Source organism: Bombina bombina, chromosome 3 (assembly GCF_027579735.1).
Source record: "Bombina bombina isolate aBomBom1 chromosome 3, aBomBom1.pri, whole genome shotgun sequence".
Taxonomy (NCBI): domain Eukaryota; kingdom Metazoa; phylum Chordata; class Amphibia; order Anura; family Bombinatoridae; genus Bombina; species Bombina bombina.
Window position 1 is genome coordinate 83,778,647 of NC_069501.1, and position 72,089 is coordinate 83,850,735.

Genomic DNA, 72,089 nt, shown 5'->3' on the forward strand with positions numbered 1-72,089 from the left:
ATATTAACACATAAACATATATGTACATAAGCATATACATATATAGTTACAGGAATATACAGTTCTCCATAGACAGCAGTATAAAGGTACTTTTCAGTGCCATTTTTTTTTCTAACTTCCCACATCTGCCAACTTTAACCCCTCATAACTGCTTATTATAGGTTGTTTTTTTTTAATTAAAAAAAATGCTATATTGTTTTTAAGAAGAAAAAAAACGATCTAGTTTATTTTAGGGACAATTGGGGGATTTTTAAAAACATTATTTTTGAGCGCTAATTGCTACCGCAAGCTCGCGGTAGCAATAACCAGCCACTTGTAATGGCTGGTTATTTATTGCGAGCCTGTAAACGAGCGAATTTGCCCATTTGCAGGTGAGCAATAAATTAGTGCTCCACTTGTGATGTAGCCCTGAATGGTCTGACAACTGTACTATCCTTTACACATGTATAAGTCTATTAAATCATCTGAATCACAAAACAAATATATATTAAACTAACAAATTATAAAAATGAGCCAATTCAGCAGGAGAAAAATAAGTTTTTCCATTTTTATGGCCAATTCACTATGATGTAACCTGCTTATACCAGGCAAATACTATGTGGCAGTGTCCTTAGGCCAAAAGCCTTGTCTACATCACAGAGGTGTATCTGGGGAGGAAGCGATTTCTTACAGGAACTAGGCCGGGTGTTCTAAACGGTTTGCTTTAAGAAGTGACTATGTGAATATTTCAGGGTTAAAATCAAAGTTATGGCATCATATTCCACCACACAGTATAGTTCTATAGCCGGTCCAGACCTATTGGAGTCCTTTGTTTCTCAGATACTCTCCGCCAAATGGCTAATACATGTTCCATATAAAGCACAATCCAGATGTATTAGAATGCAAAATGCTTTATAAGTGCAGATATAACTGTTCCAGCAATCTGATTGCAAATCACACTCTTTCATATTTATTAAAGGGTGTTGAGAGTCCAGTTGCCTCTCTTTTTTACAACGTGGATAATAGCCCTATTTAAATGTATGTGTATTGTACTAAAGTTTCGTGCACGCTATTGTTTTTTGCACCCTCATATTCAGTTAGCAAGCGCCAGTTTTTTTGACATTTTACATTAATTTTATCTGGCAGTTGAATAGCGCTGAGGAGCAGCTTGTTTTTATTTTACGCCTGTGTCTTTTTTACTGTGATCTCCTCTCAATAGGGCATACGATTTATATTGTAAATGCATTGTACATTTTCTTTTATATATATTTATAATTACTCTTTATTTTTAGATCACAAAGAGTGCTTTTATTGTCATATGTCTCCCTTACAATATTTGTCTAGTTCTTTATCATAAAGTCTCTGTTACATATTGCAACATTATTTATTTACTGTTGTGCATATTCTATTGCAGAGTATAATCTATAGATAATCTTTCTATTTTTTAAATGTTCTGGTTACTGATTCTCGAACAGATCAGTCCAGGTGAGGAAGTGTTTTACACATTCACACATACTACTCAGATTTCTCTTCTGTAGGTAAGTGTTTTACACATTCACACAGACTACTCAGATTTGTCTTCTGTAGGTAAGTGTTTTACACATTCACACAGGCTCCTCAGATTTGTCTTCTGTAGGTAAGTGTTTTACACATTCACACAGACTCCTCAGATTTGTCTTCTGTAGGTAAGTATTTTACACATTCACACAGGCTCCTCAGATTTGTCTTCTGTAGGTTAGTATTTTACACATTCACACAGGCTCCTCAGATTTGTCTTCTGTAGGTAGGTGTTTTACACATTCACACAGGCTCCTCAGATTTGTCTTCTGTAGGTAGGTGTTTTACACATTCACACAGACTCCTGAGATTTGTCTTCTTTAGGTAAGTATTTTACACATTCACACCGACTCCTCAGATTTGTCTTCTGTAGGTAAGTGTTTTACACATTCACACAGACTACTCAGATTTGTCTTCTGTAGGTAGGTGTTTTACACATTCACACAGACTCCTCAGATTTGTCTTCTGTAGGTAGGTGTTTTACACATTCACACAGACTACTCAGATTTGTCTTCTGTAGGTAAGTGTTTTACACATTCACACAGACTACTCAGATTTGTCTTCTGTAGGTAGGTGTTTTACACATTCACACAGACTACTCAGATTTGTCTTCTGTAGGTAGGTGTTTTACACATTCACACAGACTCCTCAGATTTGTCTTCTGTAGGTAGGTGTTTTACACATTCACACAGACTACTCAGATTTGTCTTCTGTAGGTAGGTGTTTTACACATTCACACAGACTACTCAGATTTGTCTTCTGTAGGTAAGTTTTTTTACACACTCACACAGACTCCTCAGATTTCTCTTCTGTAGGTGTTTTACACATTTACACAGACTCCTCAGATTTGACTTCTGTAGGTAAGTGTTTTACACATTCACACAGACTCCTCAGATTTCTCTTCTGTAGGTAAGATTTTTTACACATTCACACAGACTCCTCAGATTTCTCTTCTGTAGGTACGTTTTTTTACACATTCACACCGACTCCTCAGATTTCTCTTCTGTAGGTGTTTTACACATTCACACCGACTCCTCAGATTTCTCTTCTGTAGGTGTTTTACACATTCACACCGACTCCTCAGATTTCTCTTCTGTAGGTGTTTTACACATTCACACTGACTCCTCAGATTTCTCTTCTGTAGGTGTTTTACACTTTCACACAGACTCCTCAGATTTCTCTTCTGTAGGTAAGTGTTTTACACATTCACACGGACTCCTCAGATTTCTCTTCTGTAGGTGTTTTACACATTCACACAGACTCCTCAGATTTGTCTTCTGTAGGTAAGTTTTTTACACATTCACACCGACTCCTCAGATTTCTCTTCTGTAGGTAAGTTTTACACATTCACACAGACTCCTCAGATTTCTCTTCTGTAGGTAAGTTTTTTACACATTCACACAGACTCCTCAGATTTGTCTTTTATAGGTAGTGATGTCGCGAATTGTTCACCGGCGAATAGTTCCAGACGAACATAGCTTGTTCGTGTTCGCAGTGGCGGGCGAACATATGTGATGTTCGATCCGCCCCCTATTCGTCATCATTGAGTAAACTTTGACCCTGTATCTCACAGTCTGCAGACACATTACAGCCAATCAGCAGCAGACACTCCCTCCCAGACCCTCCCAGCTCCTGGGCAGCACCCATTTTAGATTCATTCTGATCCTGCATTGTTAGTGAGAGGTGGGACAGTGTAGCTGCTGCTGATTTTTTAGGGAAATTGATAGCTAGGCTAGTGTATTCAGTGTCCACTACAGTCCTGAAGGACTCATCTGATCTCTGCTGTTTGGACAGCACCCCAAAAAGCCCTTTTTAGGGCTAGAACATCATTTTTTTTTTTGCCTGTGTAATTTTGAAACATCAGTCTGCTAGTGTAATCTAATTGCAGTTGCCTGCCTGCAGTGCCACCACTCATATCTGTTGTAACAGTAGTGTAAATTTAAAAAAAAAACTTTTTTGACTGTGAAACATCAGTCAGCTAGTGTAATCTAATAGCAGTTGCCTGCCTGCCAGCGTGTGTGCCAGGCCCACTTGCCAACTAGTGCCACCACTCATATCTGTTGTAACAGTAGTGTAAATATTTTTTAAAACATTTTTTTGACTGTGAAACATCAGTCTGCTAGTGTAATCTAATTGCAGTTGCCTGCCTGCCAGCATGTGTGCCAGGCCCACTTTCCAACTAGTGCCACCACTCATATCTGTTGTAACAGTAGTGTAAATATTTAAAAAAAAAACTGAAAAAAGGGGCAGTTTGCAGAGGCTTAGATACAAGATAATCACAGAGGTTAAAAGTATATTATTATAAATGTGTTAGTTATGCAAAACTGGGAAATGGGTAATAAAGGGATTATCTATCTTTTAAAACAATAAAAATTCTGGTGTAGACTGTACCTTTAAACGGAGAGTTTGGTCTGTCACTGTGAAGCGGGCGTAACCCTTACACTACATGATCGATACAACATCATACCTGATGTTTTAAAGCACGTTATTCCAAACTATTTAGGAATGTTAGGTGATTTATGCCCTTTATGGCTTAAAACCAGACTCTGCATCAACTATGTAATTTTCCATGGGAGTTTTGCCATGGATCCCCCTCTGGCATGCCACAGTCCAGGTGTTAGTCCCCTTGAAACAACTTTTCCTTCACTATTGTGGCCAGAAAGAGTCCCTGTTGGTTTTAAAGTTCGCCTGCCTATTGAAGTCAATGGCGGTTCGCCCGGTTCGCCGGTTCACGAACAGTTGCGGAAGTTCGAGTCCGTCGTTAGCGAACCGAAATTTTTAGGTTCGCGACATCACTATTTATAGGTAAGTTTTTTACACATTCACACAGACTCCTCAAATTTGTCTTCTGTAGGTAAGCGTTTTACACGTTCACACCGACTCCTCAGATTTCTCTTCTGTAGGTAAGTGTTTTACACATTTACACAGACTCCTTAGATTTCTCTTCTGTAAGTAAGTGTTTTACACATTCACACAGACTCCTCAGATTTGTCTTTTGTAGGTAAGTGTTTTACACATTCACACAGTCTCCTCAGATTTCTCTTCTGTAGGTAAGTGTTTTACACATTCACACAGACTCCTCAGATTTGTCTTTTGTAGGTAAGTGTTTTACACTTTCACACAGACTCCTCAGATTTCTCTTCTGTAGGTAAGTTTTTTACACTGTCACAAAGACGCCACAGATTTCTCTTCTGTAAGTGTTTTACACATTTAAACAGACTCCTCAGATTTCTCTTCTGTAGGTAAGTTTTTTACACATTCACACAGACTCCTCAGATTTCTCTTCTGTAGGTAAGTGTTTTACACATTCACAGACTCCTCAGATTTCTCTTCTGTAGGTAAGTTTGTTACACATTCACACAGACTCCTCAGATTTCTCTTCTGTAGGTAAGTGTTTTACACATTCACAGACTCCTCAGATTTCTCTTCTGTAGGTAAGTTTGTTACACATTCACACAGACTCCTCAGATTTCTCTTCTGTAGGTGTTTTACACATTCACACAGACTCCTCAGATTTCTCTTCTGTAGGTAAGTGTTTTACACATTCACACAGACCCCTCAGATTTCTCTTCTGTAGGTAAGTGTTTTACACATTCACACAGACTCCTCAGATTTCTCTTCTGTAGGTAAGTGTTTTACACATTCACACAGACCCCTCAGATTTCTCTTCTGTAGGTAAGTGTTTTACACATTCACACAGACCCCTCAGATTTCTCTTCTGTAGGTAAGTTTTTTACGCATTCACACAGACCCCTCAGATTTCTTCTCTGTAGGTAAGTTTTTTTACACATTCACACAGACTCCTCAGATTTCTCTTCTGTAGGTAAGTGTTTTACACATTCACATAGACTCCTCAGATTTCTCTTCTGTAGGTAAGTGTTTTACACATTCACACAGATTCCTCAGATTTCTCTTCTGTAGGTAAGTGTTTTACACATTCACACAGACTCCTCAGATTTCTCTTTTGTAGGTAAGTGTTTTACACATTCACACAGACTCCTCAGATTTCTCTTCTGTAGGTGTTTTACACATTCACACAGACTCCTCAGATTTCTCTTCTGTAGGTGTTTTACACATTCACACAGACTCCTCAGATTTCTCTTTTGTAGGTAAGTGTTTTACACATTCACACAGACTCCTCAGATTTCCCTTCTGTAGGTAAGTGTTTTACACATTCACACAGACTACTCAGATTTGTCTTTTGTAGGTAAGGTTTTTACACATTCACACAGACTCCTCAGATTTCTCTTCTGTAGGTGTTTTACACATTCACACAGACTCCTCAGATTTCTCTTTTGTAGATAAGTTTTTTGAGAAACCATGAGCGATTACTCATGGGATCTAATACCCATGCTGTAAATTGGTTGGACACAAATTAAGACAGGTACCTATTTACTAGCCACTAATACCTGTAGGACATTCCTGTCAAAAAATATCCCAAAAGAAAAGTGAGTAAAGAAGACCAAGTTACAGAGTGGGTATTAGATCCCAGGAGTAATGGCTTGTGGGCTCTCACCAGCTTAAAAAAGAAAACAAAATTTATGCTTACTTGATAAATTTGGTTTTTTTTCATGGTGGTGAGAATCCAAGAGATTAGCCCTTTTATATTTTTTTAAATTGGCGCAGTTTTAGTATTCACCTCATTTACCCTGCTTTGTCCTTTCTTACTTCTCTATTTTTGTCCTTTTCTCGGTTATATGTATACATATATATATACCAGAGAAGTGAGAGGGATTAAAAAGTTTCTGGTATATTGGGTATCTTTGCCTCCTCCTAGTGACCATGAGTTGAATCCTAGGAGTAATGGCTTGTGGACTCTCACCACCATGAAATAAATGAATTTATCAGGTAAGCATAAACTTTGTTTTTACTTTTTGAAAAATTAGAAAGTATACAAAGCTTTATCTGAACTATATGTAAGTTGCATGGAGAGGGGATATAGCACCTAGCACTTATAAATTGTTTGTGTTTGTATATAATGGTACATTCAAAAAATTTCTTATGAAGCAAAAGAATAATAATAATTTTAAAAAACCATGCCATATAGGAGACACAACTAATAAGATGTGCAATACATTACAAGGAATGGGATATATATATAATTCAAATATAAACTTTTTTGCCACTGTGTACACTTAAAGAAAGTGGTTGCTTAGTATTTCCGTATAAATGTTGATAAAGTGCACATTTCATTTTTATAGGACCCATTTTATCAAGATTTCTGGGCTTGTAAGATTTATGCATTTTTGCTCTGAAGAGACGATAGATAGATAGATAGATATAGATGAGATAGATGATAGACAGACAGATAGATAGATGATAGACAGATAGATATATAGATAGATATAGATGAGATAGATGATAGACAGATAGATAGATGATAGATAGATAGATAGATAGATAGATAGATAGATAGATAGATAGATATAGATGAGATAGATGATAGACAGATAGATAGATGATAGATAGATAGATATATATTGATGAGATAGATGATAGACAGACAGACAGACAGACAGACAGACAGACAGACAGACAGACAGACAGACAGATAGATAGATAGATAGATAGATTTCACAATTTATAGTTTAATAGTGTAAAAGCATCCTACATACAATGTTCATACCTTCAAAGCGAAAAGATGACTGGTCAAATGATAAGACGGTACTTTGGTTTAGAGCGTTTGTAAATATCTCTGAAACATTTTGAACTGTAAGATTTTCCTCATTATTGGCCACAATATCATAGTTTACGATGACACTTCCCTCTTGAAGACTGTTTATTACAATGCGCATCTTTCCTGAGTTGAACAAGGCTAGGATTCTCGCCTCAAGATATTTCTTTATCTGTCAAATACATTAATTTTCTTTTGATCATATAGGAACATGTTATGGATTAAAAAAAGACAACATAATATATGGATATGTCATTTAAGAACAATATTTAACACATCTTTATTAGCCATATGTGCAGAAGTTAAAGACTGAAAGGAAATTTAGTTATGGAGAAATATATTGTGTGCATTCTCCATGAAAAATTGGCATTTCTTTCTCCAACTGTGATTAAGTTGTCTAATATTTTAAAGCATTTTGTCCATTATATAAATATAATTACACTGAAACATAAAAGGAAATTAAAGGGACATTGCAGTTAAAAATGTATATAATGCATACAAATGAGCAACAATAAATATAGTTGCAGAAAATAAAAAGTTCCAAAAGAGAAGACTTTAAATATCAAAGTGTAGCTTTATTCCAGTTAGGACATGTGGATAAAATTCATGGCAGCACATAGTCTGACTGATTTCGGTCTTCCAGACCGTAATTATAGACTAATTTCTAACATGTGAAGCATCTATTTAAACAGACTGCATCGTCTCCTGATTGGATTAAAAACAAGTAACAGGAAAATTAACCCTTTGTATTCATACAACAGTATACACTTAAAGGGACACTGAAACCCAATTTTTTCTTTTGTGATTCAGATAGAGCATGCAGTTTTAAGCAACTTTCTAATGTACTCCTATTATCAATTTGTCTTCGTTCTCTTGCTATCTTTATTTAAAAAAGAAGGCATCTAAGCTTTTTATTGGTTCAGGACTCTGGACAGCACTTTTTTATTGGTGGATGAATTTATCCACCAATCAGCAAGAACAACCCAGGTTGTTCACCAAAAATGGGCCGGAATCTAAACTTACATTCTTGCATTTCAAATAAAGATACCAAGAGAATGAAGAAAATTTGATAATAGGAGTAAATTAGAGAGTTGCTTAAAACCATTTTCCTAGTTTGCCATGACTCAACCCCCTTCCTCTAACATCCCTATCCTAGTTAGGCTATGGCAAATGTTTAGGAGGCATATAACAGTGCATTAATATATAAAAAAAAAAATTTATTCCGTGCATGAATATTTGTTTTAAACAAATCAATAACATTGTAAATTGACATCTTTAAAATACAACAAAAAATATTTTATTGTCTATTTAATCAGACGTGTAGGTTATAAAAAAAAGTGTGTTGCATGAGATGAGAGCAAATTACAAACTTCTTTCAGTTTTTCTCTTGGGGGAAAACAATTTCACAGTTTGTTATCTAGAGCAGTTCATGTACGCTATTTAACAAATAACATATTCTGAAGTGTAAGGAACATTAAACACATATTTGTGTAACAGTTGCTCTACTGGTGATCTGGTACACAACATAACATGTAATAAAACACACAGGGCTCCATTTATCACCCTGTGTATGCTGCTTGGGGTAAGGGTGCAAAAGACATTTTTTGTGCAATTCTAAAGGGACAGTAATGTCAATCTTAAAGGGACAGTCGTGTTAAAATTAAACTTTCATGATTCAGATAGGGCATGCAATTTTAAACAACTTCCCAACTTACTTTTATAATCAAATTGCTTTGTTCTTTTGGTATTCTTTGTGGAAAGCTAAACTTAGATAGGCTCATATGCTAATTTCTAAGTTCTTGAAGGACGCCTCTTGAAGACCGCATTTTAACAGTTTTTACAGCTAGATAGCACAAATTCATGTGTGCCATATAGATAACTATGTGCTCACGCCCGTGGAGTTACTTATGAGAGGGCACTGATTGGCTAAAATGCAAGTCTGTGAAAGCACTGAAGTAAGGGGGCAGTCTGCTGAGGCTTAGATACAAGGTAATCACACAGAGGTAAATAATGTATTCATATAACCATGTTGGCTGTGCAAAACTGGAAATGGGATTATCTATGTTTTTAAATAATAAAGATTCTGAATTGGGCTGATTCTTAAAAGTTAAATCGATAGGATATAGCATGACAATTTAACAACTTTCTAATTTACTTATATTATCAATTTTGCTCAGTTCTCTTGTATCTGTTGTAAAAAAGTAATACTGGGTGAGCTCAGGAGCATCCACGTGTCGTAAAGTAATAGTAAACATTCTCTTTTGTCTAAACAGATCTGAAGTAAGTGATATTTTAGATGGAATTTAATTAATCAGTTATAATGAAGATGCGCTATAATTTACTTTTTAATGTAGCACTGAAATTAAAATTCCCCGCGTTCCGGTCGCCAACTTCAAAAGTAATATTTTTGTTGAGCTAAAGGTTTAAAATATTGTACAATCTGCATTATAGCTACAACAAAAGTGCCGTATGGCTAGAAAGCTGATTGGAGAACAGTTTAAACTGGAGCGCAGAGAATTTGGATTTCAGCACTACATTAAAAGTAAGTTATTTTGATTACATCTGATGAATTAAACTCCATCTAAAATATAGCTAATATTCTGTTAAGACAAAGGGGAAAGTTTACTATCACTTTACGCCATCTGGCAATAATGTTTATAGCAATGTTAAACATAATTACATACACTGCTGCCATATAATGCTGCAGAGTTTGCAACTATGCATAACATTGCTCTAAACATTGTAGTAAACACTGCTGTACACACTCCTGAGCTCACCTAAGATTACTCTTTAACAAAATATAGACATATATATAAGTACATTGGAGCCTTTGCAGTTAAGTAGATGAAAACATGTAAAATAATTTTTATGCAATATTCATAATGAATAAAGTGTTTAGCTGTGTATTTTCTGTAAATATTTCACATATCAATGTTCTCTACATAGGGGAATATGTTCTATGTATTTTTAAATTGATATTCCTATATATATATATATAAAACAAAGAAAGGGTTGTTGTCGGCACAATCAGTTTTACCAGTAAAAGGGTAGTTGACAGAGGTCTGAATTATTAGTACTTATCAGACCTCTGGTGCAAGGGGAAAGTAGAAAATTTAACTCGAGACAAATAGAAATAATAAGCCTCTCCTATCCAGCACTAACCTATCCCTATACGTGTAATTTGATAAGCAAATCTAAAGTGACCAACCTTATAGAGGCATAAAATGTCTGAAGTGTCAATCATATGCTACAACAAAGGAGCATTAAAAAGTGTAATTTATTGGAAAAACATGAGAATTATATATAACAACCTGAAGGATACTCAAAAACAATTCCTATCATAGTGCACTATGAATAGTTCCTACCAGCTGGAAAAAACAAAAATAAAATAAAATAAAATATAAACAATATTGAAACTAAATAAACCAATTGGCCAAGGGAAAAACCTGTTTGTAACCACAGGTAATATAAGTCCCAGTAGGTAGTGTGGAAGAGAAATCCCAACAGATCAATCATAAATATTGTAGCAACTTGGGCCTCAAGTAATTGAAGGGTTAAATATTGCTTGTTACTTGTAGACAACCTGCAAAATGGTTACTTTGACTTCCTTGTTATTCTGAATTGCATAAGAATAGTATTCCGCTGTAGCGCAAAATATAATCCAAGCTTGACTTGAAGACACTGTGTACACTAACAATTCCACCATAGCGGTAAGTATTAAACCAGTTCTTGGCTATCGACAATACTTCATGTTGTTAGAAAATCAAGCTCCGCCGTAGCAGTAAAGTATTCACCAGTTCTTGGTTCAAATAACTAACACTGTGTCTAAAAGTGTATTCCACCGTAGCGGTTATACTTGTGGTTATTGAGAGTCCCACTATCGCGGTGCCGCACCTCCAGGGGTGCTCCTCTCGCACTTCTTCGTAACCTTTAATATTTTGCGGTTGTTCACAGCCTCCAAGTTACTGCTGTCTGAGATCAATTTTTTGCAGACCTCTAAATTTTAATTCATGCTTATTACTATTATGGAAATGGAAAAAATGTCGTGCTACACTGCCAGTACTCATGTTTGGATAGACTGAACATTTGGAACATTTAAAATTACCATCTTTGCTTTTATATTGTGACAGCCAAGTTTCAGACCTATTCATACGAAAATGGCTTCTAAGGAATCAAAGAACATAAGAGAGATATAAAGAATAAATTGATTAACACTAGCAGTGAGGCATGACATTTTTTTCCATTTCCATAATAGTAATAAGCATGAATTAAAATTTAGAGGTCTGCAAAAAATTGATCTCAGAGAGCGTGGTGGTGATCTGGATAAAAAACTTTTACAGAATGAATGCAAATGGATATTTAATTTAAAAGCTCTTGCACCCCAAGGCATGAATGAGGAAATCAATTATGCATGCTTTCTAGGTGAATGAGGTTACTACATGAGAGTGTAATCTAATCTATCTTTTACAGAAAAGAGAAATGGAAGTAAGGGAATAATCCATGTAAATACCGTATAAGAAAATTTAACATATGAGCACAAAGTATTATAAAATGATTTTGGTTCTTATCAAGAGAAATGGGCAATTTAATGGTTAATGTATAAAACTTGCCATATTTAGAAGTTAAAAATTTGCCAAATCAGTTATGAAAAGGTGTTCCATTTATGGTAGGATATTATTATTATTTTAAAGTAAAAAGGATTCCTAAATATTAGTGTCGGTCAGTGCTGCATTATAAAGGAGCATATTTATTTTGTTATTTTTTATTTACGGTACTTTTTCAAAATTCCGTAGTCATTATTTTATGTTTGACACCTAAATATGTATAAATTAATGCAGATATACTTTTTGTCTTAGTTCAAACAAAGTTACTATTTTACCCCAAGAATAATACTGAATTGTAAAAGGCTTCAAGAAAGGGAGGAGTTTTCCTCCGTGATGTTTTCTTTAAATGTATACCAAACACACCTGCAAAGCACTGATTGAATTTGGAGCCGGAAGAAGCCCCACAGCCTTAGGGGTGAAACGCACGTAGCTGGCTGGAGTTGTAATTTGGAAAATCATGAGACTAAGATTCCTGGTGAAATTATTCAAGACAGCAGTAACTTGGAGGCTGTGAACAACCGCAAAATATTAAAGGTTACGAAGAAGTGCGAGAGGAGCACCCCTGGAGGTGCGGCACCGCGATAGTGGGACTCTCAATAACCGCAAGTATAACCGCTACAGCGGAATACACTTTTAGACACAGTGTTAGTTATTTGAACCAAGAACTGGTGAATACTTTACCGCTACGGCGGAGCTTGATTTTCTAACAACATGAAGTATTGTCGATAGCCAAGAACTGGTTTAATACTTACCGCTATGGTGGAATTGTTAGTGTACACAGTGTCTTCAAGTCAAGCTTGGATTATATCTTGCGCTACATCGGAATACTATTCTTATGCAATTCAGAATAACAAGGAAGTCAAAGTAACCATTTTGCAGGTTGTCTACAAGTAGCAAGCAATATTTAACCCTTCAATTACTTGAGGCCCAAGTTGCTACAATATTTATGATTGATCTGATGGGATTTCTCTTCCACACTACCTACTGGGACTTATATTACCTGTGGTTACAAACAGGTTTTTCCCTTGGCCAATTGATTTATTTAGTATCAATATTGTTTATATTTTATTTTATTTTTGTTTTTTCCAGCTGGTAGGAACTATTCATAGTGCACTATGATAGGAATTGTTTTTGAGTATCCTTCAGGTTGTTATATATAATTCTCATGTTTTTCCAATAAATTACACTTTTTAATGCTCCTTTGTTGTAGCATATGATTGACACTTCAGATATTATCTTTTTTATGCCTCTAAGGTTGGTCACTTTAGATTTGCTTATCCAATTACACGTATAGGGATAGGTTAGTGCTGGATAGGAGAGGCTTATTATTTCTATTTGTCTCGAGATATATATATATATATATATATACACAGTATATATAGGTATAGATATATATTGCACCAAAATACCATCACATATATATATAGTGATGTGTATTTATGACTAAACAGAATATACTGAGCATACACTGGAGTTTGTTGGGTTAGAGCGCTTGATTAAACGTGATTGGGTTTGTGTGACTTGTTTTTGCGTGACTTGTTGGGTGTTCGCAATTTTGTAACTTTGGGTTTTCCCTCGAGTATCTTTACTTTCAACTTTAATACGCACAGTATCTGATGTGCGCAGAAAGCCGAAGTCAAGCACAGTTAGCATGCGAGTAGGAGCGATAGACAGCACTCCAATTGTAATCAAGCCCAGAATCTGAGGTCTGTGCAATGATTTAATTTCTTTCCAGAGAGCTTTTAGAATCAAGCCAGAAGTCTTTTTCTGAATTATTGAAATACCGTAGTTGACTATTGCTGACAATTACACAGTGCAAAGCCAATAAAACAAAGTAATAACAGTGTTCTGATCGAATGGAAGGAATGACCTCAGATTTCCCCAAAAGCTATTGCAAAGTTTCTTCTAACAGAATGCATTGGAGTCCCAAGTTAGCAAAATTCCACTGGAAAAAAGTGTTCAGTTGAACTATACTCACCTCATTTTGGAAGTTGCTTTCAAAATCTTTAAATGCTGCACTAGTCTTATCCAAATATGCAGGTTTGAAGTTTTCACTTGTTATTCTGATTTGTGCGATAAATATTTTGCCAGCTGTTTAAAAAAGATGGGACAATTTGGGGTTAGAAAATAGCATTGTAAAAAGAATACAGAGTGTAGCTCTATGATTGGTAAAATGTGAGTATCAGGAAAAGAAAGGCATCTCTCTTGTCTCTTGTTGCTAACAATTCATACATTTATGTATATCTCAAACTATCTTCGAAATAACATTTACATTTGGTGCACAATTCTAATGTCATTTGTTTTAGTTTTTAATAAAATCCAAACATTGCAATTGCCTGACATCAGGATAGTACATCAGTCTTTGGCTTATATATAGGGCTAGCTTACAAGTGAAGTGGTATTTAACGCTCATACTCATTCGCTAACTCAACTAGAAGTAAGCTTTTTCGCGCTTCAAGTAGCACTCATATTAAAAGTTAAAAGTAAAACTTTTCGTACTAGCTCTAACCTGATGCGCAAAAAGCTGAAGTATATTGCGTGCATTAACATATTCCCCCAATAAACATCAATGGAGCAAAAAAAGTGGAAAGCACCCTACTTGCACCCAAACCCGATCACATATACTGTGCGCTAACCTGACTTGAAAAACATAATTTATGCTTACCTGATAAATTCCTTTCTCCTGTAGTGTAGTCAGTCCACGGGTCATCCATTACTTATGGGATATTAACTCCTCCCTAACAGGAAGTGCAAGAGGATCACCCAAGCAGAGCTGCTATATAGCTCCTCCCCTCTACGTCACACCCAGTCATTCGACCGAAAACCAAACGAGAAAGGAGAAACTATAGGGTGCAGTGGTGACTGGAGTATAATTTAAAATTTAGACCTGCCATAAAAAACAGGGCGGGCCGTGGACTGACTACACTACAGGAGAAAGGAATTTATCAGGTAAGCATAAATTATGTTTTCTCCTGTTAAGTGTAGTCAGTCCACGGGTCATCCATTACTTATGGGATACCAATACCAAAGCTAAAAGTACACGGATGACGGGAGGGACAGGCAGGATCTTTACACGGAAGGAACCACTGCCTGAAGAACCTTTCTCCCAAAAAGTGTCAAATTTGTAAAATTTGGAAAAAGTGTGAAGTGAAGACCAAGTCGCAGTCTTGCAAATCTGTTCAACAGAGGCCTCATTTTTAAAGGCCCAAGTGGAAGCCACAGCTCTGGTAGAATGAGCTGTAATTCTTTCAGGAGGCTGCTGTCCAGCAGTCTCATAGGCTAAACGTATTATACTACGAAGCCAGAAGGAGAGAGAGGTAGCCGAAGCCTTTTGACCTCTCCTCTGTCCAGAATAGACGACAAACAGGGAAGAAGTTTGTCGAAAATCTTTAGTTGCCTGTAAATAAAATTTCAGGGCACGGACAACGTCCAGATTGTGCAGAAGTCGTTCCTTCTTTGAGGAAGGATTAGGACACAATGAAGGAACAACAATCTCCTGATTGATATTCCTGTTAGTGACTACCTTAGGTAAGAACCCAGGTTTAGTACGCAGAACTACCTTGTCTGAATGGAAAATCAGATAAGGAGAATCACAATGTAAAGCAGATAACTCAGAGACTCTTCGAGCCGAGGAAATAGCCATTATAAGCAGAACTTTCCAAGATAACAGCTTGATATCAATGGAATGAAGGGGTTCAAACGGAACACCCTGTAAAACGTTAAGAACTAAGTTTAAGCTCCATGGTGGAGCAACAGTCTTAAACACAGGCTTAATCCTGGCCAAAGCCTGACAAAAAGCCTGAACGTCTGGAACTTCTGACAGACGTTTGTGTAAAAGGATGGACAAAGCTGAGATCTGTCCCTTTAACGAACTAGCGGATAAACCCTTTTCTAAACCTTCTTGTAGAAAAGACAATATCCTGGGAATCCTAACCTTACTCCATGAGTAACTCTTGGATTCGCACCAATGCAAGTATTTGCGCCATATTTTATGGTAAATTTTCCTGGTAACAGGCTTCCTAGCCTGTATCAAGGTATCAATCACTGACTCCGAGAATCCACGCTTTGATAGAATCAAGCGTTCAATCTCCATGCAGTCAGCCTCAGAGAAATTAGATTTGGATGTTTGAAAGGACCCTGCACCAGAAGGTCCTGTCTCAGAGGTAGAGACCATGGTGGACAGAACGACATGTCCACTAGATCTGCATACCAGGTCCTGCGTGGCCACGCAGGCGCTATTAGAATCACAGATGCTCTCTCCTGTTTGATCCTGGCAATCAATCGAGGAATCATCGGGAAGGGTGGAAACACATAAGCCATGTTGAAGACCCAAGATGCTGTCAGAGCATCTATCAGAACCGCTCCCGGGTCTCTGGACCTGGATCCGTAATAAGGAAGTTTTGCGTTCTGGCGAGACACCATGAGATCCAGATCTGGTTTGCCCCAACGCCGAAGTATTTGGGCAAAGACCTCCGGATGAAGTTCCCACTCCCCCGGATGAAAAGTCTGGCGACTTAGATAATCCGCTTCCCAGTTTTCCACGCCTGGGATGTGGATCGCTGATAGGTGGCAAGAGTGAGACTCTGCCCAGTGAATTATCTTTGAGACTTCCATCATTGCTAGGGAACTCCTTGTCCCTCCCTGATGGTTGATGTAAGACACAGTCGTGATGTTGTCCGACTGAAACCTGATGAACCTCAGAGTTGCTAACTGAGGCCAAGCCAGAAGGGCATTGAAAACTGCTCTTAATTCCAGAATATTTATGGGAAGGAGACTCTCCTCCTGAGTCCAAGATCCCTGAGTCTTCAGGGAATTCCAGACAGCGCCCCAACCTATCAGGCTGGCGTCTGTTGTTACAATCGTCCAATCTGGCCTGCTGAAGGGCATCCCCTTGGATAGATGTGGCCGAGAGAGCCACCATAGAAGAGAATTTCTGTTCTCTTGATCCAGATTCAGCATAGGGGACAAATCTGAGTAATCCCCATTCCACTGACTTAGCATGCACAATTGCAGTGGTCTGAGATGCAGGCGTGCAAAGGGTACTATGTCCATTGCCGCTACCATTAAGCCGATTACCTCCATGCATTGAACCACTGACGGGTGTGGAATGGAATGAAGGACCCGGCAAGCATTTAGAAGTTTTGTTAACCTGACCTCTGTCAGATAAATCTTCATTTCTACAGAATCTATAAGAGTCCCTAAGAAGGGAACTCTTGTGAGTGGCATTAGAGAACTCTTTTCTTCGTTCACTTTCCACCCATGTGACCTTAGAAATGCCAGTACTAACTCTGTATGAGACTTGGCAGTTTGGAAACTTGACGCTTGTATCAGAATGTCGTCTAGGTACGGAGCTACCGATATTCCTCGCGGTCTTAGTACCGCCAGAAGAGAACCCAGAACCTTTGTAAAGATTCTTGGAGCAGTAGCTAACCCGAAGGGAAGAGCTACAAACTGGTAATGCCTGTCTAGGAAGGCAAACCTTAGATACCGGTAATGATCTTTGTGAATCGGTATGTGAAGGTAGGCATCCTTTAAATCCACTGTGGTCATGTACTGACCCCTTTGGATCATGGGTAAGATTGTCCGAATAGTTTCCATTTTGAACGATGGAACTCTTAGGAATTTGTTTAGGATCTTTAAATCCAATATTGGTCTGAAGGTTCCTTCTTTTTTGGGAACCACAAACAGATTTGAGTAAAACCCTTGTCCGTGTTCCGACCGCGGAACCGGGTGGATCACTCCCATTAGTAAAAGATCTTGTACACAGCGTAGAAACGCCTCTTTCTTTATCTGGTTTGTTGACAACCTTGAAAGATGAAATCTCCCTTTTGGAGGAGAAGTTTTGAAGTCCAGAAGATATCCCTGAGATATGGTCTCCAACGCCCAGGGATCCTGGACATCTCTTGCCCAAGCCTGGGCGAAGAGAGAAAGTCTGCCCCCTACTAGATCCGTTTCCGGATTGGGGGCCCTCACTTCATACTGTCTTAGGGGCAGCAGCAGGTTTTCTGGCCTGCTTGCCCTTGTTCCAGGTCTGGTTAGGTTTCCAGCCTTGTCTGTAGCGAGCAACAGTTCCTTCCTGTTTTGGAGCAGAGGAAGTTGATGCTGTACCTGCCTTGAAGTTACGAAAGGCACGAAAATTAGACTGTCTAGCCCTTGGTTTGGCTCTGTCTTGAGGCAGGGCATGGCCCTTACCTCCCGTAATGTCAGCGATAATTTCTTTCAAACCGGGCCCGAATAATGTCTGCCCCTTGAAAGGTATGTTAAGCAATTTAGATTTAGAAGTCACATCAGCTGACCAGGATTTTAGCCACAGCGCTCTGCGCACCTGAATGGCGAATCCGGAATTCTTAGCCGTAAGCTTAGTTAAATGTACTACAGCATCAGAAATAAATGAATTAGCTAGCTTAAGGGCTTTAAGCTTGTGTGTAATCTCATCCAATGGAGCTGTGTCAAGGGTCTCTTCCCGAGACTCAAACCAGAATGCCACCGCAGCCGTGACAGGCGTAATGCATGCAAGGGGTTGCAATATAAAACCTTGTTGAACAAACATTTTCTTAAGGTAACCCTCTAACTTTTTATCCATTGGATCTGAAAAGGCACAGCTATCCTCCCCCGGGATAGTGGTACGTTTAGCTAAAGTAGAAACTGCTCCCTCCACCTTAGGGACCGTTTGCCATAAGTCCCGTGTGGTGGCGTCTATTGGAAACATTTTTCTGAATATAGGAGGGGGTGAGAAATGGCACACCGGGTCTATCCCACTCCTTGTTAACAATTTCAGTAAGTCTCTTAGGTATAGGAAAAACGTCAGTACACGTCGGTACCGCAAAATATTTATCCAACCTACATATTTTCTCTGGGATTGCAACCGTGTTACAATCATTCAGAGCCGCTAACACCTCCCCTAGTAATACACGGAGGTTCTCAAGCTTAAATTTAAAATTTGAAATGTCTGAATCCAGTTTATTTGGATCAGATCCGTCACCCACAGAATGAAGCTCTCCGTCTTCATGTTCTGCAAATTGTGACGCAGTATCAGACATGGCCCTAGCATTATCAGCGCACTCTGTTCTCACCCCAGAGTGGTCTCGTTTACCCCTAAGTTCTGGCAATTTACATAAAACTTCAGTCATAACATTAGCCATGTCTTGTAAAGTGATTTGTAATGGCCGTCCTGATGTACTTGGCGTTACAATATCACGCACCTCCTGAGCGGGAGATGCAGGTACTGACACGTGAGGCAAGTTAGTCGGCATAACTTCCCCCTCGTTGTCTGGTGAATTTTTCTTAACATGTACAGATTGGCTTTTATTTAAAGTAGCATCAATGCAATTAGTAAATAAATTTCTATTGGGCTCCACATTGGCCTTTGAACATATTGCACAAAGAGATTCCTCTGTGTCAGACATGTTTAAACAAACTAGCAATTAGACTAGCAAGCTTGGAAAATACTTTTCAAATGAATTTACAAGCAATATAAAAAACGTTACTGTGCCTTTAAGAAGCACACAAAAAAAAAACTGTCACATTGAGATAACAATGAACCGGTTTAGTTATAGCAATCAATTTTTCACATGAAATGCATTAATTTAGCAAAGGATTGCACCCATTAGCAAATGGATTATTAAACCCTTAATACCAAAAAACGAATAACAAATAAAATAAATACGTTTTTATCACAGTCAAAGCACAGTCTCACAGGTCTGCTGTGAGTGATTACCTCCCTCAAACTAGTTTTGGAGACCCCTGAGCTCTGTAGAGACGTCCTGGATCATGCAGGAAGAATAAGGAAGACTGTGACTGAATTTTTAATGCGTAGTAAAAGCGCCAAAATAGGCCCCTCCCACTCATAATACAGCAGTGGGGAAGCTCAGTAAACTGATTTTTTTCAAAATAAACGTCAGCCAAGTGGAAAATAATGCCCATAAATTTTTCACCAAGTACCTCAGAGAGAAAAACGATTAACCTGCCAGTAAACGTTTTAAATATATGAAATAATAATAAAAGCCTGTTGCTAGTCGCTATCACTGCAGAAAGGCTATAATTTATATGTATACCGTATTTTCTTAGTGAAGTGCCATTCCCCAGAAATACTTTAGTGCCAACATACATACATAACAGCCTGATACCAGTTGCTACTACTGCATTTAAGGCTGTACTTACATTATATTGGTATTAGCAGTATTTTCTCAGTCAATTCCATTCCTTAGAAAATAATATACTGCAACATACCTCTTTGCAGGTGAACCCTGCCCGCTGTCCCCTGTTCTGAAGTTACCTCGCTCCTCAGAATGGCCGAGAACAGCAAATGGATCTTAGTTACGTCCGCTAAGATCATACACAAACTCAGGTAGATTCTTCTTCTAATACTGCCTGAGAAGAAACAACACACTCCGGTGCTGTTTAAAACAACAAACTTTTGATTGAAGAAATAAAAAACTGAATTTAATAACCACACTCCTCTCACACATCCTATCTATTAGTTAGGTGCAAGAGAATGACTGGGTGTGACGTAGAGGGGAGGAGCTATATAGCAGCTCTGCTTGGGTGATCCTCTTGCACTTCCTGTTAGGGAGGAGTTAATATCCCATAAGTAATGGATGACCCGTGGACTGACTACACTTAACAGGAGAAATATTAATATTTCTCATTCCAATATTCTTCACATAGCAGAATATGTTGTATTTATTCATAAATACATATTTCTACATATATATATACACTGTATATATATTTAGATAGATATATACAGATATTTATAGCAATATCTATTTATAAATATAAAAAACATATCCTGCAATGTGCAGAACAATGGAATGTTAAATAATTACAGTAAATACATAGTATAACACTTTATTAAATTTGAATATTGTATAAATATGCTTTAACATGTTTTCAGCAACGTAACTGCAAAGAGCTCCAATACACACACATATATATATATATATATATATATAATATATATGTCAATATATGTGTACATATGTATTTATAGGTATGTATATATATATATATATATATATATATATATATATGCATACACAGGTATGTCTGTAAATACATATATACACATATAAATACATTTGTACACATATATAACTATATATATATATATATATATATATACATACATACATATACATACTTAGACATGTGTATGTATGTATCTCTATGTTAAATCCATTTGCCTGCCTTTTTGTTTTCCCTCTAATGCCTGATCTCTCATATCTTTGAGCCCTTATAACAGTTTTGTGCAATATTTCTTTGAATAGTTTTTATCAGGTGGTGTTAATATGAGTGTAACTGTACTTTATTAGGTATTTTTTATGTGTTTTGACACACTTTTTGGCTTTACAAAACAGTTAACCAGAGCTCGGAGGTTGCGCTATCCCAGCGCCCATTAACTTCAATTGCGCTTAAGCGATCGTGTTTACTTTCAACTTGTAATATGAGTGCAAACACCAGCGCTAAACCCCTTTTCACTCGTGCTTAACTATTAGCGATCCACTGGTAATCTAGCCCATAATTATTATTAAGTACAGTATAGGTAAAAAATAAATCTATTAATTCTAATGTTCCACACAGGACATCAGAATATCATCAATATAACATGACCATAGAATCACATATTCAGTAAATTCCACTCACAACAAGATTGTCATATTCCACCAATTACCATGAAGCCCATTTTTTTTTTCTTCCAAACTCAGAAAGAGCAGCATGAAGTTTTAAGAACGTTTCCAGTTTACTTCTATGATCGATTTTACTTCATTCTCTCAGTATGCTTTGTTGCAAAGCAAATAGGTGGGTCAGGAGTGTGCACACATCTGGAGCACTATTTAACTGCAGGTTTGTAAGAATGTTTTTAACAATGTTATGCACTGTTCTCATTCAGGGATCAAAAGCATTCCTGCGAAACTGCTGACATATAGTTCTCCAGACTCATGGGCCTCTAGTTATCAAGCCGTCAACCGCAAATAGTATTTGTGGCGAGGCTGATTCGCCATAGTTATCAAGCCCTACAGCCCGGCAAAAGTAGAATCTAGTGACATAACCTACGATCCGCCGGACTCAGTCCGACACAGATCGATGGTTACGTCACTACAGATGTTCCGAACGCAAGTTCGGCACAATCTGACTACTTTTGGTAGTTATCAAATACCTACCAGTTACGCTCACCACTATTCCGGCCCAGCGTACCTGGTTTTCAATCTGCCACCCTGGAGGCGGTGGATCCCATAGGAATCAATGGGAGTCTGACAGCAGCGAGAGCTCATGTTCGCTGCTGCCCGATATCCCATTGATTTCTAAGGGAAGTGTCTACACCTAACACCCTAACATGTACCCCGAGTGTAAACACCCCTAATCTGCCCCCCCTACATCGCCGCCACCTACTTTATACTTATTAACCCCTAAACCACCGCTTCCGGACCCTTCCGCCACTATAATAAACTTATTAACCCCTAAACCGCCGCTCCCGGACCCCGCCGCAACTATAATAAATATATGAACCCCTAAACCGCCGCTCCCGGACCCCGCCGCAACTATAATAAATATATGAACCCCTAAACGGCCGCTCCCGGACCCCTCCGCCACCTACATTATACCTATTAACCCCTAATCTGCCGCCCCTATACCGCCGCCACCTACATAAAGTTATTAACCCCTATCCTGCCGATCCCGGGCCCCGCCACAAATAAATTAATTGTTTAACCCCTAAACCGCCGCACCCGGACTCCGCCGCCACCTACATTACATTTATTAACCCCTATCCTGCCCCCCCTACACCGCCGCCACCTACATTACATTGATTAACCCCTAATCTACCCCCCTACACCGCAGCCACTATATTAAATGAATTAACCCCTAAACCTAAGTCTAACCCTAACACCCCCCTAACTTAAATATTATTTAAATTAATATAAATAAATATTCCTATAATTAAATAAATTATTCCTATTTAAAACTAAATACTTACCTATAAAATAAACCCTAAGATAGCTACAATATAACTAATAATTACATTGTATCTATCTTAGGATTTATTTTTATTTTACAGGCAACTTTGTATTTATTTTAACTAGGTACAATAGCTATTAAATAGTTATTAACTATTTAATAGCTACCTAGCTAAAATAACTACAAAATTAACTGTAAAAAAAATCCTAACCTAAGTTACAAATACACCTAACACTACACTATCAATAAATTAATTAAATAAATTAACTACAATTATCTATAATAAAATACAATTAAATAAACTTAACTATATTACAAAAAAAACACTAAATTACAAAAAATAAAAAAATATTACAAGAAGTTTAATCTAATTACACCTAATCTAAACCCCCTAATAAAATAAAAAAGCCCCCCAAAATAATAAAATTCCCTATCCTAAACAAAATTACAAATAGTAGTTCTTGGTGCGCGGCTTCTTGACAACTTGCTTTCTTGATAACTTTGGCGAACGTATTCAGGTCTGCGGCGGCTATGTATGGCGAGCTTAGGCGAGCGTATTGGGCCGGCGAATGCAGGTAAGTAGACAGCTTGATAACTACAGGCCATGGACACTACCTACCTAGGTATTCTAAAAATAGAGTATCATGAGGACAAAGTAAATTTGATAACAGAAGTAAATTGGAGACAGGTGTAAAATTGTACTTTATGGGGCCGAATTATCAAGTTTCTGGCGAGACCGCTGCTCTATAACTTGTCTGCCTGCTCTGAGGCCGGAGACAGAAATCATCCCGATCGAATACGATCAGGTTGATTGACACACCCTGCTAGCGGCAAATCTGCAGGGGGCGACATTGCACCAGCAGTTCACAAGAACTGCTGGTGCAATGATTAATGCCAACAGCGTATGCATTTATCGATGTGCAGCGAACATGATACGCTACATCGTATCATGTCCGCTCGCACTTACATAAATATGCCCCTATATATGAATCATGAAACAAAAATTTTGGATTAAGGTATCAATTTATCAAGCTGAGGCGGAGGCGGATCATGTCCGCTGCACATCGATAAATGACGACAGCATACACTGTCAGCATTTATCATTGCACCAGCAGTTCTTGTGAACTGCTGCTGCAATGCCGCTAGCAGGGGTGTCGATCAACCCGATGGTATCCGATCGGGTTGATTTCTGGCAATGTCTGTCTGCCGACTCAGAGCAGGCAGACAGGTTATGAAGCAGCGGTCTTTAGACCCTGAAGGCCCGCCGGAAACACGGGGCATCAAGCTCCATACAAAGCTTGATAAATATGTCCCAGAGGATCAATACCAGGCATTGATGAAAGTATTTCTCAGCTATTAAACGCTAATGATGAAAGTATTTCTCAGCTATTAAACGCTAATGATGAAAGTGTTTCTCAGCTATTAAACGCTACTGATGAAAGTGTTTCTCAGCTATTAAACGCTAATGATGAAAGTATTTCTCAGCTATTAAACGCTAATGATGAAAGTGTTTCTCAGCTATTAAACGCTAATGATGAAAGTATTTCTCAGCTATTAAACGCTAATGATGAAAGTATTTCTCAGCTATTGAACGCTAATGATGAAAGTGTTTCTCAGCTATTAAACGCTAATGATGAAAGTATTTCTCAGCTATTAAACGCTAATGATGAAAGTGTTTCTCAGCTATTAAACGCTAATGATGAAAGTATTTCTCAGCTATTAAACGCTAATGATGAAAGTATTTCTCAGCTATTAAACGCTAATGATGAAAGTATTTCTCAGCTATTAAACGCTAATGATGAAAGTGTTTCTCAGCTATTAAACGCTAATGATGAAAGTATTTCTCAGCTATTAAACGCTAATGATGAAAGTATTTCTCAGCTATTAAACGCTAATGATGAAAGTGTTTCTCAGCTATTAAACGCTAATGATGAAAGTATTTCTCAGCTATTAAACGCTAATGATGAAAGTATTTCTCAGCTATTAAACGCTAATGATGAAAGTATTTCTCAGCTATTAAACGCTACTGATGAAAGTGTTTCTCAGCTATTAAACGCTAATGATGAAAGTGTTTCTCAGCTATTAAACGCTAATGATGAAAGTGTTTCTCAGCTATTAAACGCTAATGATGAAAGTGTTTCTCAGCTATTAAACGCTAATGATGAAAGTATTTCTCAGCTATTAAACGCTAATGATGAAAGTATTTCTCAGCTATTAAACGCTAATGATGAAAGTGTTTCTCAGCTATTAAACGCTAATGATGAAAGTGTTTCTCAGCTATTAAACGCTAATGATGAAAGTGTTTCTCAGCTATTAAACGCTAATGATGAAAGTGTTTCTCAGCTATTAAACGCTAATGATGAAAGTATTTCTCAGCTATTAAACGCTAATGATGAAAGTGTTTCTCAGCTATTAAACGCTAATGATGAAAGTGTTTCTCAGCTATTAAACGCTAATGATGAAAGTGTTTCTCAGCTATTAAACGCTAATGATGAAAGTGTTTCTCAGCTATTAAACGCTAATGATGAAAGTATTTCTCAGCTATTAAACGCTAATGATGAAAGTGTTTCTCAGCTATTAAACGCTAATGATGAAAGTATTTCTCAGCTATTAAACGCTAATGATGAAAGTGTTTCTCAGCTATTAAACGCTAATGATGAAAGTATTTCTCAGCTATTAAACGCTAATGATGAAAGTGTTTCTCAGCTATTAAACGCTAATGATGAAAGTATTTCTCAGCTATTAAACGCTAATGATGAAAGTGTTTCTCAGCTATTAAACGCTACTGATGAAAGTATTTCTCAGCTATTAAACGCTAATGATGAAAGTGTTTCTCAGCTATTAAACGCTAATGATGAAAGTATTTCTCAGCTATTAAACGCTAATGATGAAAGTGTTTCTCAGCTATTAAACGCTAATGATGAAAGTATTTCTCAGCTATTAAACGCTACTGATGAAAGTATTTCTCAGCTATTAAACGCTAATGATGAAAGTATTTCTCAGCTATTAAACGCTAATGATGAAAGTATTTCTCAGCTATTAAACGCTACTGATGAAAGTATTTCTCAGCTATTAAACGCTAATGATGAAAGTATTTCTCAGCTATTAAACGCTAACGATGAAAGTTTTTCTCAGCTATTAAACGCTAATGATGAAAGTATTTCTCAGCTATTAAACGCTAACGATGAAAGTATTTCTCAGCTATTAAACGCTACTGATGAAAGTATTTCTCAGCTATTAAACGCTAATGATGAAAGTATTTCTCAGCTATTAAACGCTAATGATGAAAGTATTTCTCAGCTATTAAACGCTAATGATGAAAGTATTTCTCAGATATTAAACGCTAATGATGAAAGTGTTTCTCAGCTATTAAACGCTACTGATGAAAGTATTTCTCAGCTATTAAACGCTAATGATGAAAGTGTTTCTCAGCTATTAAACGCTAATGATGAAAGTATTTCTCAGCTATTAAACGCTAATGATGAAAGTATTTCTCAGCTATTAAACGCTAATGATGAAAGTATTTCTCAGCTATTAAACGCTAATGATGAAAGTATTTCTCAGCTATTAAACGCTAATGATGAAAGTATTTCTCAGCTATTAAACGCTAATGATGAAAGTGTTTCTCAGCTATTAAACGCTAATGATGAAAGTATTTCTCAGCTATTAAACGCTAATGATGAAAGTATTTCTCAGCTATTAAACGCTACTGATGAAAGTGTTTCTCAGCTATTAAACGCTAATGATGAAAGTGTTTCTCAGCTATTAAACGCTAATGATGAAAGTGTTTCTCAGCTATTAAACGCTAATGATGAAAGTATTTCTCAGCTATTAAACGCTAATGATGAAAGTATTTCTCAGCTATTAAACGCTAATGATGAAAGTATTTCTCAGCTATTAAACGCTACTGATGAAAGTATTTCTCAGCTATTAAACGCTACTGATGAAAGTGTTTCTCAGCTATTAAACGCTACTGATGAAAGTATTTCTCAGCTATTAAACGCTAATGATGAAAGTATTTCTCAGCTATTAAACGCTACTGATGAAAGTGTTTCTCAGCTATTAAACGCTACTGATGAAAGTATTTCTCAGCTATTAAACGCTAATGATGAAAGTATTTCTCAGCTATTAAACGCTACTGATGAAAGTGTTTCTCAGCTATTAAACGCTAATGATGAAAGTGTTTCTCAGCTATTAAACGCTACTGATAAAAGTGTTTCTCAGCTATTAAACGCTACTGATGAAAGTGTTTCTCAGCTATTAAACGCTACTGATGAAAGTATTTCTCAGCTATCAAACACTACCTTGCCAAACATTTGATATGAAATAAATGGTTTGGTAGCACAAATTTGCATTGTTTTGCAGACCAGGGACATACATTCTAAAAAAAGACAGACTATAGAGTATTGCTTTGTCCAAATATAGAATAGTACAAATTTGTTCCTACACTGATGAAGCCATTACTGTTTAGAATGTTGCAGGGTTAGTTTTCTAAAAATAAGCACTTTACCCTCTATGGGGCATAGTGAGTAAGCCACAATATTATGGGAAAGGAAGAAAATAATTAATGATTGTGCATTACAAAGTTTTTTAGCACATATAAATATTTTATAGTAAACTTCATTTAGAATACAATGTCTAATTATTCATATTCTTATACCCTTGAGGGCTTGGATTTACCTTCAAATTCTTTATAGCTTCTAGAGTATCCTGAAAAGACTAGGATATTTATGTTTTGAACATAATAAGAATAATAGGAATAAGAATAAGAATAACAATAAGAATAATAAACCAACTTTTTAAATGAAAACTAAAAAAACAGCACACATTTAACACCAAAAACATTTTGTTTAGCCAGCTCTACATTTTCAGAAATATAATTTGTGTGTGCTCTTATATAAATAATACTAAGGTGCAAATATAAGACAGAGGGGCCTATCTATCAAGCTCTGAATGGAGCTTGACGGACCGTGTTTCTGGCGAGTCTTCAGCTCTGAGCAGGCGGACAGGAATCGCCGGAATTCAACCTGATCGAGTACGATCGAGTTGATTGACACCCCCTGCTGGCCGCGAGTCTGCAGGGGGCGGCGTTGCACCAGCAGCTCTTGTAAACTGCTGGTGCAATGCTGAATATGGAGAGCGTATTGCTCTCCGCATTCAGCAATGTCTTGCGGACCTGATCCGCACTGTCGGATCAGGTCCGCAAGACATTTGATAAATAGGCCCCAATGAAAATGTTGATGTCTTATTCTCCCTTGAGTTGCCAAAAACATAGATTTCCTTAAAAAAAGCTGTAAATTACTAAACCAGCTACTATACTAGACACGGATTGCTTAGAGCAGTGGTCAAACTATATTACAGCTAGCACTAACTGATAACTAAAATCGACACACTCAACAGAGATTTCAAGTAGTCAGCTAATTCAGGCTGATTGCTGAACGCCGCCTCAGAGGATCGCTTAAGACCGCTTAAGACCGCTGCTTCTTAACTCCTGTTTCCGGTGAGCCTGAAGGCTTGCGCTAAAACAGATGTATCTGGCCCCATTCGGACCATGATAAATTGGCCCCTTTGAGTTACCAGCTCCTACTGAGCATGTGCAAGAATTAACAGAATATATATGCATTTGTGATTGGCTGATGGCTTTCACATGATGCAGTGGAAGTGGAAATAGACATAACTTTAAAAAAATTTCAAAACCTACTACTCATTTGAAGATCAGACATAGGGGTCGATTTATCAAGCTGCGGCAGACAGGGGTGCTCATACCCACCCCTGTCTACCGCAGCTTGCCTCTGGCGGGCTGAATTCTGCTGCCGGAATTCAGCATTGCACATGAGCACTATTTTGCGCTTGCGTGCAATTCCGCCCCCTGCCTGAGACCGGGGAGATTGAAATTCGCAATCCCGCCCCCTGCCCGAGACTGGGGAGATTGAAATTCGCCACCTAATAGGTGGCAAAATGTTAGGGAAGCAGCGGTCTGATGACCGCTGCTTCATAGGTACGGACTGCAGGTTCTCCTGCAGTCGTTGGCAGGCAAAGGGGTTGATAAATTGACCCCTAAGTGCTAGTGCATTGTCTTGTAATCATGCAAAACCTACTGGGGCATTTGTATCAAGCTCCGTATGGAGCTTGATGGCCCGTGTTTCTGGCGAGTCATCAGACTCGCCAGAAACAGCAGTTATGAAGCAGCGGTTACAAAGACCGCTGCTCCATAACCTGTCTATCTGCTCTGAGCAGGCGGACAGACATCGCAACAATACAACCCGATCGAGTACGATCGGGTTGATTGACACCCCCCTGCTGGTGGCCTATTGGCCGCGAGTCTGCAGGGGGCGGCGTTGCACCAGCAGCTCTTGTGAGCTGCTAGTGCAATGATGAATACGGCGAGCAATACTATACTAATAGTATTGCTCGCCGTATTCAGCGAAGTCTGGCGGACCTGATCCGCACTAGCGGATCAGGTCCGCCAGACTTTCATAACTAGAGGCCACTGTATTTACTGGTTCTTTAATATCCGTTTAATCAGACCTGTTTCTATGAAAGCAGAGAAGTTGTAGGGATTAATACTGATAGGAACACTTACAGTTTCATTTATCATTATCAGGCAAAGGAAACACTGCTATTGGGATTCTGCACCCTTCGTTTGTGTTTCTGTGCTGCTGTTTATTCTTGGGCGAGGTCTGTGTTACACATATGACCTAATGCTGTCAGTATTGACAATGTGTATTGAATCTTCCGAAGGTCCTGTTGGAAAAGGTAATTCAGAAGGAACTTGCTACAGAGCAAATAAATGTTTAAAGGGACAGAGCAAATAAATGTTTAAAGGGACAGTCAACACCAAAAAATGTTATTGTTTAAAAAGATAGCTGACGCCTTTACTACCCATTACCCAGCTTTGCACAACCAACACAGTTATATTATTATACTTTATAACATTTAAACCTCTAAATGTCTGCCTATTTCTAAGCCACTACAGACAGCCTCTTATCACATGGTTTTTTATTTGCTTTTTACAACAGGAGAAAACTAGTTCATGTGGGCGATATAGATAACACTGTGCTCACCCCTGTGGGCTGTCGATGACACTGCACTAATTGGCTAAAATTCAAGTCAATAGATTATAAATAAATAGCCATTTAGTCAGGGGGCTGTCAAAAGAGGCTTAGATACAAGGTAATCACAGAGGTTAAACGTATATTAATATAACCATGATGGCTGTGCAAAATTGGGAAATGGGTAATAAAGGGATTATCTATTATTTTAAACAATAACCATTTTGTAGTTGACTGTCCCTTTAAGCATGCGATAGTGAATAGGAAACAGAAGTTGTATACATCAAACTTTCATAACAAGGCTTAAAGGGGCAGTCTAGTCAAAATTCAACTTTCATGATTCAGATAGGGCATGCAATTTTAACAATTTTCTGATTTATTTTTATCATCAAATTTGCTTTGTTCTATCGGTATTATTTGTTGAAAGCTAAACCTAGGTAGGCTCATGTGCTTATTTCCAAGCCATTGAAGGCTGCCTCTTATCTCAGTGCATATTGACAGTTTTTCACAGCTAGACAGTGCTAGTTCATGTGTAACATATAGATAACATGGTGTTCACTTGAGTGGAGTTATTTATGAATCAGCACTGGCTTATATGTAATTTTGTCAAAAGAACTGACATAAGAGGGTTGTATGCACACTCTTGGATACAAGGTAGTCACAGAGGTAAAATGTATATATTATCTACCTTTTTAAACAATAAGGGCTAGATAATGAGTGGAGCGATAACATTTACGCGCAATGGGTATTAAGTGTTTTTCTGTTTGAGAAAGGCGGAAACCCAGAAATGTCAGATATTAAAACTAGACACAGTAAAAAGGCTGGAAAGTGCTGTTACTGCTGTTTTATGTGTGTATATATATATATATATATATATATATATATATATATATATATATATATATATATATATATATATATATATATATATATATATATATATATATATATAAAATTTACATCTATGGGGCATAGGTTATCATGCCCATGACATTTGAAGTTTGGCTTTTTACCTGCGCCGTGTTTGCACGAGAGAGAAAACATTTTACTTTCAACTTGTAATTTGAGTGATACCCAATATGCGCAAAAAGCTTACTTCTAGCGGAGTTAACGCTTGAGCAGGAGCTTTAAATAATGCTCCACTTGTAATCTGGCCCTAAACATTTCAAGTCTTTGTAAATTAGCATCTCTGCAACAACAACAAAATAAAAATATCATAAATCAAGTGAATAATGTTACTATAAAGCAGCTCCCCTATAAAGCAGCTCCCCTATAAAGCAGCTATCCTATAAAGCAGCTATCCTATAAAGTAGCTATCCTATAAAGCAGCTCCCCTATAAAGCAGGTATCCTATAAAGCAGCTATCCTATAAAGCAGCTCCCCTATAAATCAGCTCCCCTATAAAGCAGTTATCCTATAAAACAGCTATCCTATAAAGCAGCTACGAAACACCAAGGCCAGATTACAGAGATTTCGCTTATGTGCAAACACAGCGGGAAGTAAACTTTTAACGTGTGCGGGTTAGCAATCATATTACAAGATAAAAGTCAATTATTTGCGAGCAAGTGAAAGCTGATGCGCCCTAAGGTCAGGACTTCGGATATTGCGACCACGTTATCTTCTCCCCATAGATTTCAATGGCACGTGCAAACTCAGCAAATTTAGTTTGTGCTCGTCTGGTCGTGTTTATTTTTAACTTCTAATATGCATGCAAATTAGCACTGGTGCAATGTTTCAATATCGCATGCATGCTAGCGTTAGTGCGCCACTTGTAATCTTGCCCCAAGAGTATAATATCAATGATCCCACAAAAATGATGGTACCAGCTGGTATTTAGAAAAAATAAATACCTGGTTCTTATTTGCAACTGGTGGATCGGATGTATGGTATTTGTGTCATTAAATAATTTTGCCACCCAGTTGAATGGCTTCTGACTTTTGCATCAATAATAAGTGGCTGCAAGAATATTGGGGTGTTTCCTTTATATATCTAGACATCATCTGATTCCCAGACCCCAAAAAATAAAAACTATAGTCATTACTACCACAAATAAACCCTAACTAGGAAAGTGCTATCACATCATAAAATCATAACTTGAACCCACCCATCATAGTAAATCCTACCTGGGAAGCTCCTCCCACTGTAAACCCTAACTAGGACCCTCCCATAATAATATACCCTGAGTCAAGGCATCCCATCACAAAGTAATGTAAACATTCATACCACAGTAAACCCTGTGATTAGTGTCCACAGATATTTGCTTCTTGTCATTGGCTCACCAAATGTATTCAGCTAGCTCTCAGTATTGAATGGCTGCTCATGAGCTGACTTTAACTATATGTTAACCCCTTTACAAGGGTTAAACACAGTTATATTCAAGCAGCAGTACATTAATAAAATAAAATATTTTTTGTTGCTTTGACCAGGATTTTGATTGTAGTCACAATTGTTAGCAGCAGTGGTAACACTATTTACATGACCTGTTGCAAATAATTATAATAGGATTTCAAAGACGTCAATATATATATAATTTTTTCAGTTTCCTTAAAGGAAATTATATTAGAATTTTGTTTATCCAAAAAGAGCACTTTAATACATTTTGTATTTTTTTTTTAATAAATGTTCCTGTGTTTTTGTATTTATGCTTCCAAGATGTGTCACTGTCCATCAATAGTGGGAAAGATTAGGAGTGGCACGCTAAATGTTTTTATTGTCTGCAGACGGGTTTGCATGCATATTACAAACTGAAAGTAAAAAGTTAGCTCAAGAGCGAAAGATCAGGTGCGCTAACTGCAGAACTTTAGATATTGCACCAGCGCTAACTTCTTTTCCCCATAGAATAAAAAAATAATAATTAACACTTATCTCTCACTTGATAACCCGAAATCTTATTAGAGATAAATCCAATTGTAGTGATGAATATTTTACATTACAATCGGCAAGATTTCAAGTTTCGCGTTATGGTGCTATACTGCTGAAAAATTGGCCATTGTGCGTGGAATTGCAGATAAGGCATATTACAAGTTCCTGCGGTATAGCTATACCGCAAGCATTTTAGCCTTAATGCAACCCTCCATTCTGCAATAAAAAAAATTACGTTTGAGTGCGGCATTTTCCATAGCGCCGTATTACAGGTTGTGCAGTCCAGCTAAAATGCTTGCGTTACAGCCTATACCAGCACGAGTCATTCCGCGATCGGAGACCAGTAGTTATGGATTTTGCAAAAAAAAAAAATGTTTCACAAAACTCATAACTAAAATGTTAGAAAGTACATTAACACCTATAAACTACCTATTAACCCCTAAACCGTCACCCTCCCGCATCACTTCACAAATACTATAGTAAACCTATTAACCCCTAATCTCCACCCACCCATATCGATGACACTAAAATAAACCTATTAACCCCCAAACCGCCAAAAAAAACACATCGCCAACACTAAATAAATCTAGTAACCCCTAAACCGTCAGCCCCCACATCGCCAACACTATAATAAAGTATTAACCCCTAAACCTTCAGCCTCCCACATCGCAACTAATAAACTAAACCTATTAACCCCTAAACCGCCATCCCCCCACATCGTAACTAATAAACTAAACCTATTAACCCCTAAACCGCCAGCCCCCACATCGTAACTAACAAACTAAACCTATTAACCCTTTAAACTGCCAGTTCCCCACATCGCAAAACACTAAATTAAACTAATTAACCCCTAAACCTAACACCCCCTTAACCTTAAATTAAAAGTTACAATATAACTATCTTAAAATAAATAAAAACTTACCTGTGAAATAAAAAAATAATAAGATTAAACTATAAATTAACCTAACATAAATATTCTAATAAAATAAAAAACTACCAATTTAAAAACCTAAATTACAAATTTAAATAAACCTAATACTACGAAATAATTAAAAAAATCTAACATAACAAAACAAAATGAAACATTACAAAAAATAAAAAACGAAATTATCCAAAATAATAAAAATTTAAGTTAAACAGTTAAAATTACAAAGTCCCCCCTACAACTAACCCCCCCACCCAACCAACCCCCCAAAATAAAAAACCTAAGTCTAAATAAATTCTAAGCTGTTCAAATCAGCCAATAGGATTTCAGTAGCTCTCATCCTATTGGCTGATTTGAAAATGCTAGCCAATAGGAATACAAGGTACCGCATATTTAAACGGGTACCTTACATTCAAGCTTCAGTGTACGGCGGTAACCATATGAAAAGGATCCTTCACGCTGGATGTCCGTGCCACCGGCAACAATGCTCTGCGTCTCCACAACTCTGCGTCTCCACAGCTCTGCGCCTCCACAGCTCCGCGACACCGGGATGAAGATAGAAGATGCCACCTGGATGAAGACTTTTCGCCGCCTGGATGAAGATGGATGTCCGGACTTCAGGAACCGTGAATAGATTTTCTGGGGTTAGTGTTAGGTTTTTTGTTTTGCTTTTTGGGTGTTTTTTTTTTTAGATTAGGGATGGGCAGTAAAAGAGCTGAATGCCCTATTAAGGACACTAAAACAGCTGAATGCCCTTTTAAGGGCAATGCCCATACAAATGCCCCTTTAGGGGCAATCGGTAGTTTAGACATTTTTTTTTAAGTTTTTTTTATTTTGGGGGGTTGGTTGGGTGGGGGTTTTTTACTTTTACCGGGGACTTTGTAATTTTTTAATGTAAAAGAGCTATTTAACTTAGGGCAAAGTTTATTGTTAAGTTAGGGGGTGTTTTTATTTGGGGGCAGCTTTTTTGTTTTTATAGGGCTATTAGATTAGGTGTAATTTTTATTTTTTTTGGATAATTTTGTTATTTATTTTTTGTAATCTTAGTGTTTTTTCATTTTTCCTAATTTTAGCGGGGTTTTTTTTGTAATGTTAGATTTTTAAAAATTATTTCATAGTATTAAGTTAATTAAATTTGTAATTTAGGTTTTTTAATTTGTAGTTTTTTTTATTTTATTAGAATAGTTATGTTAGGTTAATTTATAGTTTAATCTTAGTTTTTTTATTTTTATTTCACAGGTAAATTTTTATTTATTTTAAGATAGTTATATTGTAACTTTTAATTTAAAGCTAGGGGGGTGTTAGGTTTAGGGGTTAATAGTTTAATTTAGTGTTTTGTGATGTGGGGGGCCGGCGGTTTAGGGTATAATAGGTTTATCTTATTAGTTGCGATCAGGGATAGGCACAGACAAAGGCTGTGGCGGACATTTTCCACCAAGGTACATTTGAAATTAAAAACATTATTTTATAGCGCTTGGTGTTATTATACTGATGCAGATAGCACTGATCCTATAACCAGCCCCTCCTCTGGCTATACCCATGTGCCAGTGTCCCTACTGTGTCTTTATATAGTGCTGGGTGTTATTATACTGATGCAGATACCACTGATTCTATAACCAGCCCTCCTCTGGCTATACCCATGTGCCAGTGTCACTACTGTGTCATTATATAGTGCTTGGTGTTATTATACTGATGCAGATACCACTGATCCTATAACCAGCCCTCCTCTGGCTATACCCATGAGCCAGTGTCACTACTGTGTCATTATATAGCGCTGGGTGTTTTTATACTGATGCAGATACCACTGATCCTATAACCAGCCCTCCTCTGGCTATACCCATGAGCCAGTGTCACTACTGTGTCTTTATATAGTGCTTAGTGTTATTATACTGATGCAAATACCGCTGATCCTATAACCAGCCCTCCTCTGGCTATACCCATGAGCCAGTGTCACTACTGTGTCTTTATATAGTGCTTAGTGTTATTATACTGATGCAGATACCACTGATCCTATAACGAGCCCTCCTCTGGCTATACCCATGAGCCAGTGTCACTACCGTGTGATATAGTGCTGGGTGTTATTATACTGATGCAGATACCACTGATCATATAACCAGCCCTCCTCTGACTATACCCATGAGCCAGTGTTACTACTGTGTCATATAGTGCTGGGTTTTATTATTCTGATGCAGATACCACTGATCCTATAACCAGCTCTTGTCTGGCTATACCCATGAGCCAGTGTTACTACTGTGTCATATAGTGCTTGGTGTTATTATACTGATGCAGATACCACTGATCCTATAACCAGCCCTCCTCTGGCTATACCCATGAGCCAGTGTCACTACTGTGTCTTTGTATAGTGCTGGGTGTTATTATACTGATGCAGATACCACTGATCCTATAACCAGCCCTCCTCTGGCTATATCCATGAGCCAGTGTCACTACTGTGTATTTGTATAGTGCTGGGTGTTATTATACTGATGCAGATACCACTGATCCTATTACCAGCTCTTGTCTGGCTATACGCATGTGCCAGTGTCACTACTGCGTCTTTGTATAGTGCTGGGTGTTATTATACTGATGCAGATACCACTGATCCTATAATCAGCTCTTGTCTGGCTATACGCATGTGCCAGTCTCACTACTGTGTCTTTGTATAGCGCTGGGTGTTATTATACTGATGCAGATACCACTGATCCTATAACCAGCCATCCTCTGGCTATACCCATGTGCCTGTGTCACTACTGCGTCTTTGTATAGCGCTGGGTGTTATTATACTGATGCAGATACCACTGATCCTATAACCAGCCCTTGTCTTGCTATACGCATGTGCCAGTGTCATTACTATGTTTTTATATAGAGCTGGGTGTTATTATACAGATGCAGATACACATCCAGTATTTTTCTCAGGCTTTATTTATTCCATAACTTATCATCCACTATCGCTAGCAGTCTCTTGACAAGCCACTAACTTTATTCACACTACATATTTTTTTTTTAAATTCCTATTATTTAGTCAGAAAGAAGAGATATACTAAGGTTGTGACGGACACTGCAAGGGCTAGTCACGGACACCTTGCCTATCCCTGGTTGCGATGTGGGGGGCTGGCAGTTTAGGGGTTAATACTTTATTATAGAGTTGGCGATGTAGAGGGCCAGCGGTTTAGGGGATAATAGGTTTATTATAGTAGTAGCAATGTGGGTGGGCGGCGGATTAGGGGATAATAGGTTTATTTATTAGTTGCGATGTGGGGGGCCGGTGGTTTATGGGTTAATATGTTTATTTAGTGTCGGCGATGTCGGGAAGCGGCGGATTAGGGGTTAATAACTTTATTTATCGTCGGAGAGCAGCGGATAAGGGGTTAATCACTTTATTTAGCGTCTGCGATGTTGGGAAGCGGGGGATTAGGGGTATATAGACCAGGGTTTATGTTAGGGTGTTAGGTTTAAATGTAATTTTCTTTTCCCCATAGACATCAATGGGGTTGCGTTTCGGCGATTTGCCATTCCGCGATCGCAGGTGTTATTTTTTTCTAACACTCTCTCCCCATTGATGTCTATGGGGGAAAGCGTGCATGAGCACATAAACTCAGCCCTTGGCTTTTGTGCGGTATGGAGCTTAACGTACCATAACGCACAGCACAAGGAGGTTTTTCAGTAACTTGTAATGGCAGCGCTATGGAAAGTGCGATACCGCTCATTTTATTGCGTTATTTAAACACCCGGTATAGTGCAAAACTCGTATACGATCGGGTTGATTGACACCCCCCTGCTGGCGGCCGATTGGCCGCGAGTCAGCAGGGGGCAGCGTTGCTCCAGCAGCTCTTGTGAGCTGCTGGTGCAATGTTAAATGCGGAGAGCGTATTGCTCTCTGCATTTAGCGAGGTTTTGCGGACCTGATCGGCAGTGTCGGATCAGGTCCGCAACACCTTTGATAAATTGGGGCCTAAGAGTGCACGTTTGCCCTGGAGGCCTGCCATCCTCCCAGGTCCGGTGCTAGACTATTTTGCGCCCTAGGCAAGACCAGCTACTTGCGCCCCCCCCCCCAAAAAAAAATGTCTGAAGTAAATCATTTTTATGTTGAATTAATCATTTTATAGTGGAATCTAGACCCCCTCAAACACACACTCACATACAGACAAATTCACTCAAACACAGACAGATTCACTCAAATACAGACACAGATTTATAGATACACACAGACTCTCTCACACACACAGATACACACAGACCACCTCAAACAAACACTCACATACAGACAGATTCACTCAAACACACACTCATATACAGACAGATTCACTCAAACACACACAAAAGTAAAAGACAACTTGATATAGATTCACAATAATAGACAGTAACTGCATTTATAGATGTGCAAAGTTTTTTACTAGCTCTAACAATAAGCAAAGTACTTAACCTTTTAAAGCCGTTATGCCGTTCCATTCCGTCATAATTAGACTGGGCTTTAAAGCCGTTATGACGGAATGGAACGTCATAACTAACGGCTGTCCTGAAGCCTTCTGTGCTTCAGGGATTTAATCGCGGTCTGGAGGGCGTTCCTAGGATTGTAGGGACGCCCCCCAGATGCGATCCAATAATTGAAATCTCGCGATCGTATGCACGATCGCGTAGTTTCAATTTGTCTACATCGGAACAGTTGTTCCGATGTAGGCACTTTAACCCTGTCACGAAAGGGTTAAACATGAAGCATTCCCCACACACATACATGGCCTGGAAAATATTGCTCCAAATTTAATCTACAAGTGGATCCTCCCTATAGGCCACATATGCTGTGTGACACACATCCTATGGTCCGTGTGCATCTGTAAACACAGTACACAGCAGGCACTCATGTATGCACACAATTTGGGATTATAGATTACATACATACATACATACCTCCCCTAAACCCACACAATACACAACAGGCACTCATGTATACACACAAAATATGAGATTATATAGAATATTATTATATTTATACAACTAAGTTATAATGTGACATAAATTTACTAGGACTGGTCCTAGTTTGACTTAGTTTGGGGAAAATGCTCTAACACTAACTGTTATATTTTCTATATCAGGCTTTTAAATCTTGATGCCTGATTGCCTGTGACACACATACCGTGTGCATGCCTGACTCATGATGGCTAATTGGCTACATATATTAAAGGATCCATGATCCATTTATCCTAAAACAACATGTATAGACTGAGGCTGAGCAAAAAGAAAATTAAATTACATCACTGGTGAAAGTGATGTTTTTGCTCACCAGACACACCAATTTGCCACCGGCAGTCCGTCACCAGCCTAGACTCACTGCTGCTGCTTCAGCCTTCTTGCCTGCCTCCCTGCCTCAGCTTGCTGCTTCCTGGCCTCAGCTTGCTGCTTCCCGCTCTCAGCTCGCTGCTTCCCGCTCTCAGCTCTTCTTCCTGCGCCTGCAGTTGCTGCTGGGACTCTGGGAGGATGTGATGACGAGTGTCAGGGCAGGGAGCGTTGCGCTGAGCGGGAGATCACTGCGTCATCGCGTGAGGCCGGATCAATCTATCATTAGCAGCCATCAGCCAGCCAGCACGCTGCACTTGTCAGTCTCAACATACAGCGACCGTAAGACTTAAGTTGATGCTCAGTCTCACGGCCGCTGTATGCAAGTACTGTCCCCTGCTCAGGCAAATGTTGTACTGGAGTCTGTACAACCCAGGTTGTGGCCGGCTGCGCCCTAGGTGGCAGTGCGCCCTAGGCGGGTGCCTAGTTTGCCTAGTGGGAGCGCCGGCCCTGCATCCTCCCATACATAGTTACCAGAAAATAGATAATGGCAACAGCACAAATTGTTTAAAAAACTTCTTCTTTATTTAGAACAACATCATAGCATGTTTTTATCCTGATGTTGTTCTAAATAAAGAAGAAGTTTTTTAAACAGATTGTGCTGTTGCCATTATCTATTTTCTGGTAACTATATATATATATATATACACACATGATAGCCCTTTCCATTTATAATACCTTGTCATATACCATATCCGTTTTAACCCTTATAAAATATATTTTTTAATATTTATATGATTTTTTTACCATAAAGTGTATTTATGAGTGTAATAGTTTATTTTAATATGTTTTGAATGTGTTTTGTAAACATTTTTTATAACCCTTACAATTTACGTATTTGAAGTCACGCTAATTCTTCAAGCGCAGTTTCTGTTTGCACTTCAGAGCAACCTTTTCCTTTCAAGATGCCAATATTGCTGATAGCTTCCCACGCTAAAATTAGCACGATACTTTTAATCTAGCTCAGTTTTGTGGGAAATTTGTGTATGTGTATGCATGTGTGTGCGTGTATGTACAGTATGTGAGTGTATGTATGTGTGTATGTATGTGTGTATATGTGCGTATGTATGTGTGTGTATGTATGTGAGTGTGTATGTATGTATGTATCTATGTGTGTATGCATGTGTATGTGTATGGTTTTGTATGTATGTGTATGTATGTGTGTGTGAGTGCATTTGTGTGTATGTGTATATATGTGTGTGTATATGTATTTATGCTTATGTATGTATGTAAGTGTATTTTTTTGTATGTGTGAATATGTTTGTATGTGTATGTGTGTATGACTGTGTATGTATTTGTATGTATTTATGTATGTACATGTATGTGTATGTGTGTGTATTTCTGTGTATGTGTTTGCATGTATATGTATGTGTGTGTGAGTGTTTTTGTATGTATGTGTGCGTGTGTGTATGCATGTGTGTGTATGTATGTATATGTGTGTGTGTATATCAGGGATGGACTGTGACCAAAAATAGGCCTGGACATTTTAAGGCAGAGAATCCTACTCCCCTCCACTTCTTGTTATTTAACCATAACTCAAATCTGACAAGTATAAGGTAATAGTTTGATTTACAAAAGCTTTAAAGGTTTCTGTCACTGTATTTGTAAATTGGTTATCCTTAAATAGTAAAAAAGTAAAATGTTCACATATAAATAAAGTATAAGCTCTAATTGCTCATTAGCCTGTGTTGTCATACTCATTCAGAATAGCAGCCTCCTGAGCACTTGTCATCATGCATAAGCTGCACTATCAGATAGAAAAAACACACAAAGACATTCACAGGAAGTTAGCACTCACATGCGCAGACCAGATCAGCAAATCAGACATCTACAATCACACAAAAACAGACACCCACAGGCATCAAAATACATCATCAAGAGGAGTTGCCTCTCCTTGACTTGCTCACAGAAACAGCAAGGTGGTAGGAGGCAGGGTTAGGCTAGCCCTGCATCATGTACAAATAATAATGCTGGTGACTTGAAGGGACTAAGGCAACAAGGCCCGGCTCATAACTGGCCCCAGCCCACCAGGCAAATGCCCCGTATGCCCTAGGTCTAGTACAGACCTGGTCTGTATATATATATATATATATATATATAGTGTATATGTATATATATATATATGTGTGTGTGTGTGTGTGTGTGCGTATGTGTATGTAAATATTTTGAAGAAGCTCACTTATCCTGAAGAATTGAACAAGTACATTTTTTTTTATTAATGTAAAGCTCTTACCTGTCCATACACTGTAAGTAAAGTTTCTTTTCTCTAGACATTCAACCAACTGAACGGATACCTCATATTTGTAAGAAGGAAAAAGACCTTCAAATATCACTGTTGAATTGGAGGTAATTGTTTCTTCTACGACATTGCTGTCTAGTTGTAATGTCAGCTTGTATTGCAAATTATCTGGGCCTCCTTGATTCTTAAGTGTTAGTTCAATCATATCACTGGTTACGCTCTTTAGCTCTATAGAAACGGTTGTTTGCTCTGTAAACATAAATAAACATATTACTACAACAAGGACCCAAAAAAAATTGTAAACTGGTAAAATTTAAATTATTACTTTGAATATGTAACATTTCAAAACAGGCTACAACAAATATCTTACATTTTGAATGTTTTCTTTCAGAGCACGCCACCATTTTTCACCAACATTTCCATACTACAGCATCAATTACTAACTCACCGCATGATTTATGTGTTGTAATTGTTGATACTGGCTTTGTTGTTGAAAGAGTTGTCATCAATGAGGTTGTTAACGTTGTTGAAGTTGTTGGATGCTTTGTCACCAATGAAGTTGTTGATATTATTAAAGTTGTTGAACGTGTTGTCATCTCTGAAGTTGTTAAAGTTGTTGAGGGCGCTATTATCTCTGAAGTCGTTGATATTGTTGAAGTTGTTAAGGGTATTGTCATTGCTGAGGTTGTTGAAGGTGTTGGCATTGCTGAGGTTGCTGATATAATGGAAGTTTTTGTTGGTGTTGTCTCACCTAGTGTTGTTAATATTGCAGAAGTTGATTTAATTGTTGAGATTGTTGATATAGTTGATATTGTTGAGGGTGTTGTCATTGCTGATATTATTGACAATCTTGATGTTGTTGTCTCTGAGGTTGAACTTTCATTTGTAGGTGTTAAAGTGATATTTGACTGCCCTTTAGTCATTTCTGGTGTAGTATCTGTGGCTGTGTCTACTGCTGGGCCCTTTGTGGTATTTGTTTCAGGTGCAAGTTTGGTAGAATTATCTAACATAATACTAGTGGTGCCAAGAGTATAATCTAGATTTGTTGTTTTAGTAGTTGTGGTAATAGGAGTTGTGGAAATGGTACTAGTGTTGATGGACCCTGGAGTTATGGTGTTTTTACTGGTAGATGGGTCAGAATTTGATATATTATTTGTAAAAGTTTGAGTGACTTCTGTAAAAATGGTACTGTTTGAGCTTTGATCCTTTTTGCTTGTACTTGAAATTGTTAAGGGAATAGTGGCATTTGGATTACTTTGTGAAACAACTTCATCTGTAATAGAAGTAGGAGATACGTTCGCAATTGTGCTGGATGTAGACAATTCAATGTTGCTGGACCCAACTTTTGTCGAGCTTGTGGTTGATGTAATACTACTTGCAAAAGTGGCTTGTTCATTGCTATCTGGTTTGGTATGAGGAACTGAAACAATTGTACCTCCTTCTGTGGGGAGAGTCATAATGTTTGATGTTTTTAATTCTTGAGTAGGATTGATCTGTTGAGATGTGGATGAAGTGTAGATAGTTGTCTCTGTTTGTTCTGTTTCATATGTAACTGTGGCAAGCGGTAGACTTGTGCTAATAAAATTAGCACTAGTATCCTGTGTGTACGTTCCTGCAGTTGTTCCACTGGTTGTACTCTTTGTAATTATAGATGATTCCTCAATGTTAGCAGTTACATCAATTGAAGTTTCAGATTTAAAAGTAGTCAGTTTCAGATTGGCAGTTACAGAAGGACTGGGAAACTCTGTAGAAGAAGTAGGACTAGCTACGGGTCCAGTGGCTGCAGGTAAACTTTTGATAAAGTTGGTATTCAAAGTACTAGTTGGAACTTGAGTTGTAAACTGAGAGATTTCAGAAAGTGCACTAAAAGAATGCGTACTAAAGGCACTATCTTCTGTGACAAGTGAAGATGTTTCTCTTACACTCGTTCTATCAGAGTTCATATCTGATACCTCTGTATTAACTTCAGTAGAGATTGTCCATAATGTTGATGTTTCAGAGGTAACATTATTATTATTATTAACCCTGGTGGTACTGTCTGCTTCATTAACTGCTGCTGATGATGAGGGTATTGAAATGGGTGAATATGAGCTAGCTATGATTTGCTTAGTTTTTGCTGAGGTGTGTGTAGTTGTAAACTGAGTACTTTCTGATTCAGAAAAATGATCAAGGGTTCCAGTAGCTCCTGTGAAAGGTGACATTGTTTCAAATGAAGTCTGAGCCAGTGAAGAGGTCACTGGTTTTTCACTTGTTGCAAAGAATCCTACTTGTGAAGATACAGGAGTGGAGCTATATTCTTTTTCTTTTGTCAGTGTACTTGATATCCCGGCTATAGCTTCAATAGTGTTTGTGCTCAATGAGTATGTTTCAGATGCAAATGTACTGGCCAAAGTGTTGATAGTTTTTTGTCCTGTTGTTTGTTTTGCTGTTTCTGAAGATGCTGTAACAATTGATGATGAACCAGTGACACCAGGTGTAATACTTTGGTAAGAGTTTGAAGCTGTATAACTAAATGGAATATTAGTTTCAGACTGAGTAACTTTAGATGTCACACTTGACAAAGTAACACTAGAATCACTCTCTTCTGTGGCTAATGTGTTTGTATTTTGTGAAGTCAAAACAGAAGGAGAGCTTGTTATATTAATTTCTGAGCCAAATGTGTTTTCACTTGTGCCAGCAAAGCTTGAATGGGCAGACATGGCTATAGGAGAATTATCTTCCTTATTACTGCTTGTCCCTGAATTGTGAGTTTCAGAAATTATCTTGGTAGTGGCCAGTGTCTTTACTGTTTGATTATCTGTTCTTGTTATTGATGGTTCTGATGACACTGTAATTGGGGATGAGCCATTTATTGTATCATGAGTGACAAGCAGTTGTTCAGTGGTTGTTGGTATACTTTGAGGAGCAATAGTAGATGTGTTACTTAAAGAAGTTTGGGCTGTAAACTGAGAAATATCTGACAATGAACTTGAAAAAGGCAAACTAAGACCATTGTTTGATGTTGACTGAGATGAAGAAGGAGATACAGTGGAGGGATCAATATGTGATGAAGTCATAACATTGTCAGTTGTACCCAAAGAATTTTCAGATGTCCCCTTGAACAATGAATATGTAGATGGTGGTACAGTTGATGTGCTTTCTATTTTTGAAGTAAGTGTTTCAGTTTGATATATATGTGATGACTCTGTTACTGCACTCTCAATGCTTGTCCACAGTTTTTGTGTTTCAGGGACAGACGTGGCACTTTCCAATGTGTCTAGTGTATTACCATCTGTCACTATTAAGGAATGGGTGGAGGACTTTGATATTAGTGGATTTGAGCTGCCTATAATATTGTTAGTGGTTGTGATCTGTTCCTTGGTTGTTGATGTAGTTTTGGTTGTTAATGTAATCACTTCTGATGCTGTTGAAAACTCAGAACTAGTGCCACCATCTCTTGTAAAAGGTGTAGATATGGCAGTGGATGTTTCAACATGTGAAGAGGTCATAATATTAGAAATTGTGCTCAAAGGTTCTTTGGTTGTGTCAGTGAAAAATGAGTTAGATGAACTTTCTTCTATTGTGTGAATGATCTCATAAGGATTTGTGTTTGTTGGATTTGTTTTTGTTGATTCTGTTACATCTTTTTTAATGCTTGTCTCTAATGCGGATGTTTCTGAAGCAAACTTGGTGCTGGCTAGGTACCCAGTAGTGGTTACATCTTTTATAACATCAGCAGTTTTGCTAAGTGAACTTTCAGATGCTAGGCTTATTGCCTTTGAAGTAAATGTTTCTGGGTTTGTAGTCATTGTCTGTGCTATCTCATTTGTAATACTTGTCACCACTGTATTTTGTGAAGCAAACCATGTACTAACTAAAGTTTCAATGGTTTTATCACCTGTATTTGCAAGTTCTGGTCTTGGGGATACTGTTACAAATGTTGATGAGTCACCTATTATCTCACTAGTACTGAGTATTTGTTCTGTATTTGCCGGTAACTTCTGATGAGAGGTGGGCACTGTCCCACTAAATGGAAAAGGAGATGATAACAAAATCCCTTCAGAAATTGCAGCAGAGGAATAAGCACTAGGACCATCATCTATTGTGGTGGGAATGGATGTATCAAAGGATGACAAAAGGGATGAAGAGGTCACAACATTAGCACTAGTGCTTAATGGCTTTTCACTTGAACCAATATTAGTTGACTGTGGAGATATATATTCAGATGTGCTCTTTTCATTTGTATTAACTTGTTCAGTTGGATTCACATTAGATGACACATCTATATCAATCTTAATGCTTGTTCCAAATGTTTGTGTTTCAGGATCAAATGTGGTACTAGACAATGTTCCTATCATGTTACCATCTGCTTCTGTCGATACATCTGTTGAAGACATTGATCTGAGAGGGGTTGAGTTATCGATCACATTGTCAATGGTTGAGAATTGTTCCATGGTTGTTGGTGTATACTGGGTCATACTTTCAGATACTGCACTTGAAAAATAAGAACTGTCACTACCATCTCTTGTAACAGGTGAAAATGCATCAGCAGATTTTTCATTGTGTAAAGAGGTCATAGTATCAGAAACTGTGCTTAAAGGTTCTTTGGTTGTGGCAGTAAGAAATGATTTAGTCGTTCCAAATATAGGATGTGAACTTTCTTTTATTGTCATGACAGTTTCTAAAGGATTTGATTCTGTTACATCTTTCATAATGCTTGTTCCTAATGTTGGTAATTCTGTCTCAATTTTGGAGCTAGCCAAAGACCACATAGTGTCTGTCATAGTATCAGAAGTTTTGCTGGAAGAAAAATCAGATTTTCCAGTGGGAAATGAGTTTGCATTAAGTGATATTGGTGCTGGGCTCACTGCTTTTGAAGTAAAAGTTTCTTCGTTCCTATCTGTTGTCTGTGTTATCTCTTTCATAATGCTTGTAATACTTTGTGAATCAAACCAAGTACTGGCTAAGGTTCCAATGGTATTATCATCTGTGCTTGTTATTTCAGGTCTATGCGAAGTCACAAATGTTGAAAACTCTCCTATTCTCTCAGTAGAGCTGAGTATTTGTTCATTAGTTGCTGTTACGCTCTTATAAGAGGGAGTAGCTGTGCCAGTAAATGTTAACCGAGTCCCATGAGGTACTGCATTAGAGGAATAAGTGAGAGAACCACTGTCTTTTGTGGCAGTAACAGAAGTATCAAAGGATGACAAAAGAAATGAAGAGGTCATATATTTAGCGCTAGGGCTTAATGTTTTTTCACTCAAACCAGCTGACTGGGGAGATACAGATGGATTAATATTAGATGATTCTGTCATGTCAGTCTTAAAGATTGTCCCCAATGATTGTGCTTCAGGTACCAACGTGTTACTGACCAATGTTTCCATAGTGCTATGATCTGTTCCTATTAATACCTGTGCTGGTGATAATGATATCAATGGGGTTGAACTATCTATCACATTTCTAGTGGTTTGTATTTGTTCCATGTCTGTGGATGTAGATCTAGATGTGAATGGAATGCTTTCAGATGCTGCACTTGAAAAGTAAGAAGCAGTGACACTGTCTTTTGTGACAGATGAGTATGTGCTAGTGGATGTTTCAACAAATGTAGAGGACATAACATCAGCATTTGTGCTCAAAGGGTCTTTGGAAGCATCAGTAAACAATGAATCAGTTCCTACTAGGTTAGACGATGAAATGTCTGTTATGGTTGTTCTAAGTGGATTTATGTTTGTTGGCTCTGTTACATCTTTTATAATACTTGTTCCTAAAGAGGGTATTTCAGAAACAAACCTTGTACCTGGTGAATACTCCATGGTATTCATATCTGTTCTTGTTGAGGATACTGTCATTAATGATAGTTCTTCTGTGGTTTCTGGCATACTTTGGAGAAAAACTGTAGCTTTAGGGTTGTATGAAAGCTGGGTTGTAAGATGAGTAGTTTCAGGCACTGTATTAGAAAATGCAATGCTAGGATTATTATCTTTTGTAACAGGGGAATGTTCAAATGAAACGAATGAAGAGGTCACTGCATTATAATTTGGGTTTGATGCTTTTTCACTAGTGGCAGTAAAATATGCCTGAGTAGATGTTGATGCAAATGGGGAGGTATCTTCTTTTTCACTGGGCATTCCAGAAGGATTTATCGTTGATATTGCTGCCAAAATGCTTGTCCCCATTGTGGATGCTTCTGAAACATACTTGCTACTAGTGAAAGTATCTGCAGTGCTGTCATTACTTAGTGTCAATAGTGATTCTGAGGATACTTTCATTAGTGAGGATGTCCCATCAGTAATGTCACTAGTTATGTGCATTGTTCCAGTAATTGCAGAGCTTTGGGGAACATTGGTAGTTGTCTGTTCATATGAAATCTGTGTAGATATTTTAGCCCCAACCAATGCACTAGAAACAAAATCACTTGCATCTTTGACTTTTGTAATAGCAGATGATAAGTCCCTTGAAGACAAATCCATTGAAGAAGTCACAAAATCATTATTTGTAATTGCTGTTGTCTTGCTTGCACCTGTATCAAATGACTGGTAAGTTGAAGATTTCAGTGTGGAACTTTCTTGTTTTCCAGTCATTAAGTTTGGTGACTCAGTTGTATCTACCATACTGCCTATCCCTTCTGGCAATGTCTCACTAACCAACTGTGTTCCCATTGACAAAGATGTTGATGATACTGACATAGATGGGACTGAGCTACCTGTAGCATCACTAGTTATAAAGTATTGTTCAGTAAATAATTTTATGTTTTGTGATGGAAACTGAGTGAATTCAGAAACAATGGTACCAGTTTGCTCTGTGAAAGGAGAGGCAATTCCAATGGTTGTCTCTGCAAATGAAGAACTCACAGTATCAACGCCTGTGCTTAATCTATTTTCATCTGTGTCTGTAAATAATGAATTTGTTGATTCCAAAACAGGAGTTGAGTTCTCTGCTTGTGCACTGACTGATTCAGAAGGATTTGTTTTCTGTAACTTAGTGATATCATTTTTCATATTTGTTTCTTGTGTGATAGCTTCAGAAGTGAACATTTTGCTTGCCAAAACCTCAACAGTGTTATCATTTGTTATTGTCTTTGTTTGCTCTGTTATAAGTGGTAATGAATTATAAGTCATGCCATTTGTGGTAGACAATTGATCAGTAGATACTGATGTACTTAAGGTTGTAAATGTTGTACTTTCCGTCATTGGGATGGACAATTGTTCACTTGTACCATATTTTTCAGTGTTTGCTTGTTGTGAATAGGTGGTGGGAATCTGACTAGTAATGGTGCCGGATAAATGCTCACCATTGGTCCCTGTTAGAGGTGAGGATGTATCCAAGGATATTGCTGTAAGTAAATTGGATATAGGGTTGCTATTTGTTTTTTGTTGACTTTTAATGTCAGTAACAAGAGAGGTAGTAGAAATAGAGGGCACAGAAGAGATTGTTTCTTTTTGATTGGTTGTATCTGTTTTTTCTGTACCCTCAGGTGTTGTATCTGTTTCTTCTGTATCATAAGTAAAAGTTATGACTGTGCTTCCAAGCACAATAGTTTCTTTTGATCTGCTTAATGGTTCACTTGTTGTACTGCTAACATCTGATGACCACTCTTTTGTTATAGGTGTTTCTGTATTAGTCTCTTCAAATACCCTTGTGGACAAAGTATCTCTAACAAACTCACTTGTTGATTGAGATATATTGTTCTCAAAAACTGTTGTAGAAATCATGTTTGTGTATAGGTTACCATTTGTATTTAATGAATCTATTGATGATAGAAATGGGGACGTTTTTAAAGTACTCTCTTTATTTGTGTTACTATTTAGAGTTGTGCTAGACAGTGGCTTGGTACTCAAAAAACTATCATTTAACGATGTCATTGATACCTTGTTTGTAGTATATGTATAACCACTGTTGGGGGTCAATATTGTTGAATAGAGAAAATTAGTATTTTGTTCTGGACTATTTCTAAATGAAGAAGTTGAGTAAACTTTGCTTTCTGCAGATATATTAGGTTCAGTAACTTCAGATACTAATGTAGTCCATTCGTCATAAGTCCTTGTCCCATCTGTAGTGCCAGCACTCTCTGCATACGTAGCACCTGTCCTTGACTCTTCCATTAGATATGATGTACTGGCACTAAGCTGGGTAGTAAACAATGAATCCAGTGTGCTAACACTTTGTGTAGCTTGAGAAAATTCAGTATCAGGTATCACCCCTGAGCTTCCAGCACTATGTGTATTAGTAAATGAAGATGATTCTGAAAAAGTGTATGCCTTAGACACATCTTCAGTATCAGTAGTTACTGATGTTGAAAATCTATCTAATGAACTTGACACAAGACCTATATTTTCTTCCATTGTTACTGCAGTCCTGTAACTATCATGGGAGCTATCTGTATTGTAGTTACTCTCTTTGTCGATAGCAGTTTCCATAATAAGTTCTGTATTTAGCTTAGATGTTGCTGTGCTAGCTTCATCTCTTTCTGTTTGGGAGTTAGTAGAAGCTTCATATGATGCTACAGGTGTTGTAGAAATACTACTAATGTCATAGTCAGTAGTGCTCACTTGAGAGCTTGTCCCTGAGATGATATTCTCACTCGAGAGAATAGATATTGATGTTTCAACATTTTCTGTGTCATTCATAGACTCATTTAGAGTAGCAGTTTGTTCTGTGACAGAAGAACTGGCACTTAGATCTTCCATACTTGGGGAGGGTGACTGTCCATTATAGGTTCCTAGTTTATTATCCAGCATGATGGTGTCTGAACTGATATCAGATGCTGTCAAAGTTTCTAGACCAGATGTATCTGTTGTATCTTCTTGAGTGCCATCTAGATAGTAGAGAAAATAAACGTTAAAAAGGCACTATATATCATAATCTATAGTGTGATTTCCCAACCTAAATTGTCTTATAAAACACCTAATGCTGCTTTAAAGGAATAGTATAGTCAAAATTAAACTTTCATGATTCAGATAGAGCATGCAATTTTAAGCAACTTTCTAATTTACTCCTATTATCAATTTTTCTTCATTCTTTTGGTATCTTTATTTGAAAAAGCAAAAATGTAAGCTTCGGAGCCGGACCCTTTTTTGGTTCAGAACATGGGTAGCACTTGCTGATTTGTGGCTACATTTAGACACCAATCAGCAAGCACTACCCGGGTTCTGAACAAAAAATGCTCGTAAGCTTAGATCCCTGCTTTTTCAAATAAAGATATAAAGAGAATGAGTAAATTAGAAAGTTGTTACGCTGTAGCATATCATGTCCGACAGACATCACTGAATGCTGACAGCATACGCTGTCTGCATTTAACATTGCACAAGCAGTTCACCAGAACTGCTTGTGCAATGCCGTCCCCTGCAGATTTGCAGGGGGTGTCAATCAGCCCGATCGTATAGGATCGGGCGGATTAATGTCCACAGCCTTAGAAGCAGCGGACTAGTTATGGAGCAGCCGCCTTAAGACCGCTGCTTCAAAACTGCTGCTTTCGGCAATCCTGAAGGCTTGCATGGAAACAGGGGCATCAAGCTCAATTTAGCGCTTGATAATTTGGCCCCTCTATCTGAATCATGAAAGTTTAATTTTGACTAGACTATTCCTTTAAGATTCTCATAACACTCCTGATTTATTGTTTGTAAGTATATAATACTCCACAGTCTATGCTTTTTGCAAAAATGATTCTAGAAAACTAGGATTAAGTCTACACTACTGGTATTTATCATTTTAGGCAAGCTAATTAATCCAGCAATTAAACTGTTGGATTTTCTTTTCGCGCTTGCCAAAGTAAAGCAAAGGACCATCATTTAGTCAACCAATAAAATCAATGGGAGGTGAAAAACAATAATTTGAGTGCAGCCAAATGGATATGAAAATCAAAATGTATATTTTATAATACACATAGGCCTAGATAACAAGAGGCAGGCTAATTCTAGCGCAGGATCCAATAAGCAGCATCGCTGGATCGTGATAACAGTTGCATGTAACTTGATATTATAAGTCCAGAGATGAAAAGTTAAAACTTATGGGTTGCACGGGAGCAAAATCCCAAAGAGCAGTAGAAGAATTAGTGCAACCTGAGACCGGAAGTAAAGTGTAAGGGTTAAAAAAAGTTTCACAAAAGACATGTAATCTTTTAAAATAAACTATTACACTCATATAAAGATTTTTAATAAAAAATGTAAGTTTTATATTGAAAAAAAAATGTTTAAAAAGAAAAGGGTTAAAAAGGGTTATATTATATGACAAAATGTTTCACTATAAATTACCAGAGCTTGGATTTGGGTACCGCGAGTGCTGAAATGGGACTTTCAGTGACACAGGCCGGTAACGCCAGACAAGTCTGGGTGCAAAGTCCATAGGGAAAGTCACAAAACAAAAAAATTAACACAACATTGTGGTGGTTGATCAATCTGTAGTGTCTACGAAAGATAATAATTTATATTTTGAAATCACCATTTGTATTCTGAAGCCATCCTGATAAGTGTTAAATAATATGAATGCCTGTTGTATATGGCCACAATGCATATAATATGCATGCTTGCTTAATATTTTTTTTTAATGTTTAAAGTTTTTTAATAATTTATTTAGAAAACACAGTTTTCTGATTTTGCTAGATTTCCAAGTGAAATCAAGTAAAAGCAGAAATTATTTGAGCCCTTTCCACTCAAATACCTTGAAACATGAAAAATCATTTTTAATCAATTATAATATTTTTTAATATGTTTTACTTTGTTTTTACCATATTCTTTTTTACATTCCAATGTCATTCTCTTAGTAGAAAATGTTCTTTGTATTTCTAAATAGATAGTTGGTGAGGCACTTGACACATTTCTTTCTTTCGTGATTCAGATAAGTATGCGATTTTAAGGACTTTTCCAATTTACTCCTATTATCAATTTTTCTTCATTGTCTTGGGATCTTTATTTGAAAAAGCAGGAATGTAAGCTTAGGAGTAGGCCCATTTTTTGGGTAGAGCTTACTGATCGGCAGCTACATTTAGCCATCAATCACCAAGTGCTACCCAGGTTCTGAACCAAAAATGGTCTGCTTACTAAACTTACATTCCTGCTTTTCAAATAAAGATACCAAGAAAACAATAAAAAATGTATAATAGGGTTAAATATCCCTTTAAGGGTTCTGAGAAAAATTTGCAAATTAAAAGATGATGAACATGGTTCTCCTACCTTACTTAAAAGGCACATTAGATTACGCTGTTACCCAACACACTCAATGCGGCAGCTCAGCCTGCTTCCAAAAGGCTGAGCTGCAGAGACGGTTCATTCTTCAGCCGGTTCTCTGTAAACAGGCTATGAGCCTTCCAGCCAGGATCAGTGTCTAGTTTGAGTAATTAAGCAGGCTCCATCGGCTCAAACACTGACACAGCCATATAACAGTTCACCCCACACATGTTTTACCTGTAGAGTCAGACTAGGTTGGGGTGGAGCACCAGCATTTAGGGATCGTTGGATTGTGCATGCTCACTGCGCAGGTAGAGCCAAACATCGCCGGTCAAGTTCTCCTGGTGCTGTCAATCACCAGGAGAACATACATGACTGGCACTCATCGGCTCCCCGCAAACTAAGATTCTGCATTAGAGATGCCTCTAAGTTTTTTTTAGCCGTGCTGCAGCTACAAACCACCACCAGGTGGCACAGGAGAGTGGCTACTGATAGAAGAGTATGCTACAAGATTGCACAATAGAGAGATAGCCAAACTCTATGCTGCCTCTCTGTATTGCGCAAAAAATGGGGGGAAATTTAAAAAAAAAAATTATTAACATTTTATTTTTCATTTAAAAATGCCCAAATGGCAGGTGTGGCACTGCCTCACCTGCATCCTATGACTGCACATTCCTGATATATATATATATATATATATATATATATATATATATAGCAAATCGAAGAAAAAAGTTTCCAGATCCAGGATCTGAGGAAGGGGAGTATGCCCCGAAACGTCACTACAATAAAACTTTTTTCTACATTTAAGACCAGAGAGTGCTGTCTTCTATTTGCTGTATCACCCACATTCTAGCACCCTGGCATTTGTGATATCGTTTGTGAGAGTGCACCTGTCTCTGTATCCTATATATATATATACAGTATATATATATATATATATATATATATATATATATATATATATATATATATATATAGTGGGGCAAAAAAGTATTTAGTCAGCCACCAATTGTGCAAGTTCTCCCACTTAAGAAGATGAGAGAGGCCTGTAATTTTCATCATAGGTATACCTCAACTATGAGAGACAAAATGTGGAAACAAATCCAGACAATCACATTGTCTGATTTGGAAAGAATTTATTTGCATATTATGGTGAAAAATAAGTATTTGGTCACCTACAAACAAGCAAGATTTCTGGCTCTCACCTCTTTAAGAGGCTCCTTTGTCCTCCACTCATTACCTGTATTAATGGCACCTGTTTGAACTTGTTATCAGTATAAAAGACACCTGTCCACAACCTCAAACAGTCACACTACAAACTCCACTATGGTAAAGACCAAAGAGCTGTCGAAGGACACCAGAAACAAAATTGTAGACCTGCACCAGGCTGGGAAGACTGAATCTGCAATAGGCAAGCAGCTTGGTGTGAAGAAATCAACTGTGGGAGCAATAATTAGAAAATGGAAGACATACAAGACCACTGATAATCTCCCTTGATCTGGGGCTCCACGAAAGATCTCACCCCGTGGTGTCAAAATGATCACAAGAACAGTGAGCAAACATCCCAGAACCACATGGCGGGTCCTAGTGAATGACCTGCAGAGAGCTGGGACCAACGTAACAAAGGCTACCATCAGTAACACACAACGCCGCCAGGGGACTCAGATCCTGCAGTGCCAGACGTGCCCCCCTGCTTAAGCCAGTACATGTCCGGGCCAGTCTGAAGTATGCTAGAGAGCATTTGGATGATCCAGAAGCAGATTGGGAGAATGTCATATGTCAGATGAAACCAAAGTAGAACTGTTTGGTAGAAACACAACTCGTCATGTTTGGAGGAGAGAGAATGCTGAGTTGCAACCAAAGAACACCATACCTACTGTGAAGCATGGGGGTGGCAACATCATGCTTTGGGGATGTTTCTCTGCAAAGGGAACAGGACGACTCATCCGTGTACATGAAAGAATGAATGGGGCCATGTATCGTGAGATTTTGAGTAAAGATGAAACGTGACTGGGTCTTTCAGCATGACAATGATCCCAATCACACCGCCCGGGCAACGAAGGAGTGGCTTCGTAAGAAGCATTTCAAGGTCCTGTAGTGGCCTAGCCAGTCTCCAGATCTCAACCCCATAGAAAACCTTTGGAGGGAGTTGAAAGTCCATGTTGCCCAGCGACAGCCCAAAAACATCACTGCTCTAGAGGAGATCTGCATGCAGGAATGGGCCAACATACCAGCAACAGTGTGTGACAACCTTGTGAAGACTTACAGAAAACGTTTGACCTCTGTCATTGCCAACAAAGGATATATAACAAAGTATTGAGATGAACTTTTGATATTGACCAAATACTTATTTTCCACCATAATATGCAAATAAATTCTTTCCTAATCAGACAATGTGATTGTCTGAATTTGTTTCCACATTTTGTCTCTCATAGTTGAGGTATACCTATGATGAAAATTACAGGCCTCTCTCATCTTCTTAAGTGGGAGAACTTGCACAATTGGTAGCTGACTAAATACTTTTTTGCCCCACTGTATTGTTTCATTTGTAATTAAGTGTTTATAGGTGTAGATAATAGTTGTTAAAAGGTTTTGTGTATAGGGACTATAAGTACATATATATATATCACATTCATTAGTTATCAAAAAAGATGTGTAGATAGACAGAGAAATAGATAGACAGAAAAACAGACAGAAATACAGATAGATAGATAGATAGATAGATAGATAGATAGATAGATAGATAGATAGATAGATAGATAGATAGATAGATGGATAGATGGATAGATGGATAGATGGATAGATGGATAGATAGATGGATAGATGGATAGATAGATAGATGATAGATAGATAATATATTGCTTATGTCTATTTTATAATACATACATACTGCTTTTATGCATTTGCAACATTATATGTTAAATCTGGCATGAGCAAACAGTTTTTGTGCTGGGTATAATGGCTCCTAGGGGGTCTATTTATCAATGGTTCTAAAACAAGAAGAGGAAATAAGTGTAAAAATCAGCATCCCTTTGACCCAACTGAATAAGGGCTCCTTTCCATTGAGCCGTAATTAGGTTTGCTTGAGGTCACAAACCGATAAATATGCTGTCGAAAGTAATTTCCTGTATCGGCGTCCGACTGCCAAAAATATTTTCGTGTCCCACAGAAAGTATTAGTGCCATTAAGCGCTGATTTACACCACGTTTCTGAAGAAAGCGCAAGCCGTTAATACACTCAGAGGCTGTTGATACATGAAAAAATGTAAAAGAGGATAAAGGAGCTTTTTGAGTCCTAGTTCCTATTGAGTGAAGATATTAAATATAAATTTTATAGTGTAAGGTCAGATTACCCAAGCAACTAACTTGTTATGGTACAATTTTTGAGAAATCCAACATCAAATGGAAGCATTAACACAACATTAACTTACACCTACACTTAAAGAGCGACTGCACGCACTGCACAAAATATTTCAATGGAAACCCGGTAATTAGATGGAGCCATATTTTTAGCTGTCAGCAACTTGAGTAGTTTACAGCTCCATTTTTCACAGCTCAGTGGAAATGAGACCATAGTGTCCAATGCCAACATTTATGAAAAGAAAAGCCAGAAATTTTTGCATCAATTTAGACGCGAAGACCAGCGGGCATTAATAAATTTGAAGTGATTTTGGGCATCACATACCATCTGTACATTAAGGGAGGGAAAATGCTTTCTGTTGTGGTACATTTGTCTTTCTCAAATAAATGTGAGTGCAATCTATTACACCTAATACATTGAAAATACCAGCAATACAAAATAAATGAAATTTCACTGATTGCCTTTCAGCTGTTGTTTAAGGAAGGCAAACATGACTCTTAAAAATTGTGTACATTACATCTAATACAGTCCTTAGATGTCTGGAAAATGTAGGTTGTCTTACACCAATCAAAGCACTTTAAACAGATTGTAACGATCTGGTGGCCATGAAATGTAGAAGGACCAATAATATTAACATGCCTGGGATTGCCTGTGTTCTAAATGTAACTGGCTACAAATAGTCCTTGGGTATTTGTTCCCACAAGTAATGAATGAAGCCGTGGACTCTCCTCCCCTTTAGATGGAAAACATAAATTATACTTACCTGATAATTTTATTTCCATCATGGGGGGGAGAGTCCACGGCTCCTGCCCATTGCTCCGTTGGGTGGACCTAAATTTATTTTATTCTTCTGGCACCATTTATACCCTGATATTTCTCCTACTGTTCCTTTTTCCCTAGACAGAATGACTAGGGGGATGAGGGGAATGAGGGAGGTATTTAAGCCTTTGGCTGGGGTGTCTTTGCCTTCTCCTGGTGGCCAGGTTCTTATTTCCCACAAGTAATGAATGAAGCCGTGGACTCTCCTCCCCATGATGGAAATAAAATTATCAAGTTAGCATAATTTATGTTTTTCTTGAAAGTTTTTAGTTCATGTTTGATTTTAGTGTTTAAGCTTTTTTTAGTGCCATCTCAGTACTCTTTTATCTATCTTTTTTTTAGTAGTCTAGTGGGGAGGCCTCTTGGGAGAGTGGTTTACACGACCCTAGAGCACACCTCATTTTTATTTTCATTGCGGTATAGGGTTTAACAGGATAGGTACTTGGAATGGGTATGTGGCAGTATAGGGGTTAATAGAGCAGACGTTTACCTGCGGTGGGTATCTGGTGTTTTAAATATTTATTACTGTAGTGTTAGTTTGTGATCTTGGGGTACTTCAGTTTAGGGGTATTAAGATTAGTGGTTGGGCATGGCAGTTATATTCCAAGAGATCGTTTACTACACATCGCCACTATAGGCGGTAATTCTGGGTCCAATCCAAATGCCAGCATTGCCGACCAATGGCGTGTATAGTAAATGCCTCCCAGCGATTCCGCCTGTTAGCGTGGAATATTTTGACAGGCTCGCTCGATATAGCAGTGTATCCCTTGGAATATTTCACCGCCTCGCAGCACTTTCGATCATAGAGGCCTTAGTATTTTAATGTGGTTATAAAACCTTACTAAGATTTCAGATTTTGACCTACACAAAAAAGGAAGTGGTTACCTTTACCCTTGGCCAACTCCATTAGGCGCTTTCACTTAGAACCTACAACAGCTATATTGAGCTACTTACCCCTAATTTAGAGGTTAAATAAATTGGTAATTTCATATAAATTGTGGGACAAATGGCCTTTTATCATCTTTACTTTTCATTGGTGAATCCTGATTGGAACAGCCAATAGAATGTGAGCTCAATCCTATTGGCTGATTGGATCAGCCAATAGGATTGAAGTTCAATCCTATTGGCTGATTGCATCAGCCAATAGGATTTTTTCTACCTTAATTCCGATTGGCTGATAGAATTCTATCAGCCATTCGGAATCTAAGGGACGCCATCTTGGATGACGTCACTTAAAGGTACCTTCATTCAAAAGAAGCCGTCGATTGAAGAGGATGCTCCGTGCCGGATGTCTTGAAGATGGAGCCGCTCCGCGTCGGAAGGATGAAGATAGAAGATGCCGTCTGGATGAAGACTTCTGCCCGTCTGGAGGACCACTTCTGCCCGTCTGGAGGACCACTTCTGCCGGCTTCCTTGAGGACATCTTGCCGCTTGGATGAGGACTTATCCCGGTAAGTGAATCTTCGGGGATTAGTGTTAGGATTTTTTAAGGGTTTATTGGGTGGGTTTTATTTTTAGGTTAGGGCTTTGGTCAGCAATAGAGCTAAATGCCCTTTTAAGGGCAATGCCCATCCAAATGCCCTTTTCAGGGCAATGGGGAGCTTAAGTTTTTTAGTTAGGGTTTTATTTGGGGGGTTGGTTGTGTGGGTGGTGGGTTTTACTGTTGGGGGGGTTGTTTGTATTTCTTTTTCAGGTTAAAGAGCTGATTTCTTTGGGGCAATTCCCTGCAAAAGGCCCTTTTAAGGGCTATTGGTAGTTTAGTTTAGGCTAGGATTTTTTTTATTTTGGGGGGCTTTTATATTTTGATAGGGCTCTTAGATTAGGTGTAATTAGTTTAAATATCTTGTAATTTGTTTTTTATTTTCTGTAATTTTGTGTTTTGTTTTTTTGTAATTTAGCTAATTGTATTTAAATTATTTAATTGTATTTAATTTAGGGAATTTATTTAATTGTAGTGTAGTGTTAGGTGTTAGTGTAACTTAGGTTAGGTTTTATTTCACAGGTAAATTTGTATTTATTTTAGCTAGGTAGTTATTAAATAGGTAATAACTATGTAGTAACTATTCTACCTAGTTAAAATAAATACAAACTTACCTGTAAAATAAAAATAAACCCTAAGCTAGATACAATGTAACTATTAGTTATATTGTAGCTAGCTTAGGGTTTATTTTATAGGTAAGTATTTAGTTTTAAATAGGAATAATTTAGTTAATGATATTCATTTTATTTAGATTTATTTAAATTATATTTAATCTAGGGGGTGTTAGGGTTAGATTTAGGTTTAAATAAAGAGTTAATAAATTTAGAATAGTGGCGGTGACGTTGGGGACGGCAGATTAGGGGTTAATAAATATAATGTAGGTGTCGGCGATGTTGGGGGCAGCAGATTAGGGGTTAATAACTATAATGTATGTGGCGGCGATGTCCGGAGTGGCAGATTAGGGGTTAATATTTTTATTTTAGTGTTTGCGATGCGGGAGGGCCTCGGTTTAGGGGTTAATAGGTAGTTTATGGGTGTTAGTGTACTTTTTAGCACTTTAGTTATGAGTTTTATGCTACAGCTTTGTAGCGTAAAACTCATAACTACTGACTTTAAAATGCGTTACGAATCTTGGCGGTAGAGGCTGTACGCTTACTTTTTGGCCTCCCAGGACAAACTTGTAATACCGGCGCTATGGAAGTCCCATAGAAAAAAGCCTTTACGAAATTTACGTAAGTTGGTTTGCGGTAAGGCCACAAAAAGTGTGCGGTACACCTATACCTGCAAGACTCGTAATAGCAGCGGGTGTAAAAAAGCAGTGTTAGGATCTGTTAACGCTGCTACTTACCTACCAGGTATGCTCGCAACTATTCCGGCCCAGCGTACCTGGTTTTCAATCCGCCGCCCTGGAGGCCGCGGATGCCATAGGAATCAATGGGAGTCTGAAAGCAGCTAAAGCTTATGTTCGCTGCTGCGCGATATCCCATTGATTCCTATGGGAGAATAAAAGTTATGTTTACACCTAACACCCTAACATGTCCCCCGAGTCTAAACACCCCTAATCTGCCGCCCCCGACACCGCCGCCAACTACATTATACTTATTAACCCCTAATCTGCCGCCCCGCCACCGCCCACCACAACTAAATAAATGTATTAACCCCTAAACCCCTGGTCTCCCACATCACTAGCACTTACTAAACCTATTAACCCCTAAACCGCCAGCCCCCCACATCGGAATAAACGAAATTAAACTATTAACTTTATATTAAATATTAACTCATCCCTATCTTATATTAAATTTAAACTTACCTTTAGATTTAAATTAAACTATATTAAACTATTAATTAACCTACCCTTACTATTATACTACAATTACATTAAACTATATTAAACTATTTATTAACCTACCCTAACTATTATACTAAAATTACATTAAACTATATTCAACTAATAATTAATCTACCCTAACTGTTATACTAAAATTACATTAAACTACAAATTAAATTACATATATTATATAGTTAAAAACCTAACCTTACTCAAATAATTTAAATCTACAATTAAAAATTGCAAAGTTACAAAAAACTAACAACTAAGTTGCAAAAAATAACAAACACTAAGTTACACAAAATAAAAAAGAAATTAGCAAATATTTAAACTAATTACACCTAATCTAAGAGCCCTATGAAAATAAAAAAGCCCCCCCAAAATAAAAAAAACCCTAACCTACAATAAACTACAAATAGCCCTTAAAATGGCCTTTTGCGGGGCATTGCCCCAAAGAAATCAGCTCTTTTACCTGTAAATAAAAAATACAAATACCCCCCCAACAGTAAAACCCACCACCCACACAACCACCCCCCCAAATAAAAACCTAACAAAAACCTAAGCTCCCCATTGCCCTGAAAAGGGCATTTGGATGGGCATTGCCCTTAAAAGGGCATTTAGCTCTATTGCTGCCCAAACCCTAATCTAAAACTAAAACCCACCCAATAAACCCTTAAAAAACCTAACACTAAGCCCTGAAGATCCACTTACAGTTTTGAAGACTGGACATCCATCGTCAACAAAGCCGGGAGAAGTCCTCAATGAAGCCGGGAGAAGTCTTCATCCAAGCCGGGAGAAGTGATCCTCCAGATGGGCAGAAGTCTTCATCCAGACGGCATCATCTATCTTCATCCATCCGGCGCGGAGTGGGTCCATCTTCAAGACATCCGGCGTGGAGCATCCTCTTCTTCCGACGACTCCCGATGAATGAAGGTTCCTTTAAGTGACGTCATACAAGATGGCGTCCCTTAGATTCCAATTGGATCATAGAATTCTATCAGCCAATCGGAATTAAGGTTGAAAAAATCCTATTGGCTGATGCAATTAGCCAATAGGATTGAACTTCAATCCTATTTGCTGATCCAATCAGCCAATAGGATTGAACTAGCATTCTATTGGCTGATTGGATCAGCCAATAGGATGAAAGCTCAATCCTATTGGCTGATTGCAACAGCCAATAGGATTTTTTCAACCTTAATTCCGATTGGCTGATAGAATTCTATTAGCCAATCGGAATCTAAGGGACGCCATCTTGGATGACGTCATTTAAAGGAACATTCATTGTTCAAGAAGACGTCGAACAAAGAGGATGCTTCGCATCGAATGTCTTGAAGATGGAGCCGCTCCGCGCCGGATGGATGAAGATAGAAGATGCCGTCTGGGTGAATACTTCTGCGGTCTTGGATGAAGACTTCGGCCGCTTGGATGAAGACTTCTGCCGGCTTCGATGAGGATGGATGTCGGATCTTCAAAACTGTAAGTGGATCTTCAGGGGTTAGTGTTAGGTTTTTTTAAGGGTTTATTGGGTGGGTTTTAGTTTTAGATTAGGGTTTGGGCTGCAATAGAGCTAAATACCCTTTTAAGGGCAATGCCCATCCAAATGCCCTTTTCAGGGTAATGGGGAGCTTAGGTTTTTTTGAGTTAGGTTTTTATTTGGGGGGGTTGGTTGTGTGGGTGGTGGGTTTTACTGTTGGGGGAGTATTTGTATTTTTATTTACAGGTAAAAGAGCCGATTTCTTTGGGGCAATGCCCCGCAAAAATCCCTTTTGTAGTTTATTGTAGGTTAGGGTTTTTTTATTTTGGGGGGCTTTTTTATTTTCATAGGGCTCTTAGATTAGGTGTAATTAGTTTAAATATTTGATAATTTCTTTTTCATTTTGTGTAACTTAGTGTTTATTTTTTTTGGTAACTTAGTGTTTGTTATTTTCGGTAACTTAGTTGTTAGTTTTTTGTAACTTTGTCATTTTTAATTGTAGAATTAAATTATTTGAGTAGGGTTAGGTTTTTAAATATATAATATAGTTAATTTAATTTTTAGTTTAATGTAATTTTAGTATAACAGGGTAGATTAATTATTAGTTGAATATAGTTTAATGTAATTTTAGTATAATAGTTAGGGTAGGTTAATAAATAGTTTAATATAGTTTAATGTAATGGTAGTATAACAGTTAGGGTAGATTAATAAATAGTTTAATATAGTTTAATGTAATGGTAGTATAACAGTTAGGGTAGATTAATAAATAGTTTAATATAGTTTAATGTAATTTTAGTATAATAGTTAGGGTAGATTAATAGTTTAATATAGTTTAATTTAATTCTAAAGGTAAGTTTAAATTTATTATAAGATAGGGAAGAGTTAAAATTTAATATAAAGTTAGCGGCTTGTTAGGTTTAGCGGTTAATAGGTTAATTTAGTTTATGGCGATGTGGGGGGCTGGCGGTTTAGGGGTTAATAACTTTATTTAGTTGCGGTGGGCTCCGGGAGCGGCGGGATAGGGGTTAATAACATAATGTAGGTGGCGGCGATGTAGGGGGCGGCAGATTAGGGGTTAAGAACATAATGTAGGTGTCTGCGGGGTCCGGGAGCGGCAGGATAGGGGTTAATAACTTTATTTAGTTGCGACGGGGTCTGGGAGCAGCGGTATAGGGGTTAATAACTTTATTTAGTTGCGGCGGGGTCCGGGAGCGGCGGGATAGGGGTTAAACAGTTTAGTATAGTGGCTGTGTTTACTGACAGGGTACAAATAAAGCTGTGAAAAAGCCGAATAGCAGCGAGATCGATGACTGTCAGTTAACAACAGTCCACTGCTCATCACCCCATACTTGGTGAGCGGCTTTTTGACAGCTTTTTATATAAATATGGAGAGCATATTCAGGTCAGTGGCTGCGATGTTAGGTGATGTTAGGCGAGCGTATTAGTGCCGGCGAATGCAGCACAGTTGACGGCTTGATAAATAGGCCTCATGGTGTTTTTTACACGTGGTTGGTGTGCTAATTTATTGCAAGGCTACATACAAGTCTGGCAATTACACTGTGTCTTATGTATATTAAATAAACTTTGCATCCCAAAGTTACTGAACATTCAGGTAGTCTCTTTCCATAAAAATAACTATGGTGTCAAAGGTTATATTATTTTTTTTTTTTTTTTTTTATATAAATTTTTATTGAGGTTGTGCAAACAGAATACAGCTTATGAAGAATAACCAGACATAGATGATACAATATAATGATTCTGCATACATAAAGACAGAGTACATTCCTATCAAAGGCAACGTTATACGAAAAGCTGGAACCTCTTTTTATTTTTCCCATATTCTGGACAAGATGAGTTTCCTCACTTAATACTAAGGCCCCTTATATATTAACAGTAGGAGAGGAAGGTGGGAAATACGAATGATCCTACAAAAAATAGAGTAAATACACACTTATGCTATTAGGTAATATTAATATTTAAAGAACACAGTAGAATATAAGGGTGTGGTGCAAAATATCAAGCATGGCGACTTAGAATGGGATGGTAAGTAGTTTTTTAGACATTAAATACAGTAAAGGCGCCATTCCCTTGCTAACCTAATATGATATGAGATGTAGGTATGGAATAATATTAAAATGAAAGTTATGTTTCTGAGAGCCTGAAGATTCTTATAACATTAGACAGGAGGGGTATTAACTGGGAATGATATTGAATCACAGAACTACCCATAAATTGTGTAAATTTCTAAAACAATTTGGGTCAGTAGATTAGAGTAATTAGTAGTTGATATTGTAAACTATAACAAGAGTATATATATAATTTTGCTATTTAAAACATGCGGTAAAGTATGAAGGTATAGGTAGTTAGAGTATGGCATAGGCGAGATAAGCCATATAGATAGTCCTCCAACAATGGGAGGTACATTACGGGGGGGGGGGGGGAGGAGGTGGTTAGTATATTATGCGAAGTGAACTATGCAACTTTAAACTTTATGTCAAGGAAGCTTTTAATATGAAGGGCATCAGTAGTTTCAATTATATCATGTTGCTGCGTTGAGGAGTAGTGCAAGTGAAGCTATGAAAGAAAACTAGGGTATGTGCAGGGATTTGTAAATTCAGTTAGTTAGTATAGTTGATCAGTCCTGCTGATCTAAGTAGAGTAGGTAAAAGTCAATATTTGAGGGGATAACCAAAGGCTAAAATAAAACTTGGTGATAATGGTGGATTGTGGATTGTGTAGGAAGCTCTCGATTAGTAAGTAGGAGGCAGAGCAGGGAAACTGTACTATGGAGCTATGCGTTTGTAATATATAGGCATCACACTGCCCCGGCCGCTGGCAGCAAGATGTCGTGTACACAAGCTTCACCCAAACTCCATGCATATATATAACTAACAAACAGTTTATCTAAAAATCAGTAATTGAGCTCCCTAGTAGTGGATTACCGTTGTGGCATTTACGAAAGGGCAACATAACATTATACAACAGCAGACATTAACATTTTTACGGCTTCCCCTGATTACCCTTGCATATGTATGTCCCAGTGGCACAAAAGATTAAAGCGAAAAGACTTTATCAATCAGAGGTGTTAAACAAGCAGTGATTTTAGCGTGACATGTATAGAACACTAATCCATAACAAAAATGTTGAGTAAGCAGTGACTTTAGTGTAACACGTACAGCACACTAATCTGTAACAGAAGTGTTAAGCAAGCAGTGATTGTAACATAACATGTGCAGCACATAAAACTTTTATATAGACCTAATGTGCAAGGCATAACTTAAGCTATCATGTGGTGCCACAATGCCCAGGAGATCATAACAAGTAGAAATGTATTTGTATAAAAAAGACTTATGTAAGAAATAATTATGGATGTAAAAAAAAATGAGAGAGAGGATATGAATACATATAATAGCCTGTTTGCACCACTCTAGAGCGCTGTATAGAGAAAAACAATAACAGTAATACTGCCTATAGTAAGGAACTAATAAACACTTGCGTGAAGAGGATATAACAGTCAACAGTCAATCATCAGCAAAAAATCCTGTGCCTGCGAGATAAAATAAAATAAGTGAAGTCCCTGGCAGGGTTGTAGCAATCTGTGAACTCAGTTACTATATAGTGGAAGACTAGGGTAGTCACTCCAGCACTCAGCGTCTTGATAAGCCTATCCAACGCCTAAGCGTTTGTGTTGAGAGGTGCAAGGGAACAGGCAATGTAGCATCTGCAGGTCTCCTACCCGCTGAGAATCTTGTAGACGGTGAGTAAACAGCTCCGTGTTATCCTGCAATAGGTGACACGATATCAGGTATACAGAGTTCTCCAATTTTAATTGCAGCGCGATAATGTAAGGAGGCACTTCTTGAATGTGATCGCTATAATGAACCTTCCCACATGAAGGTTCTTGCAGGTTACGGGAAAATGGTGGTTGAGGCCCTTGCAAGAGCGACTCCGCCCCCAGCCGAGGGTATTCCTTGACCATCAATTTATGGATGTCGAGGCAGTCTATTTTAAAAGTAGTGCTTACTTGGTCTGTTGTTTCATGTGTAGTGGGCTGAATAACGAAGCCCCCCGTTCTTTGTATCTCAATCTCCCCACCTGGGCTATCAATGTAGCAAGCTGCGTCAGCAGGTTGAGTCGCCATTTTGAGCGAACGGTCAAATGCAGCTTGGTACTTATCAAGGAGATTGCCAAGCTCCGCAATGATATACAGTGCCATATCCATGTTCAGGTTCTTTTGAAGCTAGGGCCCCCACAATCGATGAGAGAGCAGACAGTTGATGTCCTCCCTTACTCCAGCCTTCTCACGGAGGCAAGCATGGCTGTTCCGATGATCACTGATCAGAAGAGTAGATAACTGCTCGATAGTATTATGGCCACAGAGCGAACTACTGCTGCATTTGCAAAATACTTAGATCTTAGTCTGTAGGTGTACAGTAGTGAGGTGTTATAGAGGTCTGAGCGGTCACCAAATTAAACTTTTATGTAGATTGATGGCAGGAGCTGCTGCGATGTGCGACCGCTCAGCCTCAGAGTTGGCTCCTCCCCCAAAGGTTATATTATTTTGATTATGTAACCAAAACTATATGGACACCCCTAATAATTATTGGGATCAGGACAGTGTTTCAGCCTCACCCATTGCTAACAGGTGCATACAATCCAGCACGTAGACATTAAATCTCCCTAGACAAATACTAGCAGTAAAATGGGTCATACTGAAGAGCTAAGTGACTTTAAAAGTGGCAGTTTCGGACTTCCGGTGGGCGGGCGGAGAGAACGGTCGCAGGGAAGAGGAGCTCCGTGCTCATAGCTCCCAAATTCCCTTATTGGAGACCGTAAACTGCCACAATACCGCTGATCCTTGACAGGTACATCCCAAGACCTGTCCGGACTTATCTCAGGTAGGAGCCAATACCAACGGCTCCCCTGCCGGAACCATTTCAAAAGCCACAACGGCCGCAGTGGCCAAAGACCGCGCCAAAGAAAATTAAAAGAACACGCAACAAAATCCCATCAGACGCAACAGATTCGACCCCGAGTAGCGGAGGTTAACTTGAGCCCGACCGGAGGACACGAGTGATAAAGAACGGTACATCGGAGGGGGAGAGCCGGGTAGCAAGAGAAAGAAGAACCGCCATTCTCCTATATTCAGGTGAAAGGGAACAGCAGGGGGGTTGAAACCAAGTCAAACCAGAGACTGTTAGATACTGTCAATACTGACCACGCTATCCCACACCACATTAGCATTACAGCTCTAGCTGCACCTGGTGCCCAGCGGACAGTGTACAAGGCCCCGATCACCCACGTGGCTAACTAGACGCCATAGTATCCCTTCCTCTCCCCCCTCTCTGGTTGCTCCTCCGCTGATCGGGCTGATTTACAGATATTTTACACGCTGAAAGATAAGCTGTGAGATCCTTGCCTTGAGTGAGTGCAACACATGAGTCTCAATATATCTCCGACACATTAACATAGTAAACTTGCTATGAACACAAACTCTGCAGAGAAGCTCACAGAGCAAAATGCACTTGAATCACAATCAAATATGACGCAGTAACAAATTAGTACACCATACCCTACATACTGCAAAAGAATGAAAACTAAATGATTGCTGTTGGGATCGTCTACTTAGGGCCTGACTAACGGACACTAACCTTTAAGCTATAAAATCTGGGCCCTTTCCCCACAACTACTGGAAGCAGAAGTGGAGTGCTGAGTAGGTGCATGCAGAAGTACTATTCAAGTTTCATTAAAGCCACTGGCACCATGTCCAATAGGCAAAAAAACCAAGACAGAAAATCTAAAGCTACAGTGGAAGTACACGCTGTAGAAAACATGGTGGCGGACACAGCAGAGGAAAATTTGACAGATACCCATCCCATCGTCACACAAATTTCAACACTTTTCTTGCCCAAGATAGAGCAACTACAGACAGGGATGGACTCACTGTCATCAGACTTTAAGTCCTTTTCTTCTAGACTTCAGCATATCGAACAAAGAGTGGGAGATGGAGAAGTCCTGCAAAGAGAAAGCACTACCAAGATCGCTGCACTTGAGGCTCAAAATAAAATACTGCTTGACAAAGTAGATGATCTTGAGAACCGCTCAAGGCGCAACAACCTGCGAATTGTTGGATTACCAGAAACAGTTCTAAACACGGACTTGGTCGAATTTGCTGAACGCACTTTGCCAGCTCTGCTCCATTTGAAGCCGGACGATATACCGTGTATTGTTGAGAGAGCCCACAGGGTTGGCAACATGAACCAAGATCAGAAAAATACAAGAGGGCCCCGCCAAGTAATGATCCGATACCTAAACTTCAAAGATAAGATCCTGATACTAAGAGCATATCGCCAGAACTCCCCCTTGATCTTTGAGGGGACGAAAATTTTAATCTTCCAGGATTACTCTGCAGAAATTTCCAGGAGAAGAAGAGAGTTCTCACCCTACTGCAAGTCTTTTGCAGAATCAGGGCGCCCATTCTCATTGTTGTTTCCAGCGAGACTCAGACTTCAGACCCAACAGGGGGTCAAGTTTTTTGAAGACCCCAGACATCTGCAGAAATTTCTTAGACAAGAGCAAGATTTGATAGTCAAAGATACTTGAATGGCGATGATTTAAACTCTGCAATTGTACAGGACTAGAGACACTTTATATCATGCAGAGGAGAATTGAAAGACACTGGACCCACAAGGGGTTAACTACTAAATTCCAACTCTCATCATACTAGGGTTTTTTGCCTCAAAAGCTAATAGATGTTGTTGAAGTATAGGTGGGGAGCAGATATTGAACAATGTTTCAGCTTAGTTGATATACTACCCCGTTGGAAATAGATTAGGGAAGAAAGAATCACCCCCTCCCCCCTTTAATTCCCTTTTTGTTCCTCCTTTTATATGTAACCCTACTCTGCAGTAATCAACAGTTGGCCCCATTTTTAGCCTAGGGACCTTGTGTGTCTCATACTTGTTTGATATCTAATTGTTACTGCTTAGCTGATCTAATTCTAGGATTTAAGAACTTCAGGGGGGGGAAGGGACTTAGACTGTAGTCGTTTAGTTAATTAAGTTAATTACTTTTTCTTAATAAGAAACCAAACTAAGGGTGAGGTGTACTGTTTATAAAAGGTTATCAGACCAAGACAACTGGTTGAGTGTTGTTGAGGAACAGAGTTTTTTTTTTTTTTTCTTTTGTTGACAATTGCAATGCATGCTTTATATTGTTTGCCATGTTTTTCACTGAAATTCCTTTTGTTGTCTTGCCAGCGGGATGCTCACCTCTCTCTCCAGGGGCCAAGGAGGGGACAGATTAGTCTTAACCGACAGTACATGACCATGCAACTGATGGAGTGTTCAAGGTATCTCAATGACACTGCTACACAAAATCCTATGACACCATACACACCAGCACACCAAGCACACCTGAAAGTACATCAAGCTGAGTAGTCCACTTACCATTATGAGCTGGAATGTAGGAGGCATCACCTCCCCACAAAAGCGTAGATCTATATTACGCTACTTACACACTAGACGAGCTGACATTGCCATCTTAGAGGAGACACACTTATCACAGCTAGAACATCAGAAACTGAAACAAAATTGGGTAGGAGAAGTAATCTTTACTCCTTATGAACAGCGAAGAGCTAGAGGGGTGGCGATCCTGTTTAGAAAAAACTTACAATACACTATCGTCAAAACACAAACTGATCAGGAAGGGAGATTTGTCATGGTCCAATTGGAAACTGGAGGGCTATCCTTCACGCTAGTGGGTGTATATGGGCCACAAACCCGAAAACAAACGTTCTGGAAGGCACTACACTCAGAGATAATACAATTCACTAACTCACCCCTCCTTATTGGAGGGGACTTTAACATTGCCCCACAAGTCCCTGCAGATAGATTTTCCAACCCTGACAAAAACACACCAAAGCCCCAGAGAGTTTATAATTCTAAAAAAGAAACAATGATAATAAAAACGCTAGCAAAGTCCTTAAGCCTGCAGGATGTGTGGAGGGCTAAGTACCCAGAAAGTAGAGAATACACATGTATGTCTTTAGCAAAGGACACCCTGTCGAGACTGGACTATTTTCTGGTCTCTTCATCGTTGTGCCCTAGAGTAGAAGAAGCTGTAATAGATCCCATAACGATTTCAGATCATGCACCCATAGAGGTTAAAATTCATACAGGAGCTTCTAATCACAAATCTAACAAATGGGTCTTTCCAACATACCTGTACAGAGACCCAAACTTCTATAGACATATTTTGGGTGAATGGCACACATACTCAGACCTCAATAAAGAACACACAGACGATCCCCTTTTATTCTGGGAAACGGCCAAGGCGGTCCTGAGAGGGGCCATATCTGCCTATGCCACATCTCTTAAAAAACAGCATAAATTAAAAACAGACCATCTCTTATCACGCCTTTTAAACGCAAGAAACAAATACCTTAGGAATCCTAACAACACCAATAGGCAGAAATATAAGGAAGCCAAAACACTTAGGGACAACTATATAGTCCAACAAACTAATAAAGCCCATGCTAGAGTTCAAGCCAAATACTACAGGTTTGGGAATAGAACTGGAAAGCTGCTAGCTAGAGTGACCAAATTGACTAGGACAAGGACCTCTATTTTAGCGATAAAGCAGGGTGAAACCCTATTAAACAAAGAAACTGATATTCAAGACGCCTTCACTAGCTTCTATAAAAACCTTTACTCAGCACACCATGTACTTGATGCAGATAGGGAGAGATTTTGGACTCCGATCCAGCTACCACAAATAGAACAGACCAAACTTAAGGAGCTTAACTCCCCCATTTCTAAGGAGGAAATAACAGCCACAATTCAGCACCTAAAACTAGAGAAATCCCCGGGCCCTGATGGACTACTGGCGGAGTTCTACAAAATAATGGGACCAGACATAGTTGAGGCTTTGGAGAAACTATTTAATGGCTTATTAGATGATTCGGTGGTACCCTTGGTTAGATTTGCAGAAGCTAACATTAGCATAATACCAAAGGAGGGAAGGGACCCACTCCTGACACAGTCTTACCGTCCTATATCCTTACTTAACCAAGACTATAAAATCTTAACAAAAATTTTGGCGAATAGACTGGCAGTGATCCTGCCGTCGCTTATTCATACCGACCAGACTGGTTTTGTCAAGGGAAGATCCTCTGTCCTTAACATCAGAAAGGTTCAGACAGTTATTCAATATTACTGGCAGTTGTCCCAAGATAGTAAGAAGAGAGATAGTCATAGGGAGGCAGCCTTATTGCTAATTGACGCTGAAAAAGCCTTTGATAAGGTCCTCTGGGAACACCTCTTCCATACTTTGGAGAGGATGGGAATAGAGGGCTCATTTGTTACCGCATTGTCCAATTTATATAGGTCCCCACAGGCCTCTATCCTTGTGAATGGGACAGCCACGTCGCCTTTCTTACTACATAGAGGCACGAGACAGGGTTGCCCCCTGTCTCCGCTTCTCTTTGACATTGCCATCGAGCCCTTAGCGTGGAAAATCAGACAAAAACTAGAGGGAATGCAGATAGGCGACACGGTCTCACATATCTCGCTCTTTGCGGATGACATGGTCCTATTTGTCCAAGATCCCAGCAAGAATATACCCAAACTTATGGAGGTAATAGAGGAGTTTAGTAAGATCTCTGGGTACGCGATTAATACTGACAAAACGGAGTTAATTTGGCTTCTATCAAAGAGCGACAGACAAATCCCTAATTTTGACTTTAAGGTAGTGGAAGGGAATTTTAGATACCTGGGAGTTACTCTCAATGTTGATCCGCGGAAGTGGTACTCGATAAACTATGGTCCCCTGCTGAGACAGCTGAAGGACTTGCTCAGGACATGGTCCCTGCTTCCCCTATCCCTGTGAGGCAGAGTGAGTCTTATAAAAATGGTCTACTTCCCAAAATTACTTTATTTCTTCCAGACACTCCCATTCATACTTAAAAAAATTGACATGCAGAATGTAGTGAAGACGGTCCTTCAATTTATATGGTCTAACAAGAAACATAGGATTAGTTACTCTAAACTTACAGCACCACGTGAGATGGGTGGCCTGGCGTTGCCTAACTTTGAACTTTATAATTTGGCTGCTCAGTGCAAATTTACTATAGACTGGATGACGGGGCAAGAAAAATTCACAAACACTAAATTGGAAAACACACTGATAAAACCGTGGACACTAGAAATGATACCCCATATGACCCACTCACAGGCGACTAAATATCTAAATGACATTGACCTACTGAACGAACCGGCGAGAGCTTGGAAACTAGCCTGTAAACATCTAGGGGGGGACCACAGGATAATAGCTTATTTACCATGGGGGGGAAATCCCGAATTCCCTGCGGGAATCACATCTGAAGCCTTTCTTCACTGGAAAGAGCTAGGATTACGAACAGTGGGCCAGACGTTGATGCCAGGGGGAACCCACATGCAAACTTTTGATGAGCTGAGACAGATGTTTGGACTACCTAGGACACACCACTATGCTTACTTACAGGCTAGGCATTACTTTTCCACACTGTTGAGAGGGAGCAGAGGTGGTGAACAGTCACAGATAGTGCAAAGTGTTAGGCTAGTGGAACTGGGCATCACATCAATATCGCCATTATATAAGAAGCTGAATAGAAGCGCAGGCACCTCATGCCTAAGTAGACTTACTGAGCTCTGGAGTTCCCTGTTAGGGGAGGAGGTAACTAGCAAGGACATCGAGGAAAGTATACATAAAGTTAAGCGAGCCACTCTCTCGTCAGAAGTTCGAGAGTCACATTTCAAACTCATACACGA

At 38.4% G+C, this 72,089-nt stretch overlaps 1 protein-coding gene across 1 annotated transcript; it reads right to left on the reverse strand.

The window, feature by feature from the left end:
• Positions 1–7,124: 7,124 nt before the first annotated feature.
• Positions 7,125–57,406, reverse strand: LOC128652223 (serine-rich adhesin for platelets-like). Its single transcript, XM_053705158.1, has 5 exons — positions 57,385–57,406; positions 41,625–49,970; positions 41,171–41,425; positions 13,793–13,905; positions 7,125–7,382 (listed from the first exon to the last, which is right to left on the reverse strand). The coding sequence occupies exons 1-5, from the start codon at positions 57,404–57,406 to the stop codon at positions 7,125–7,127; spliced, it is 8,994 nt and encodes a 2,997-aa protein (XP_053561133.1).
• Between the last annotated feature and the right edge of the window lie 14,683 nt (positions 57,407–72,089).

Bases quoted from the DNA above. Each gene is read 5' to 3' on its own strand.
- LOC128652223 (XM_053705158.1), bottom strand. From the start codon at position 57,406: ATGGAGTTGGCCAAGGGTAAAG. The intron at 49,971-57,384 runs GTAACCACTTCC...TCTACTATCTAG, and splicing joins GGAGTTGGCCAAGGGTAAAG to ATGGCACTCAAGAAGATACA. The intron at 13,906-41,170 runs GTAAGAGCTTTA...TTTTTTAAACAG, and splicing joins TACTTACAGTGTATGGACAG to CTGGCAAAATATTTATCGCA.